The sequence below is a fragment of the Canis lupus genome, chromosome 16 (assembly GCF_048164855.1).
Source record: "Canis lupus baileyi chromosome 16, mCanLup2.hap1, whole genome shotgun sequence".
In the NCBI taxonomy this organism is placed as follows: domain Eukaryota; kingdom Metazoa; phylum Chordata; class Mammalia; order Carnivora; family Canidae; genus Canis; species Canis lupus.
The window spans coordinates 22,217,182-22,274,802 of NC_132853.1; the positions used below are offsets into that span (position 1 = coordinate 22,217,182).

At 47.1% G+C, this 57,621-nt stretch overlaps 1 long non-coding RNA gene across 1 annotated transcript; it reads left to right on the forward strand.

The window, feature by feature from the left end:
• Nucleotides 1-23,038: 23,038 nt before the first annotated feature.
• Nucleotides 23,039-33,119, forward strand: LOC140607459 (uncharacterized). The gene is made up of 3 exons (XR_012009465.1): nucleotides 23,039-23,244; nucleotides 27,454-27,610; nucleotides 32,985-33,119. It is a non-coding gene; the product is annotated as an uncharacterized lncRNA (long non-coding RNA).
• Nucleotides 33,120-57,621: the final 24,502 nt, after the last annotated feature.

Genomic DNA, 57,621 nt, shown 5'->3' on the forward strand with positions numbered 1-57,621 from the left:
CAGGTAGGCTGCATCTGAATTGCCTCATTCTCCCTAACTAAAGGAAAGGGCAGGGGGTCAACCCCTGGAGACCATTCATATTTGAAGAAGACAGGCAGGCAGTCTCCACAATAGAGGAGTGAGTGTGTGTGTTGGAGGGTGGGAGGTGTGTGCATGTATGTGTGTGTGTGGTGTGTGTGGGAGGGGAGGTGTAAGTACGTACGTGTGGGTGTGTGTGGGGGGGGCGGGGGATGTGCTGGTATATGTATCAAAGCAAATTTGGCCAGTATCTGGATCGGCTATTTTATACCCATTCTGTCCTCAAGCCCTTGAAAGAGAAGGAGATAATCTGATGACTGTCTTAGATGCAATGAAACAAAGCCTGCTAAGTGATTTGCCAAGACATTCCTGTTCTCCGCCCCCTTAGTTAGCAAGCAGGGATAATTAAGGTAAGGTTATTTTGAGCGATGAGATTATAGCTGTAGAGCAGTGCTCTCAATTGAGATGCTTTCAATACCAGCCACAGCATGGGCATCACCTGAGAAGGTGTTAGAAATGCAGATTCTGGGCCCCCACCCCAGACCAACTGGAAATTATGCCACTCTAGGAGTGAGGCCCAACAATCTCTGTACTAACACTTCCCTAGGCTGGTGCTCCTAGAATTTGAGAAATGCTGGTAAGGAGAATCCACCACAGTATGCAACAGGGTATACTCTCAATGAATATTGAGAACTGTGGCTGAAGGTTACAGAGCTAGGTCCTGGAGAGTCAAGGATTTGGTCTCCGTCCCTACTGATTCTAGACAACTTTTTCCACCAAGTGAAGAGATCTACATATCTGGGAAGATTAGTGTAAGGTCAGACACAGGTGTTAAATAGAGATTAAATACTCAAGTTTAAGGCTTAGAAGAAAAACAGAACCATGGATACTTTATAGTTTGTCATTTAAGACAAAGTCAAGTGTACACGGCATTCTTATATATTCATTATGTCTGTATATACAGCTCCTTGCACATAGGAGCTGCTAAGTCTCTGTTATCCACAGATGGGTTAAATTTCTATTGCAGTTATCAGGCTGGCTTGAATTGGATTTATCTTTCATACTATAGATAGCTTCTAGAATTGAAATCATTTTATAACAGCATTAAAGTAACCACAAAAAACAAATCAATAATGGTCCTATCGCCCACAAAGAACTGGTCCTTTCTCACTTTGCATTCCTTAGCTCTTCAAAGACAAACCTTCTTATCCCAATCACTGCAAATATCCAATCCTGTACTATCCCTTTTCACTGGCTTTATCAGAAATATTTTCTGTGATGCTCCCCATCTCCATAATTACCATTGTGATGATTGAAAAATATTCCCCAACATGATTTAATTGCAGACATTTGTCTGGCTACCATTCTCACCCAAATAACAATATTGTGGCTACGTGTCTATAAGTCACATTTTCACCTTGTGATGTTTTTCTTTAGATTTACTTCTTTGAAGTGGAATTATAGGAACAGGAGGTATGAATCTGACTACTGGAACATATAGGAAAAATGTTTCCAAGAGAAATGTAACAGCTTACTCTGTTAGCAGCGATGCATAAATATATCTTTTTTACGAAAAGTCTGTTCTCAGCATTGGATGTATTATTCCAGTCTCCACACTCCCCTTGCTTTGCCAATTTAGTGAGAGTGCACTTGTATCCTATTACTGGTATAATTTTCCTTTTTGTAAATCTCAGTTCTCTTTTTCCCAAAGACAAAGCTGGTCAGATTAGCTTCGAAAAAAATTCATTCCGATTAGTGTATATGTGTGTGCATGCATATCCTGTGCTTACATGTATCTAGATGCATATATGTATCTGAGTATACGACTATCTCCGTGTGGGTACCTGCTTCCAGGTTTATGACTCAAAGAACACAAGTGTTGTGGGATGTCCATATCTGAGGGTGTTTTGCAGATACCATATTTCTAAGCATGCTTTCTTTTGGAATATGTTTATGTAGATCTGAGAATACATTGCGCTGTGGGGTTGTGGATGCAATATAATAAGCATCCATGGGGAAAAGATAATCCAAAGGTCCTCATGGGGTGGGGGGAGTTGGAAATCCCCGGGACAAATCTGTAGATTCCAAACTTTTTAGAAACCAACAGAATTTCTCTCCTCCCTACACTTTCATCCATACAATGCTTGGAGGGAATCCCAAACAAACTGTAAAGGGGGGTGGGAGATACAGGCTTCCAATTATGGAATGAGTAAGTCATGGGGATTAAAGGCACAGCATAGGGAACATAGGCAATGGTGCCATAATAGTGCTGTATGATGACAGATGGGAGCCACAGATATGGTGGGCACAGCATAACATATAGAGATATGGGGTCACTGTTGTACACCTGAAATTAATGTAACATTGTATGTCAACTATACTCTGATTAAAAAAGGTAACCCCAAACTATGAAACAGAAAGGGGAGTAGAAGTGGAGGAGGGGCGGGCTGCCCTCCCTGGACCCTGAACGAGGCGTTCCTAGAGCACTTTCACACACCCTGGAGCTTCCCAGGTGAAAACCACGCATCTAGATGGCCCCCTGCGGGTCCCCATCCACCCTGCCATCCTAGAGGGTTAAGTCACTTTCCAAGCAGCAATAACAGAACCGGCTACATTTATCAAGAACTTTCTACATGCCAGGTTGTATGCTCAGCTCCCTGCTACATTATCTCATTTTATCTCCACGTATTCCCCAGGAGGAAGATCCTGACAGTGCTATATAAAAACATCATTCCAGGGGCATCTAGGTAGCTCAGTTGGTTAAGCATCTGACTCTTGATTTCAGCTCAGGTTATGATCTCGGGCTTATGAGATTGAGTGTGAAGCCTGATGTGGCAAGTCTGCTTGAAAGTCTCTCTCTCCTCCTCTCCCTCTGCCCCACCACTCTAGAATAAATTCTAGAATAAGTAAATAAACTTTAGAATAAATTCTAGAATAAGTAAGTAAATCTTAAAAAAAAAAAAAAAAGAAAGAAAGAAAAAAACACTATTCCACAGTCAAGGAATGTGAGGTCCAATACAAGACTATTGGAATTATAAAAACTGTGTCCAAGTTCATTCATCTTGTAAGTTATGGAGCCAAGAGGCAAACCAGAGAGTCTGGGTTAACAGTAAGAACTCTTAACCTGGGCAGCCCTGGTGGTGCAGTGGTTTAGTGCCGCCTGCAGCCTGGGGCGTGATCCTGGAGACCTGGGATCGAGTCCCATGTCAGGCTCCCTGCATGAAGCCTGCTTCTCCCTCTGCCTGTGTCTCTGCCTCTCTCTTTCTGTGTCTCTATGAATAAGTAAAATAAAAAATCTTTTTTAAAAAAAAGAACTCTTAACCTTTCTCTGTAAAGCCTCCCTTTTGGAGTTAAATGGCATATTTTAGTTTTTAAATTCCCAATTCCCCATCAATAGATCTTGTGACAACCATTTTTTGTTTTTTTTTTTTTTTTTTATTGTTTTTCTTAGTTTTTAAGTGGAGGTATGGGAGTGGCCCCAAATATCCTCCATCTTTTACCTAAAACCCTCTGTGATTAGAACAAAAGGATGCAGCCCAGAGATACTGCCTAACCTAAGTGAGTATCCAGCCATTGACTTTGACAACACCCATGGCTCCTGGTGAAGATGGTTCCTGCACTTTTATCTCTTTGATGATGGGCAAGGTGGGGATGGAGGCCGGAGTAACACCTGATACATCTCAGTGTTTTACAATACCATCTTTTTTTTTTTTTTACAACACAACCTTATTTATTTATTTTTAAAGTATTTATTTATTTATTTATTTATTTATTTATTTATTTATTTGAGACACACACACACACAGAGGCAGAGACACAGGCAGAAGGAGAAGCAGTCTCCATGCATTTATTTTTAGTTCACAGATGGCAAAACTAGGCTCAGAGAAAATTTGCTGGAGATCCCCTAACTCAGACATAGCAGATTTGAACCCAGCAGCCTCTGACCTGCCAACATACTGTTGTAGATTTGGTGGCTTTTGGGGACAGGAGACCCTTAACCTTCTTTGGAGCCTTCCCTGAAGCTACCAGAGTCCCTTCTTTGCCTGCTTCCATCATAACCCTTGTTTCCCAGCCCTGCCAATGTAGGTGGCCAAGTCTGTCTCTTCTACTAGCTGGGGATCCTTGATAGCAAAGTGCAGGTACACAGAGGGCTCTCGGTGAAGGTTTGCTAGGGAATGGGAAGCCTAGTCCAAGCCATTGACCTCCAAGTCATTGAGAAACCCTCTCCAGCACCTCTGGACTCCAGGCTCTGATGCCCTTAGTTCTGAGAACCCCTCAGGCCCCCTGATAATTCACACTTCCTCCCTCCCACACACAGACAGTGGCCCTCTTAACTCTCTGGGAAATTCCAGGGCTACTTTGGGCTCAAAGTGTGTGTATAGGAGCCAAATTTTCCCTGAAAGTTGAATGAGCAAAAGGGCATTCAAACTCTCTCAGCTTTAAGGACTCTTGACTGTCCTTCACTCTGCTTCAGGACCAAATATTACAGCGGCGGTGTTTTTCAGAGCCTGGGAATCTGGAGATGTGGGTCGAGTCCTACCTCTACCACTTGCTGGTTCTGTGATTTGGGGGCAGATTCCCTAACTTGCCCAAACTTCTAAGTGGAAACAATTACTAACTGATCACGACTGCACAGTGATGTTGTAAGCCTAAGATAGTGTGTGGAAAGTGCTTAGCATAGCACCTGGCTCAGAGCAGATACTCAGAGAGAGTGGGGGCTTGGAGTTCATGCCTGCCCTCTCTCAGAGGCTGTGAGCAGCAGGCAAAGGAGGACAAAGGTGGTCAGACTAGACAGAGGGGTACTCACTTTGGTGGGGAATGGGGACAGGAGGGAGACAAAGAGAAGCCCATTGCTGAGTCAATGGGGAGCTAAGAAGGACACAGTGACTCAGACAGGTGTTCCTACTCAGAGAATCTGCCCAAATATTAACCACAGGAAATAGATAAGAGTTTAGACAGAAAGGCTTTTCCATGGTGGAAATGTATGGGCAGTATGCTGGAGAGGGAGGAGGGGAGAGAAGTGCCAGGGTGGGCAGGTAGAGGAAGGAGATAAAATTCAGGCTGGAAAGCAGAGGAGAAGCCGTGGGTCACAGTTTCTCCCACTGTCCCACAGTGCAAGGGGAAGGAAGCTAAAAAGGCCCAGAAAGGAGACTGCTTCCACTCTGGCAAGATGTCCCTTTGTCGTAAGCCAAGGTCTCTTTACCCTAGGGTCTGAGGCCGCAGGGCCCTTGCTGAAGCCAAGGAAGAGAAGAAAGGGAGGCAGTTAAATGAGCCCCTACTCTGTGCCCAAGGCCAAACTATAACAAGCTTTATCTCTGGATGCGTCTTTTGCCTCAACACAACCCAACAACACTTTCCACGTCCGGAGCCCCTGGTGGGAGCCTCTACCAGTTGGACAGAGGCAGAGAGGGGATTCGAACCCACACCTACAGCATTCTCAGACCCATGCTTTTCCTTCGCAGGTAGCCCCATCGTTAGGCAGGGGGGTTGTCTGTCCCAAGGTCAATTCATCCTTTTGTCAACTATGAGATGTGTAACTCTGGACAAACCCCTCATCTCTCTGAACCTCATTTTCCCTGGTTAGAAACCAATGACGGTATCTACTGCTCTGGGTGGCATGATGATTAAGGGAGCTAGAGCCACATCTGACACAGAGTCAGTGCTCAGTTTATGTCAACTGTGGTATTTGTGTTCTTAGGAAAGGCAGCTCATCAGGAGAATGGAAAAAAGCATGGCTGACCCCATCCCATGTAGGTTGCAGCAGGGAGAGCACTGGGCTTGAGTCTGGAGCTGAGCTCTACAGTGTACCAGGGTTGTGGCTTTCAACAGATCTGGAAATCTCTCTGAACTTTAGTGTCCTCATCTCTGGAATAAAGATAATAATCCTACCACCTGCACGGGGTATGGTGGGATGTTGCATATATGACACAAAGTGGTGCCATTTAGAGCAGAGCAGAGACCAGGAGGCAGCCAATGGAATTTCCCTAAGGTGGAGGGCGCCGATCTGTGCACGGTGTGAGGGAGAGGGGAAGGGGTGTGGAGGGAGGTTCAGACACCCGGGAAGATCCAAATTCCTCCTGCAAAACCAAGGTGGGTATTTCCCCAGCCACAAAATCAGAGATTCTGATATGCATGGAGCAAAGATGAATGGGAACCACATGGGGCTGGGGTCTTTACCTTCTGCTCAAGATGGCTGCCACAGAGCTGCCTGCCTCCAGAGACCCCCTGGGTACAACCCAGGGGAGGTTGCTCACCCACTCTGTTCCTTCACTTTTTGGTGTCCACACTGGGAGAAAGTGATGGTCACAAAGCTCCCAGGTGGGAGGAGTGACATGAGGAGGATAAAAGTACTCGAAAGGAAAGAGGTAGAAGGCCTGGGCAAAGCCCCACCCCATGCCTATCAGGGATCTCTCCTTGCCTTTGATGTGGCTGGGGGGGCGGGGGCGGGAAGACTTCACAGGAAGATGTAACTGAGGAGGACCAAGCCACAGAGACCAAAATTAGCAACAAGGTCAGACAGGGAAACCCTTTGTGGGTGCAGCTCTGTCTCCACCTAAGAACACAGACAGAGGCACAGCTGCTCTGGGGGAGGTGGGTGTGAACCGCAGCTCTGGGCCCCCTCTCCACTCTCAGCAGGTCAAAGTGGAAGCAGCAGGGCTGGGGGAGGGAGGGCATGAACATCTGGGATGACATTCCAGGGGGGTCCTTTTCCAGCCTATGGCTGTAGCACAAACTTAACCTTCCTGAGCCTTCATTTTCTCATCTCTGAAATGGAGTGGTTGTACCTACCTGTTAAGTACTTAACAGAAGAAAATACAGCTCTAAGAATAGTACCTACTGGTACATGCCAGGGTGCATGCTCTCTCACTAATCACAATGACCCTCTCATGGGGATGCTTGTATCCTCATTTCTAGAGAAAACAGTTTAGAGAGGTTAAGGGATATGTTCAAGTCACACAGCTGGTATATAGCAGGCCGGATGTCAGGCCTCAGGTCTGTGGGCCTCTTTAGTCACACTTTAGACTCTAGCATGTGGTGATTCAGTGCCCCCTCCCAAAGTTCCTCCTTTGGTCACTGCCCCATCCCCAGACTTGGCCCCGCTTCTGGGCTCACTCCTCGGCCTTGGTCTGGGATCTGGGATTCCTGGTGCTGACCCCCATTCCAGAGGTCTACTTACTCTTGACCCCATCTGCTCCTGGCTAGTGGCATCTCAGCCTGGTCCTGCACATGCCCGGGGACAGATACTCAGGAAGGTCATCTAACAGGAGGAAGTAGAGGACCCGAAAAGACTTCATGGCTGTGATCTTGAGCTCAGGTCCCCTTAAATGCAGCTTCTTCTGTCCGCTGGTATGGTGACGTGTGTGATCACAGTGCGAGAATAAACTCAGAAAGGATAGGACTGAAGGTACTCAATCCAAAGGCACATGGAGAGAGTTCATTCTAGGGACCACCCATGCTTTCTTCCCTGGAGGAAGCAAGCAGCCACTGCTGTTTGCCCTCCCCCAACAGGATGTGGCAAGGACAGTTTGGGGTGCAGGACGGAAGGGAATGGACTTTCCCCAAGCCACCCCTCTACATGCCGCAGGCTGCAGTAAGAGCTGACATGAGTACCTTCATCTAGGCAGGCAACCTGAAGATCAGCCATAGTATTGCCCCAGGAAAAAAATAGGAACAAAGGCTCAAAGAAATTGGTCCAAGTGCCAAAGGCCACCAGCTGGTGAGGGACAAAGTGGTCTGTCTGCCTTCAATGCCAACACTCTCGCCTTTCCACAAGGACCCCAGTGAGTCCACTCTGATGCCAGAGAAGGCCACTGATGTCACACTAGTCACACGAGGGTAAGCAGAACCCCACATGGTGACTTTCTTCATCGTCAGGACTTTCTCCACCCCTCAGTCTCCATTCTGCCTTGAGCCACAAGATCATCTGTTTGACAAATGTGTCATGAACACTCATTACATTCAAGGCCTTATTCTAGAAGCTAGACAAGAGTGTCCATGAAGAAGATCAAGAGCCTGACCTCTGAGAACTTAGCAGAGAAAACACACACAAGGCCACCTGTGACCACAGACAGTCCCATGGGAGGCACCAGTGAAATGCCGTGGGGAGTTATGGGTGCAAGGATGGGAAGGGAAGGGGATCCAGGTCATGTGTTCAACCCAGAGCTATGATCATCACAGTCAGAAGGGGTCTGAGAGGTTTTCTGACAAAACTTCTCATTTTCCAGATGAGAAAAGTGGGAGCCCAGAAAAGGGAGTTCTTTGCATAAAGCTGCCCCAGGGCCAGCTGAGGACTCATGGCTGACAGCTTCCCTGACTCATCAGGCTCATCCATGGCAGGATTAAGGTTTCATGGATGCTGTTGACCATGATGACAGGTGATCTAGCATATGGAGCCCAGGAAGCCCCTCACAATCCAGTCATGGGCATAAGAACCCAGGGTGCTCAACATGCTGGCCTTTTGCATCAGCTAAGACTCAACTCAGCTGTGCAAAGAAACCCAGAACATTCCTACCTTAAGCACAAGTTTTTAATCTCTCGAGTAAAAGTCTGGCGTCATGAGGTCCAGCTTGCTAAGTGAGCTCCACTCCACAAAGTTGTCGGGGACTCAGGCTGCTTCCAGTGCCCCCTCTACCATCCCAAAGACGTGGCATTCATCCTACAACTCAAACTGAGGGCACCTGCCTTCCAGGAAACAAGGCAAATGAGGAAGAAGAGGGGCAGTGGGTGCATACCCTACAGCAATCCTACGTGTTTTTACAGCAACACGTGTTGCTGTTAAAAGCTATCATGGACACGCCCTTTAGAGTCTGGGAGTCTGAGCCTAGTTAAGTGGGAAGCTAGAAAATGTTATTTTTGCAGATAGCCATGAGCCCAGCTATAAAGCTCTATTGCAGTGGAAGAAGGGAAGAGTGGCTGCCTACCTTTTGTTTTCACTCCTAAATTTACTCTCTGGACCCTGCATCTTCTTCCCTAGATCCTAGACACTCCCATTGGGCCTGTCTCTTGGTACCCTACTTATCAACCATTTGGGGTATGACCACCCTCCCACCCCCAGCCCCACTCCTGCTCCTTCCCAGAGAGGCCACAGGGAGGTGGGCAGGGTCCATGCTGGACTAGGAGACCAGGCATCTGAGTTCTCATTCTGACTTAGCTAGCTCATCACTCACTCTATGACCTGCACTTAATTACACCCTCTCTCCTGGCCAGGTGAAAGAGTATACTCAGATCCACAGAAGGAGAAGACGGAAATTATGGGGAAAATATCCCCAAATTTACCCTGTGCAGAGGCCCAAAGATGTGTGTATCATCTTTTAAATACTCAAGAAACTTTAGTAATAGCCGGTATTGGAAATACCTAAACATCCATTAACTGGGAACTGGAAAGCACATACCACCCCCCTGCGATAGAATGCTGTACAACTGTTAAGAAGAATGAGACTACTTCACGTGTGCCTACGTGTGCTTATACAGAACAACATCCAAAACATATCAAGTATTAAGGTTAAGGGACATAACGGTGAGTGTAGCATGAAACCGCTGGTGTGAAATCACGGGCACTCAGATCTATACATTCACTGGTCTGTGTGTGAAACTCTTCTGGAAGGAAGAGCTCCTATGCAGGAAACTTTCCCCAAAGAGAGGAACTAGTCAATGACTGGGGGAACAAAGAGAGACTTTCTTTCGCTATGGGTTTTTCACATTTTATACTTGGAAGCACCTGCAGGAAGAGATAAAAAAGGAAAAGGGAGAATTTTATGATAATTCTTGGATCATTCTTTCATCTTGGACCCAGGGAGTTTTCTTCTCCAGACCTGATCACCTCATAGAAAAGGTAAGACACCTGGTAGACAGCCTGCGGTGGATACCTGAGGCCCCACTTGGGTCAGCTGCGCCCATAATCCTCAGCGCTGCCCGCAGATCCTAATCCTGGCCCTCCCCATAGAAGCCCCTGGCCCTCACGAGAGAGACCCCAGACATGGAGGAGGAGAGAAGAGCCTGAGGAGGAGGCTCTAGGTCTTGCCAAGTTGGGCTTCTCCTCCTCGGACTCACCTCTGCCATCCAGCACTCTGTTCCTCTTATGGAGGAGGAGGGAGGATTGGTCAGTATTTCTGCCAGGGTCAGAAAAGCCCCAAACTGTGCTCCCTTAAGCTGCTGACCTAGTTGATAGGCTCACATAACCATGGGAAGAGTTGGTTTGTGGGGGACATTGGATCAGAGGCCTCCCCCACTGTCAGAATGCTATCCAGCCCATCTTCTTTTCATATATGTGCTTGATTCTTTCCTCCAATAGACAGGACCTTCAGCACCAGAAGCTCCAGGCTCACTGTCAAAAGCCTAGCTACCTGGAAGAAAAGGATTGCTTTATCCCACACTGTTGAAAGACACCCAGGCATGGTGGCCTGGCGAGAGTCACTAGCTCTAACAGGAGTCACATGCCCACTTCTGCACCAGTGTCCTCAAAGGAGGACACTCCTCCTCATTAATTCCAGGACCCCCTCATTAATTCCAGCTCAACTGTCACCTCCTCCAAGAAGCCTTCCCAGATCCTCCTGATTAAACTCTCATTGCACTGAGGATCTCTCCCTCACACCACTCTTCTGAGCTCCACTTGTGCATATATTTGTCCAATTATTTGATTAGCATTTGTCTCCTCCACTAAATAGAAACTCCACGAGGGAGAAGTACCATGATGGTATCTATGGCACTTGGTGCACAGACTGGCACATAGTGGCAGAGAGTAGAAATAGTGGGTTCAGAGCATAACGACAAGTATAATGATGTGGCTGCTTCCAGGCCTAGCTACATTTCCTTGTTGACTTGGGAAAATAAGACAGTTCTCTGAAAGTTTTTTTGACAATATTCCCCCTCCAACAGATAGCTTGATCCTGGTACTAGTCACTTATCCAACAAAAATGGACTGAATGCCACTACATCCCAATACTGTTCTGGGTGTTGGGATACATGGAGAGAAACTTCCTTTCTGTTGGGGGAGACTGACGAGAGATAAAATTAATATGGGAAAGTTGGGGGAAAGGCTGCACTTTTGAAATGGATGGTCAGAGAAGGCCTCATGAAAAAGTGACATTTAAGCAAAGCCTGGAAGGAGATGAGGGAAAGAACCATATAGCTATCAGGGGAGAAGAATTCTGGGTAGAAAAAACTAGTCGGTGCAAAGGCCCTAGGGCAGAAGCACATCTAGAGGAACAACAAGGAGCTAAGGTGCCTGAAGTGGGTGAGAGTGAAAAGTCCAGGGTTGAGTCCAGGAAGGAAACAGTGGCAAGATCTCTGCAGAGACTGAGAGGCCGTTGTAAGAACTCTGGCTTTTATTCTGAGCAAGTCAAGGTTTCTGAGCAAAGGACTGACGTGATCTAAATTGTATTTTCATAGGAGGCCCCAGGGTTCTTTAGAGGGGTAAAGACAGAAGCAAGGATATTAGGTAGGAAGTTACTGCATAAGCCAAACGAAACATATGGGTCAGCCAACATGTGGTGGAGACAGTCAATGTTGTCAGGGTTGGATATATTTTGAAGTTAGAGTCAAAAAAGATTTTCATTGGAATGGATGTTGGTTGTTAGAGACATGGAGGATTCAAGAACAACTCTAAGGATTTTTAATGGAAGAATTCAAAAAAGAAAAAAAAAACAGAGTTGGTATTAACTAAAATAAGCAAGAATGCAGGAGGGGCAGGTTTGGTGGGGGATGGGGCGGTGGCAGGGGATTATCAAAAATTTGGTTTGGGTCAAGCCATGCTTGTAATACCTCTTTGACATCCAAGAGAAAAGATTAAGCCCAATATACAGATAAGTGGAGACATCTGGAGTTCATGGACAATAATATTTGGGAATCATTGGATTTAATCCTATGAAAATGCAGATATTCAGCCATTTTGACCTACAAAATGGTAATTTTTTTTTGTTTCTGCCTAGAGATGGTTATTAAAGCTGTAGGATTGGGTCAGATCACCAAGGAACGGATATACGCAAAGAAAGGACCATTGGATTTAGCTTTGGTCACTGGGGACCCTGACAAGAGTTATAAGGATGGATTTAAGAAAGAATGGAAGAAAAGAATTGGAGACCACTGTTTACAGAGTTTACCTTTTTCTTAATATCCTAAAGGGCTTCCATATTTGAAGACAGGCAAAGGACTGAGAGCAGAACACTTGTAATCATACTACATAGAATAAAATTCAGATAATTGACTTCCAATTCCTTCTCACCACCAATTAGCTAAGAAAATTATGCCCATGTGTATAGCCCATCCAGATTCTTCTTCTTTCACTTGGAACCCACTAAAATCTGACCCAAGCTGGTCTGATCCCACTCCAGTCTGGGCTGAGAAGGTCACTTCCATATATCAAAATGTTAATATTAATTACACACTTTTATCAGTCTCTCAGTGTGCTTGTTCAAAGTTCTGATTTTAACCAAAGTTCTTACCACCTATATTTATTTTTATATATCAAGAGGGTTACTCTCTGATAGGCTTACAAAACATTTATTATCTGGAAAGACTGCTCTGTCTGGCCCTATAACTCCCTCTGGGAGCTTATTAATGACACCAAGACAGACTCAGGCCTTCAGACATCAAGTACCATGCTCTTTACACTATGAAGCCCTGGCTTTTGAGTCATTCTTTGAGATCTTTAGGGAGGTCGTATGTGCAATGTAATTGATATGTTTTCCCATAGATTACTTTGTGCTCTGACCCTGCCTCTCCCCAGAGCCTTCAGATAAATCATGACAGCTAGAAGGTTGTACTGGAATTTTTACAACCACGAGAAATGATAAGTATTTAGACCATCTCATCTTGAAAGAACCAGAAATTCAATCACCCCAGACAGATGTGGTCCTCAAGAATCTGTGAGATCCCAAGATCTGCTGTCCCCAACACTGACCATTTGGGCTGATAAAGTTCTTCCTGTCAATGGTAGAACATCCAGGCTGATAAAGAACACGTCATCAGTATCAGAGCTGTTTGTTTGCTTCAGTTTTTTTAAAGGTCATTGTTTAAAGGGTAGCCCCCTATGGGAAAAGAATGCAAGAGAATTCTGTTGAATTTTTTAAACCTGTGACATTTAGGCATTAAATGATATTTGAAAGCCCTCTCTTTCTACGTCTGTCTGTATTTTGGCCCCTTTCTCTCTCTCTCTCTCTCTCTCTCTCTCTCTCTCTCTCTCTCTCTCTCTCCCCCAGAAACTTTATAGAGGGAAACAGAGTATTTAAATAATATATGAATTTTTTATTATATAAGATATTAAACTTTTAAATTATACAATAACACTGAGATTTTTTTTTAATTGCCTTTGTAGCTTTCCTTGAAGGGCTTGTGGTCAAGGCAGAGGGACTGTTTTAACTCACAGCTCAGTTACAAAGATTCAGTGGTTTGCCTCCCCCCTAAGACTTGCTAGAGATTTCCCTCTGTGTTTGAGCTCTGTTCCACTCCTAGTAGGGATTTTCTTCCCCTAGTCTCATCCCCAGTGGCAAGCTACGATCAAGGAAGACAGGAAGACAGCTTTCCCCAGTTGCTGAGATTTTTTATAACAACCGCATGGCAGTTAGGACCCACTGTGGCTTCCAGAATGAACCCAAGGCAGGCTGGGAGTCTCTGTTGTTTGTTGAAAGATCAGTGACCCCTGGTAAAGATGTTGCTATTATAGTGAGACTCTTAGTAAGATTTTGAGTGGGATCTCTTCCTTACCTAGAGAACATCACAGGAATTCTGTTGCACCAGGCTTCCGAACACCTTGCACTCAGTCCATGCTCTTTTGCAAAGCCACCAGGATGTTCTGCAGGGTGCAGTCACATACCTGGCTGGCACTCCCTAGGGGTCCTCAGGGTGGATGGTAGCAAAGGCAACCTTACCTGGATAACATGAAGGTACCCACCACTGGCCATTCACCCACCCCTCTGCACACACCAATATCATCCCCTTCACAGCCATAAATTTTAGCCACTAGGAAACTCAGCAGGTTAATTTGTTGAATAGAATTGCTTAGTATTAACCACCTGGGGGCCCATAGTGCATCTGCCAACCATGAACAACTTTGCACTAGTCTCCATCATCATCATTATCATCACCATCACATCATCAACAGTACTCACTGAACACTTACTCTATGCCAGGCACGTAGAGCTCATTGCTCACATGCGTTATCTCAATGAAGCTTCATGACCAACACAAGTGCTAGTTATAACTGTAATTATCCTCATTTTACAGAGAAGGACACTGAGGCTCACAAAGTAAATTAATCAAGGTCATCTACCCAGAAGTGACAAAGTGAGGATTTGAGCCCCCAAAGCCCATTTTTGTAATTACTATGTTGTATTTCCTTAAAAGTCAGGAATATCACCAAATTTCTCAATCTTACCCAGGGGGCTGGTAGTGTGTACCTCCTGGTCTTAGCAGATTGTAGACAAGTTTTGACAATTATCTTCCTGGGGCGAAGTGAAGTGGAAAGAGCTCAGAGAAGAGTATGTTTCCTAGCTCATCTATTACTAGCGAAGGTCTCTCAGTTTAGGTTCACTGGAACTCCCTTGTCCCCGACATTCACACCTGTGAAATAAACATAATACCCAAGTGTCTCTGGTTTGGGTCATGAGTGACGGAAACAGAAACCAAGTCAATTCTTTATTCAGCACAGTGCTTGGCAAATAGTTATTGTTTCATAAATATGTGTTAAATGCATGAATGCATATCTGGGGTACAGAGGAATGGTGTCAGGAGCAACTGGGGCATCTTGAAGCATCACAGAGAAACCCAGACATCAAAGCCTCCGGAAGATCAGGAGTCTTGGGCAACCCTGGTGATCTCATAAGGGAGAGTTCCTGGCAGAGAAAGGGCAAAGATATACCAGTCTTTGGGTCTGGGTCTGGGTCTTTCCTACCATACCTCTCCTACAACCCTGGCAGTGCACAGGCATATGAGTGCATGCGTGCATGCTTGCATGTGTGCGAGTGTGTGTGTGCATTTGAAGGGTGAAGTCTGCAGGGAATGGGTTGCATGAGACACTAAAACAAGTGGAAAATAGAGATTTCTTTTCAAGGATCCATTCCAATCAAAGTTTAGAATAAGCATGGCTGCTAACCCTCTTCCTGAGGTTATCTTCAAAGGGACTCAAAGGAATTAAAGGAATATTAAAGATCATGAGAAATGTCTGGGGGTGGGGTGCTATTTTGAACAGGAGGGAAGAGTGGAAGGTGATGGGGGTGCTGACCTGGGCAGAAGGAAGATAAGCACAGCGGTGGAAATATAAGAAAGAAATGGAAATGTTAGAAATCCTGTTCTAACTTCCCCCAGTCGCAGCTTGGGGACAAACCAGTGGGAACTCAAACTTTGGTCCAGCTCCTCAGGAGTGAAATCAGAGCATCGCAGCAGTCCTGTGCTCAGGAGAGACGGACAGAGTAACTGACCTCAGGCTGATGCTTTGCCTGAACCTCCAGGCCTATGAAATCACAGCATAAGGAGGGCATCTTCCTGCCTCTCCCTGGGCAGCAAAGGGTTAAGACCTGACCAGCGAGTTGTTTTTTAGGATGCTGTCTGATGCCTCTCGTCTCACGTCCTGGACACACTGCCACATAAGTCATCTTATTAATGCTTACCTCCATCCTCTCCAATAGGACTTGTCACGACCACTTTGCAAGTGGAAGCTGAGGCTCAGTGTGGTCAAACGGCTTGTTGAGGACACCCCATTTACAAATAGCACCCCTGGGATTTTAACTGGGATCTGAGCTCTTGGTCATCCAGGTTCAATTCACTTCCTGATTATATGAACTTGACCTCATCAGGTAAGCTCTCTGACTTCCAACTCCCTCTTCTGCCAAATTGTTAACTAACTCATCAGGTTGTTGTGGGGGCGCAACCAGCTTAGAAGAACCCCTGACATTTACACAGTCCTCCGTCCAGGGCGGTGGCTATTTTCATCGCTTTCAAATGTATGCTCCTTTGAGCATTCTGTCCTTTTGGTAAAATGTATTAAACCTCCTCTTTTCTTGTTTAAGTAACAACCAGTTGAGATTGTTACTTCTGCTTCTCAAATAGAAAAAGTCTACCCACATGGTCTAAAGTGGAAGAAACAGCCTGAGTTCTGAAATCAAACCCTAGTCCTTTAGCAGGGGTCTCAAAATGAGAGAGTGAGCCCTCACTTAGGAAAAGAGATCTCTCCACGTACCCAGCAAGATGCAGCCATTATCACAGGAAGGGTCTTATCCTATTCACAAAAGATCACAGTAAAGACTGAAATGTTCAGCACTGAGGAGTGCTTTCTTAACTAATTGAATATCAATGCAATGGAATATCAGGAAATCCTCAAATCTTCTCTATACAAAAGCATTAAAAGTCTCTCTCTCTCTCTCTCTCTCTCTCTCACACACACACACACACACACACACACACACACACACGCATTTGTGAAATGGTTAAAATGCAAAAAGAACAGTAACCAGACAATGGTGCCACCATGAAAAACTCTGACTGTCCATGAGGACGTGTAGAAAAGAGAGAAAGATACAGGGACATGTGTTCATGTCTGAGGGAATATGGATAATTTTTAGAAAGCTTTTTTGAAAGTTCTTTTTCTGAAATGTAAAATATTGAGGAATATAATGTTGTACATTTATCCAAAAAAAAAAAAAAACCCACACCAATGCAAATCTAATTCCTTTTTCTTTCACAGAAAATCATGCTAAAACATATGTATAGTCTTATATAGATTTATCATGCCCACATAAAAATACAAAAAGTCACTACATACACACCCACAGTAACTTACAGAAGCCCAGGTGCTTATGAGCATCACTGAAATGGGAAACTGTTGCTAATCAAGAACCCCTAAGTGACTGAGAGAAAGAGAGGGTCTACTACATACTAAGCATTTTGCACTAGTTTCCTGTGAAATCCCCATATTATCCTACAGAGCAGGTATCATATTTACACATGGGAAAATGAGGCTCAGAGAGGTAAAGTGACCTGCCCACATCACACAGCTTGTGGGTATGGCTTCCTCCTTGCCACACCAGGATAGGCATGCCCTATAGCACAAGTGGATACAAGCTCAGTGGTTTTGCAGATTTCCTTCATCAGCCTCAACTCATCATAACCCTCTCTTTGCACAGCAGCCCACTCCTTCCCCGTGTCAGAGCTGTGGCTCCCTCCCCTCCCCAGCCTGAAAGCCCCAGAAGTGCAGGCACCTCACCTTTCTCCTCTCTGGCACTGGGCTTGGCAAGAGGAAAAGATGGGCAAAAAGACAAGAATTTCCCAGTCTTCCCTGACTTCTCCCCCATGACGCAGAAACCCTGAGTTAGCAAGAAAGTTCCCTGCCACACAATGGCAGTCAGCCATCTGTGGCTTTGAGTGGTGGAAATGTCATTCTAGCCACAGACTCTGTCATCCGTGATCGATAACTGATGATTGATGTGAGTGGAAATTTTGAAAGATGGAGCAAGATACCGGAGAAGGTATCAGAAATAAATATGGCGAGAAGGGGATCTGTTCTTGGAGAGTAGGCTTTGTAGCCTGAAGTGATGCTGGGCCTCCTGGTCCATGCATGACCAGGGCCTGGCCCACAACATTGTCAATTAAGCACTGAATAAATATTTGTTGAATGGATGGAGGAATTACAATTATTTCCTGAATCCACACAAATTTGGCTTGGCGATCTCACAGGCATATCAAAATCAGTATGTCCCAAACTTAATTTATTATCTCCCTCTCCCTCTGAGATTCCCTCTTATCGATGAAGGAGGTTGGGTCCATTAGTTACTCAGAACCTAGATGTCACCTTCTCTCCCTCACCCGCCCCATCTCACCAGCCATTGAATCCTGGGGATTTTCTCTCTTAGGTGCCATCAAACCCCTCTTCTCCACGTTGGAGGCCACTGTTTTGGTGAAGAGACAGAACAGTGACTGAGATCATAGGCTCAGAAGCCAGACTGTCTGGCCCACCATATGCCAGTTTTGTGTCCTTTGGTAAATTACTCAACCTCTGGAGTCCTCAGCCACCTGTAAAATGGAGGAAATAATAGTATCAACCTAAGAGGATAACTATGAGAATGCAGTAGGGTGAGGTCATTGTCCACCTGACTTAATACAAGATCTTACTGATTAAACTTCCTACTTCATGTCCCCATACCTTCTTCCCAGAGCAGGGAAAACCTCGTTTGAAATGTAAGTTGTTTGTCACTCATGGTGTCTAGGAGGAAGAGCCTGCTATTTAGAGACATAAAAACCTAGATTCAGATTCATGTGTGCCCATGAAAACCAGCTACTTAGACTCTCTCACCCTTGATTTCCTTATCCCAAAACACCATTAGATATTGATGTACTTTGAGGATTAAATGGGATAACGTGAGTTGGGGCCCTTTGCCCAGGACCTGGCCTCTACTGGGGACTCAGCCAATCTTAGCTCTTCTTCCTCTGCCTCTTCCCTTATCAGATATGAGGGCAAGGGCAGGGGAATTTAGAATGAAAATGAGGATGGGCAGTCCAGGTGGCCCAGTGGTTTAGTGCCACCTTCAGACTGGGGTGTGACCCCGGAGACTCAGGATCGAGTCCCATGTCAGGCTCCCTGCATGGAGCCTGCTTCTCCCTCTGCCTGTGTCTCTGTCTGTCTCTGTCTCTGTCTCTCTGTCTCTGTCTCCGTCTCTCTCTATGTCTATCATGAATAAATAAATAAAACCTTTGAAAAAAAAAGTGAGGTCAATCCCAGGGTAGAAGGGTCCCAGTCACTGGAGAAAGTGAAGGTACCCACTTATGAGGCGGGTCCACAGGAAGGTAGCCTACCTTGTTTCGTCGGGGTACCACAAAAGATCTGGCTCCACTGGAGAGTTGTGGTTCTCCGTGCCAGCCATTCATCAGAAGCCCTGACAAAACCCGTAAAACTAGAGCTTTCACTACCCCATCACATACCATTCTTGAAATTCCCATGGATCTGCATGGAAATAAACATTTTAATGTGCATCCTGGGTGATCCCAGAGATTAGCTGGCTTTGGAAAGTCTACTCAGAATGTTTGGCTTTGGTTAGTAGGTGTCCCAGAAGCCTCCCTACCAGAGCTACTCGCTTGGCTATCTTCTTAGTAGAATCTCAGAAATGGACAATATGGTTTCAAATGGGTAGATTTACATTACTTTCAGGATAAAATTAAAATCTAGAAGTTTTGAAAAGCCACAGGGAGAAGGTAGCCAAGAATCTTAGCTTCGTGCCTCTGACCTCTTGGGTCTCAGTACAGGATTAAGAGACAGGGCAGAGAAGGTCAAGACTGGCCTGAAGCTGGAACGGTTCTAGGGTGACTTTGACCAGCAGGAAGCCCTTTCTCTAGTCTGGGACAGTATCTTTTGTCAGCTGTTTGATGCCCTCTTCTATCTTGGTACCCAGTTAAAATGGCATCTGGGGAGAAAATTTGATGCCTGAATTCTAGTAACTAAGCTAGGAAAAATTGTTTTTGGAGAACAGTTCCAGAGACCCCACAGCTATTATTCTTCAGATCATATAGAGCCTGACATAACTACCATAGGTCAGCCCTCACAGTTGTAGAAAGAGTACTAACACTTTCTAGATTCTGACCAGATATCAGACACTGTGCTAGGCCGTGTATGTATGTGAATGTTTGTATGCACAATCTACATATATATACATAAACATATGTTAATATGTATTTTTGCATAAATGTATGTGTATGTGTATGTATGGTATATCCATATTCCTATTTTTATATATTTATGTATATATACATCTGGATATATGTATATACATAGAGGGAGTGTGTGTATATACCCTTATCATAGCCTCATTATCAGTCCCTTATTTATTTATTTATTTATTTATTTATTTATTTATTTATTTATTTTTATCAGTCCCTTTTAAAGTGGGAAAAGCCAAGGCTCAGAAAGATTAATTACACTGCCAAGGACACAAAGCTGGATTTGACTCTAAATGCTCATGACTCTGAAGCCCATGCTCCTTCCACACTGTTTCCTCTCCTAAAAACAAAATGTAATTAGACACACAGCAGGTCTAGCTACCTGAGATATTTCTTTTAAATTCTGTGTACATTGTGTGGACAGTATCCTACCATCTTCAGGGCTGGGGAGGGAGGAGGCAACTTGCTCTGCACACACCAGGTAGCCCAGGTGTACCAGGCTAAAAGACCAGAGAACCAGTTGTCAAATGAGTGGCGTAATGAGCCAGCCCCCTCCCTCCTAGCCCTTTTCTCTGTGCCCTATGTTATAGGGCCAAATCATCTCTAACAGAATGTTTGGACTCCCATGCATGGGCTTAGGGAGAAGTGTTTTGGAGTAAAGAGTCTGCAGTCGAAATTTCCTTTCCATTTCCATTGTGACTTCAAATGTTACAAACAGGCTTCTTGTAAACTCTAAATAATGCATGGGTCGCCAATGATTATTAAACAGAAGTGGTTTTTCTACAGCATCTTGTGGTTTATTACTGGTCTGTGACATTTTAATATTCTTAGTCATCATCAGTTTAGTATCTCTGGGCTGCTGGGTGCACTGGAAGATGGCCCATCTAACTTCATACTCACAGCCCCCAGCAGGTGAGTGCATTTCCCACAGCACAGATGGGGAACCCACATTCTTATGTGGGTGCCTGGGATGGTAGGTGCCATGTAGGGCTGAGTCAGTGTCCCAATGGCTCAGAGGCACACAAGAGGCACTCAGTATTTATTGGGCAAACAGAAGGTGAAAGGTTGGGTGAATGTGGGGAGGTTATTTTGCAAATATCGAAAGCAGAGTCTGAAGGCAGATCTGTGACTTTGAAGTCCATATTTTCACACTATATTTTGCTTTCTTGCCATTATATTTTGTTTCCTGTGATCATTTTTCTTCAATCACACTTTTCAAAATTTGTGCATGCCATTTTTTGGACTGGTACTATTTATTTAGCTGGAAGAAGATTTGCATTCTCAAAGTTCATGTGCTTGTTTTTAAGTCAAGGTTTTTTCCCTGTGTATAATCTCTCTAGGCCTTCACTTTTCATCATTACATTCATAATTTCACATTGTCCAAGGTGCAGCTGGGTGGTTGGTGCTGAGGGGGTCAAGAGTACTGGTCACATGGGCCATGAGATACGGGCAACTGCTGGTGGCTGGTCCCTGGGCTGCCCATCTGAGGGCCCCCAGACCTCCTTATCCTCCACTGGTGTAGACAGAGGCCCAGCTTTGTCTGCCATCCTCTTACCATACACCCCCAACTTGGGGATGGATGATGACTCAGCTATACCAGTCAGGACAGACCAGGATATGCTGTGCAACCAAGCAACCCAAATCTCAGTACTTAAAAAGAACAGTAGTCTATTGTTTGTTCATTCAAGCTGCATGTCTGGCAGGGGGCTTCCAAGGGTTCTGCTCCATCCCTACCCTCAGGCAAGTGGAGCAGTCACCATCTGGAACACTGACAGTTACCAAGAAAGAGGGGAAGAGAACTCTATGGGACCCTACCCCAGCAATTAGATACTTGACCCAGAAATAACATATGTCACTTCCATTCATGTCTGGCCAAAGTCATTCATGTGATCCCAACCAAGGACAAGGAGGCCCAGAAATACGGTTCCACCAAGGGCCTAGAGAGGAGAGTCAGAAATAATTGACAAATAGCACTAATAACTACACATCTGCCAAGGCCACTCCCCATCTTAAAACCCTTCCCAGTTTTCTCTCACCACCATGATCAAGTACAATCCCTGGAGCAGAGCACATAAGGCCTTCCAAATGTGGTCTCCACCTGCCTCATATACCTCATCCCCACTGCTCCCCAACGGGCCCTCTAGTCTCCAGTGACCCATATGATCGAGTGCCATGCTTTGCCTTTCCACATGCTCTTCCTGCTGCCTTATCTGCCTGTGAACTCACTCATGAAGATGCAACTCAAATGACTCCTCTTCCACGTGGCCTCCTCTGACAGCTCCAGTAGTTAGAGTTGAGACCCCACCTCCACACTCCTTCTGTTCCTTCAGAAGGAGTCCTCTTCCTTCACCAGCCAGACTCCATAGGAAGTGATCACATGCTACTTGTCTCCGAACACCCAGACTTGGGATGCTTGGGTGGCTCAGCCTTTGGCTCAGGGCATGATCCCAGGGTCTGGGATCGAGTCCTGCGTTGGCTCTTTGCGGGGAGACTGCTTCTCCCTTGCCTATGTCTCTGCCTCTGTGTGTGTGTGTGTCTCTCATGAATAAATAAATAAAATCTTTAAAAAATAGAACACCCAGACTTAACACTGTCCTCAGTCTCAATGAGATATTCAGCATATATTCTGGAATATTTGGTGATGACTCCTGTGACAGCACCTACTACTAGATGTGTCTTCTCAATTAAAAAAATATTATGAATATAGGTTCTATGATTTATTATTTATTCCACAGTTTTCCAAAGGATGGGCCATCTTGCTCCTTGTTGCCACAAGTTGTGCCCATCTCTATGGCTACTTGGATACACAGTGAGATTTGACCTTGAGAAGCAGAAAGGTATGTCACAGAGAAGAAAGTAGAGTCTGAATCATAAGATAGACCTCTCTTACACCAGAACCCAAAAGACATTATGGTCACCAAGGCACAGAGGGAATTGATTCCTATAGCTACATTCTTTTTGGAAGGATGAGAGTGGGTGGTGACATTGGGAGCCTGTGCCTGGAGAGAGAGGAACTAAGTAAATGTGTAAATTAGCTATGCTTCCTTTGATGTATGGGACAAGACTCTACTCAAACCAGCTTACACATGAAGGGAAAATAATATAAGTGCACTTCCAAGGGCAGGAAGCAATTGGGTCTTAGGACAAAAAGAAGCAAGGGCTTAAATCACACTGGGCTTTCCTCTTCTCTCTGGCATCTGTGCTTCTCTCTATATGTTGCCTTCAGCCTTTTCTCTCTAAAGACTGGCTTCCTCCCTTTTCTACTCTGCAGAGTGGGAGACATAGTGGTACAGAGCTTATTACTTCATAAATAACAATCCAGACTATGAGAGGGAGGTTATACAACTCTCCAGGCTCCAAATCAAAAAGTCCCAGAGAAAGGACACACTGGCCCCGCACAGGTCAAGTGTCCACTCTTAAACCTGGCGGCTGTGTCCAGAAACTGGAGTCCCTTTGTGATCTAGTTATTCCCACCATGTGGAGGGAAGAGAGGATAAAGGTTACCAAGCATCCTGGTGACAAAGGACCTTGTAAGTCTCATGAGAGAATCAGTGTAGACAATGGCTCTCAACATCAAAGGATAGAAAGGTGAGTGTGTATGTGTAACAGTCATGTGGGGAATTTGTCAGAAATACAGATTCCAGCCCCCTACCCTGCCAAGAGTCTGATTCAGTAGGTCTGAGTTCATGCTGGAATATTCATTGTTCAAACAAGCCTCCCAGGTAATTCTGATGCATTGCCAAGTTAGGGAGGTACTGTCTTAACTTGTGCTTCAAATTCAATTTTATGTCTTTGTTTTATTCATTTCTGTTTGGGAGTTTATTACTCTTCCCACTTTCCTTTCACTTGATAATTTGTACCCTTTCTGGGTTATTTAGGTAGAGACTTAATTCCTGGTTTTTCTTCTTTCTCACTAATAGAGGCCATCACGAGTAATACTTTCTCCTCTAAGTACCAGTCTGGCAGCATCCCATAAATTTATATGTTATGCTGTGTTTATATCTTTGTTCTTTAAATACTCTATTCTGAATTGCTTCTCTTTCCTTGGCTTTATTTAGGAGTACTAACGTCTCTGTGACTGGATAACCCCTTCTTGTTTGTGAAATTTATTTCTAACTTCATTGAACTGCAGTCTTAGGATATGGAAGGCAAAATGTTTCTGTCTTTTCTTATTGAATAAGTGTCTTTGTTTCCTAGTAAGTGATACATTTCATGAAGAATCTATGGAGGAAGGCTAACTGTTCAAGTTCAAGATTTGAGTGCTGCTCCTCTGTACCCCACTTCCATCAAACTATCACTCTTTAGCACATGTGTGTTTAAAAATGTAGCAGGCAGCAGGTTGCGGTGAAAAGAGCAGGTCCTTGGAGTTGACTCCTGGATGTGTTTCTAATTAGCTCTGTGCAACCTCCTCAAAACAATTCACCTCTTCCACATCTATTCCCTCGTCTGGGGAAATCATGAGTGAAGACGGGCATGCACTGGACATTAGTAGCATCAGTTATGCAGCATTTGCCCCACAGGACAAGCCAGGTTTATTTAGATGAGTAAAGACATTGGAGGGGTTTTGAGAAAGGGGTGTAGTGTTCAGTATCCAAGGTGTGCATTACATCTCTCAGTGAAATGGAGCTGATGGGAGGTATAAAAATTATGTGGAAGTAGACATAAGGGTTGTCTCTGCCTAGCTGCTTTTTGACACATAGAAGAATGTGAGCAATAATACATGAGCCTCTTTCCTCTCCTCCATTCCTGTCCAACTCTTCCTTTAAAAAAAAAAAAAAACAGGTCAGTCAATTCTTCCAGGAAGTATTTACCCACCCCCTCTTCTGCCTCCATCCCATATTGCTGATTCTCATACACACAGATCACTTTGTGTTAGCCGCATTGTCTTTACCTGCTTCCTTATACATCTCCATCATTACACTGAGCTTCTCAGAGGCAAGGACTGGGAATTATTTAGAGGAGAATGAGCAAGAGAGAAGGATCTTGCTTTTCAGTACCAGGTTTAAAATAGAGAATGTATTGAAGAGCATAGATACAGCATGCATATTGTCACAGGATGTGGAATGATATATTTATTCAGCAAATATTTATGGAGCACAAATATTATGGAAACCTACCATATGCCAAGCATTGGACATATAGGAGTGAACAAGAGTGTCATGATACTTAGTGGGGAATATGGTGTTCTAAACATAAGGGGGCATGAAGGGGGCAGTCCCAGTGATAGGTGAAATACAGAATGCTGTAGGAGCATGAAAGACTAGGCATCTCATCCTGCACTGGGAGATGAGAGAAGCTACCTAAAGGGTATGGCCTTTAATACAAAGCTCCAAAGATGAGTAGTTAGTAATGCAGGAAAAGGGGACAGGGAAAGGACTTTCAGGCAGAGGGAATAGCAGATAAAAATGCCAGAAGTGATAGTGGGTGCAAGGAAAGGGGTCACATTTAGAGTGGCTAGATGCTAGAGTGTGGGGAAAGCATTAAAAGATAAATGAGCAGCACCAAACCAAATAGGAACTTGTGAACCATGGCAAGGGGTTTGGATTTTCAGAGCAATGGGGACCCACTAAAAAGCTCCTGAAGCAGACCTAAGTGAGAGTTGATGGTGGCTGGAGTGAGGGTGGGGGCAGAGGAGGAGGGTAATGGGATAAGGAGAGATGTTTAGGATATAGATGCATAGATTTGGTTATTACTTGGCCACAGAGACAAAGATAGAAGGATGGTCCAGGATGTTTGGGGATTTCAGTGGTATCATCCACCAAAAAGGAAAGGAACACAGGGGAGATGAATATTTTGGAAGCTAGGTGAACACGGCAAGTTAGATTTGGGCTGGTCACAATCAATATGACTTAGAGTCACCTGAAGGAAATGATATTCCAGCAAATAGTTGGTTATTCATAATAGTAATGACAACAACTCAATGTAGCCCTCACTTGAAGCGTAGGAGGAAAACACTGAGGCACTGATGTCAAGTAACTTGCCCAAGGTCACACGGCAGACATTCCAGTTCCAGAGCTCATAGTAGGGCCTAAAATTCAAGACAGAGGTGTCACAGGCCTGCTAATGTAATAGGAAAGTCATCCGCATACAGATAGAGGGCCATTGAAGCCACAAGGATGAAAGTGATGGTCAAGGAACAGAGTGTCAAGTGGGGAGAATCAAGGCTATATGCAGCACCCCAAGAGACACCAATGTTGGAGGACCAGGCAGAGGATGAGAAGCCAAAAGATGAGACCGAGAAGGGAGGGCTACTTAGTGGGTGAGAAGCCAAGAGAATAGGCTATTCCCAAGTCAGAGGGAAAAGGTGTTTCCAGAAGGAGAGAATAGCATTGTCTTAGGCTGCTTGGAAGTCAAGATGAGAACCTAGAAGTGAGTACTGGATTTAAAGATAAGAAAGCCATTATTATGGGCAGCCCGGGTGGCTCAGCGGTTTAACGCCGCCTTTAGCCCAGGGCATGATCCTGGAGACCCCGGATCGAGTCCCACATCAGGCTCCCTGTATGGAGCCTGTTTCTCCCTCTGCCCCTGTCTCTGCCTCTCTCTCTCTCTCTCTCTGTCTCTCATGAATAAATAAATAAATAAAATCTTTTAAAAAAAAAGAAAGCTATTATTACATTGGTAAAAAAAATAGTTTCTGTAGAGTAGTAAGGGCAAAAAATCCATAAGGTCATGAGTTAAGAAGCTAGTTGCAATTGAAGGAATGTAACAGCAAATGTAGACAAGCTTGTGGATGTGCTAGAGAAGGAGAGCCGAATAAGACAATGACCAGGGGGAGTCCCATAGCTTTGCTAGAGAGGATCTCCCTTTATTGTTTACCCATTGTCTGTATGTTAGGTTGACTAGAAGAACGTTCAAGTCCTAAAATATCTAAACAGTGAAGACAATATATTTAAGCATTGATGGGGAAGAAGCAATAGAGAAGGTGAGTTTGAGAACACAGGACAATGAGCATACAATAAGGAGAGTGAGGTCTCTGCTTAGGAAGGAAGCAGAGCTCCAGAAGAAATAGATCCACACCTGAGCAAGGACATTACTCTTAGTGGAAAAGGAAGGAGGGGGAAGGGGGCGCTGGAGGAGAGAATGCAAACCACAGAAACAGAGTAGGATCACTAGCATCGCTGAGCTTGGACACCATGAATTATGCAGCATCAATGAGGCTGGTTGTGTGGTCTTCCTTCAGGTGTGCTCAGCAAGCCCAGGGGTGATGGAGGAGAAGGTATACAAGTGGGGGCTTTGCCAGGAGATTGTAACTGAAAGACACTTGAGCAGAAGAATTGAAAATACTGGTGCTAAAATAGTGGGAGTTGTGTTCTGTGACTCCAGACTGATTGGAGGGGCTGTGGATCCTCTATTGCCATCCCCACCCCAATCCACCACCAACCCGCTGACACCTTTACCATAGAACTCATAGAGTACAGCCAAGATTCTCTCTGGGTCTTCTTGCTCTGGGTATGTCCAGATCACCATCCTGGATGGGGAGTGAGAGTATTACATTACTTAAAATGTAAAATTTTACATTACAGAAAAATTACATTACTTAAAATGATCAGCTTTGGGACCAACTAACACTTTGAGATGTATCTCAGGTCAGGCCCATTTGAAGGAAACTTTATTCTTCCCTTTGTCTAAAGCTCTGAGGTCTTTGGGGAGCTTTCCAGCTGTGGTCTAATTGTAATCCCTAAGTACATATGCTCTGTCCAGAGTCAATATATAGAGTGAATGCAATACCAATGTAAATCCCCATAAGTCCTCTAATAGAATTCGATGGCTCTGAGTGTGGGATGCTTATTCTTCCAGGTAAAGAACCATCAAAGGATTCGTCTTTTAATGGCAGTGATAGCTGATCCCTTCTGAACGATTAAGATGTGAATTGTCAACCACAGCAACCATCCTGCACTGAGTCAAAAGCAGCAAAGTTCACTAGAAGAGATTCCCAAGATGAATTTGGACCCTGGTAAAACTAACAGTAGGCCAGCAAAAGAACACATTGGGGAAAGAAATTGTTATTTAATAAACATCACTGGGACAGTTGGCTAACGGGCCAGGGGAGAGTTCATTTAAATTCATACAGCATGCCGGTCAAGTTCAGTTGTCTCTTACCGTTAATCTGTGACAAACCTGGAGACAAGGGACTGGCATCGCCATCCCTGCTGCCGCCGATGAGGAGATAAATTCCCAGCTATTGAAGAAACAGATATCATCTGATGGATGGGTTCAAATACATAAGAATGAAAATTTTGCACCACAATGTAATAAAAATAAATATTAAAAGGAAAGCAGTGGCATCCATTATGTCTGTCACATTCCCCTTCCCAGGTCTGCTTACTGCCCAAAACAGATAAAGGATGGGCTGCTGTGTGATGGCCCCTGATAAGTGGTCAAAGGAGATGAACAGAATCACACCGGGAAATGGAGGTAGTAAATCACCATGTGGAAACATGTGCGATCTCGCCAGCTATGAAATAAAATTTAGATCCAAGCAACTTTCAGGTCCCATTACATGCCTATTAAAGCCGCAAAAATAAATATGAGAAAAACCCAAGATTGGCAGCTGGTGGAAGTACATCCTTTAGCATTGCTTTCTAGAAAAACTGGACCAATTTACATAAGCAATCAGGCAACATGAATGAAACCTGAGCCACTGTTTATACTCTCTGACCCAGTAATTCTCTCTTTGGTAACAAACCCCATGATATTAGCCCAAAAGAAAGGAAAACACATCCATGGCAGCATTACCCATAATAACTAGAAATTGTCAACAACCCAAAGGCCGAAGAAGAGGGGGCTGACCAAATGAAATGGAATGTGTTAACACAGTGCCATTATAACACAAATAACATGATGCTATTATAAATGACAAATATGGGGATTTGGTAGATTCTGGAACATTTCTATGAAATATGCATGGTCATCATTAGTGTGCATATCAAATGTCTTCCTAGATATTGATAAAGAAGAGACTCCGGATGGGATAAAATTCACTGAGAGTTTAATGTTCATTAAGATTTTATGATGAGTTGGATACTAATTTTAACCATTCATTCAACATTCATCAAGTATTGACCACATGCCAGACACTAAGGGTATTAAGATGCAGAAGCAATGCTTTCTGCACCCAAGAGCCCATGGTGAAAAGGGAAAATAGACCGACAGACATAAAGACACACATACACATACTACAATCGAGTGTGGCAAATGGTACAAGAGGTGTAGATAGTGTGTCGTGTGCAGAAGGGAAGGCATGTGTGTGGTGTGGATGGTATCACATATCTTCGTACTCAGGATTAGGATAGTTCACAGTTTGGGCAGAAATGGAAGACTTGTTCCATGGAGAGGGAATAACACTGAATAGGCTATAGCCATATAGATCTAGGGTAGGTGTGTGTGTGTGTGTGTGTGTGTGTGTGTGTGTCTACTTCACTAGATCTGCAGGGCCTGAAGAGTCTGGGATAATTCTTTCTTGGGACCTAGAACTGGTGTCCCAGGGCCAACTCAGCCATGCCTTTTTCTATGACTACCTTCCAACCTCAGTGCATCCCCTTGCCCCATTCAGCACACCACACACCTCCTCACTGAATCATTTAGGGCCATTTGCCCTGGGCAAAAATGTCCTTGTATTGTATACTGTGTGAATAGGATTATTCTGAAAGACCTCTCAAATAGGGAAAGATTCTTACTTTATGTGGTCCATATCTTACTCATTGTGGAGTGTTCTTTCTTAAAAGGATGCTTGGATAAGATCCAACCATAATAAAAGGAATCATGGAATCCTAAGTGAAATTACACTGTTGCTGGTTTCCTGAATGTGCTGGATGTGTAAACCATTGTTAATAAATTTAGTAAAGTGGAAAAAGTAATCAGCAACACAATCCCCTGGCTCAGATGAATATTAATAGACATGCAGTGTATAGAATGTTGTCAAGAAATCATGGGAGCAAGTAGCCACAAGTTGGCATTTGAATGCTGATGTTTTGAAAGCTGTGGGCATTATTATAATTCAATGTATAGTTTGGCTTGACAATGCACAGCTTGGCATTTAGAAACTAGTGTGTGAGAGAGAGAAAGAGCTGGGGGCTCTGAGAAGGAAACAAGAACATAAATCAAGAGATTCTTATGTGATAATAAGAGAAGAAGGGCTTGGTGAAATGGTGTGACTATCAACACATCAGCATGAACTTGTGACTTTGAAAAAAATCTCCTGGGTCTGCTGAGATGACCTACACTGCCTGTGGTGCAACTTGCATGCAATCAGTTAGCATGCAAAGTGACAAACAGCCACAAGCCTAGAACCCCATCCTCCTTTACTGTCATCTGAGCAGAGCAGGGCTTCTTTCCAGGGAAGAAATCTGAGTCAGGAGCATCAAAGCAGTTGGAGAATTGGAGGGGGCTGGGGGCGGTGCATGCTGGACCGCCATGCAGGTGAGCTCAGGCTGCGTGGGAAGAGGGTCCCTCTTGGGCAAGTTGTCATGCAGCAGCAAGTGGATCTTCAACTTGATCATCAAGGCAATAATTATAGCTAACTGAGCAGGCTAAGAGTCTATAAAAGACACTTGAGTTTGAGATGATCCTTTGAAAACGAATGTGAATGTGAAGTGAGCTGACAAGATGGAGTCATGGCAGCTGAAGTGTTGTTAAGAGAAGTCAGGAAACGCTACACATCGATCACACCGTGTTATCGGAAATCCATCCCTGAGTTGCCGCTTGCCTCCAAGTTACAAATCAGTTTCTCTTGTCCGACAAGCTTTCAGGCATCCCAAGCAGTTCAGCCGAAGCTTCAAAATTTGTCCAGATGATGTTATCATGATGCCTTTAAATCACGCATAGTGAGAGAAGCAATGAGTAGAATGTAGTGACTCAAGAAGTCTCTGGGTCTCGTGCACAAACTGGGTCCCCTGCCTTTGCCCTGGGAATGGGTCATGATCAGTCAAGGTTGCTAGATGGAACCAGCGCTTCGGAGATGGCTAGAAGGGAGTCTCAGCGGGAGAGTACCAGTAGGGAGGATTGTGTGCCTGCCTGCCAGCCCGGCCACCCTTCCTCTGAGGACATGCACTCATTTCTTTGGCTTCTTCTTTAAACGGTCTAGGCTCTGAATCTGGATTGGGATTGTGTGCCACAAACTGCTCTCTGCTCACCAAAATCTAGGTCTTCCCGTTTAGCCACAGCTAGACTGTATTTCCCATTTTCTCCTGCAGTCATCCATAGCCTTGTGGTTAAATTCTGCCCTGGCCAATGAGAGATGAGCAGAAATTTGTGCCATTTCCAGGACTGTCTCCTACACAGCTTTCATGGGCACTCCCCTTTGCTGGTGCTACTCTCTGGCTGGCTGACGTGGAGACACCCCTTGAATCCTCTTGGAAGCCTATAGCTGAAGGTGATAGAACATCCAGGAACCTGGGCCCCAGAGACAACATGAAGAATGGCATCCTACTGACCTGATCATACACTAGACCTGTAAAAGAGGGGAAAAATGGCTTCTGTCACACCCAAGCCACTATACAGTTTGAGGTTTGCTTGTTATAGCAGCAAGGATTACCCTAACCCACTCAGATGGCAGAGAGAGTTTAAACTGTCACCACCTAGGTCTGACTCTGATTGAATCTAGCTAATGGATAATTTCACTGACCTCCCTTGCTTTTGGTAACCAGAGGAATGGCAGCATCATATGCTTGAGGCTGGCTGGCACAAAATGCTGCAGGGTCACCAAGACAAGGTGATCCATCCATGTGCTATCTAAACTATGACCTACTGGATCCATAATGTGTTGGCTGCTGTCCCAGGAGCAGAGGCCAGCTCTGAGCACCAGAAAAAATGGTGGCAGAAAAGAGAGCTTGCAAGGGAGGCCCATGCAGTCAAACAGTGGGCATCATTTGCCAGCCACAGGAGCATACAGTGTACCTCCTAGAAAAGAATCCCTTCAGATCAGTGTAATAAATCTTTTTTTTTTAATTTTTATTTATTTATGATAGTCACACACACAGAGAGAGAGAGAGAGAGAGAGAGAGAGAGAGGAGAGGCAGAGACATAGGCAGAGGGAGAAGCAGGCTCCATGCACTGGGAGCCCGACGTGGGATTCGATCCCAGGTCTCCAGGATCGTGCCCTGGGCCAAAGGCAGGCGCCAAACCGCTGCGCCACCCAGGGATCCCATAAATCTTCTTTTAAATAACACATGGTTGGGCTTGTTACGTCTGCTTTCAGAGCCCTGAAACAAGCTAAAAGAGCAATTCACATGAGCCACAAAGGGAAGTGACAACTTGGACAGGAACCAACCCCCTCCATAGCTGACCAGGTGTTTAAAGAAGAGACTTGGATATCTTACTTAAGACTTCTCAAGGGATGCCTGGGTGGCTTAGTGGTTGAGTGTTTGCCTTTAGCTCGGGTTGTGATCTAGAGGTCCTGGGATTGAGTCCCACATCAGGCTCCCTGCTTCTTGCAGGGAGCCTATTTCTCCCTCTGCCTATGTTTCTGCCTCTCTCTCTGTGTCTTTCATGAATAAATAAAATCTTTAAAAAAATAAGTTAAAAAAAGACTTTTCAAGAAGCCATGAATTCATATACTTGCATCAGATTTCAGCCTCACAGTCAGTTCTTGACTCTGATGAACTACTCTGAAGAAGCAAGCCAATGGCAAAGAGATAGTAAACCAAGTCGCATACAACAAAGTCCAAGGGCTGTTTTGTGGCATGAAAAAAAGGCCCCAGGAGGCTGTGATGTCAGTCTTTACATATATGAGGGATTTCCAGCTGGGTCCAATAGGGCCAGCGTCAGTGTACAGTTAGATAGATAGACAGATTTAAACACTCAGTGGAAAGAAGAATCAATTCTCTTACAGTCACAGCTACCCCAGGGTGGAATGAGTTGGTCTGAAGAGTGGTGAGCTCCCTATCATTAGAGGGATGCAGACAGAATTGGAATGGCTATCTCTCAGAGAGGTTGTCTGGGATAGTAGGGAGATGTGTTTGCAGGACCCTTCAGGTCCAAAATGTTATGCTTCTGAGACAAAATTCTTTCCCCAAACAGACTGGCATCTAGTGTTTTGTGTTCTCCATTCCAGTATCCACTCTCTTTTCTTGTGATAATCAATGCCCCAAGCATGCTTTGCAGGGACCATCTCTCCTAATCTGTGGACTCTGGGACAAGTGGAGCCAACCCCAGTCCAAGGCACAAAGCATGTTATTCATGTCCACTAAGCTTAAGGCCAGGACGTATCTCTGACGATGGTGATTAGTTCAGGAGTGAATGAACAACCTAAGTTAGCCCAATCAAAGTGAATTCTGGGGCTTTTGTAGGAGCTACAAGGGAGAAAATCTTGTTCTTGTTCTTTTTTGCAGGCCTAGAAACAGGCAAGCTGAAACCAATGCCAGTATGCAAGGCCTAAAGATGGAACCACCAGCAGTACTGGAGTAAGAAGCAGTGAAAAATCAGGTCCTGATCATACTGCCTAAGCACCTGGATCCAGCTATACCTGAAGCCAATGGCTTTTCAGTTTAATAAACTAGTATAATACATTTTTTAAAAGATTGTATTTACTTATTTGAGAGAGAACACGAGTAGAGTTAGGGGCAGAGGGAGAAGCAGACTCCTCACTGAATGAGGAGCCTGATGCAGGGCTCGATATCAGGACCTTGAGATCATGACCTGAGCCAAAAGCAGGCACTTAAACTGACTGAGCCACCCAGGCAGCCCAGTATAATTCCTTTTTGATCAATACACTTAAGGATGTGATTTTTTTCCTTCACTTTCAACAGAGTATTCTTACTAATGTGACAGGTTTTAATGGAGGAGTCTTAGGAAATAACTTAAAGGTCTTGTGGGAGTAAGGAGAATAAAAAATCAACACAGACCCCAGAAAAGGCTGAAGAAAGAGGAGAGGGGATGTGTTAGCCTTATCATGGCACCTGGAAGGGTGGGCCAACTATGGGAGAGCCAACCACCTGGAGTACACATTTTCAGTATTCTCTCTCAAATTCCAGCCCAATATAATCACCCTGAATATTCAAAACCATCCTACACAAAACTGCTCTTTGAAGCATTAGGTGTAATAGTGAAAAATCTGAAACAGTCTAAATGTCCAACAATCAGGAGTCGGTCTAGTGAGCTTGCTGCCTTCAGAATGACACTTATGAAAAGCGTGTAACAACATGGAAAATACTTATGGTAGTCAGTGAGACCAGGGCGTGAAATTGTACAGCCAATATGAATTCAACTAGGAGAAAGGGGGAGGAAGAATTATATATGGGAAAAACAATGAAGTAAATGTACCCAAAAGTGAATGCTTGAGCAGTGGGACCATTCTTCTTTCCATTTTGCTTTACTTCCTAAATTCTCTTTGTGTTTTTAAAATGGAAGAAAGTTTTTTCTGATGTTGGCTGATGATATACAGAGAGAGAGATGCACATGCACACAACCAATTTCTGAAATAAGAGACATCACTACCCATCTGCCCAGCTAGAGGTGGAAGACTTTGGTAGGGCAGTCAGATGCAGCTCCAGGTAGTCCTTTCAGTGGCCTAGATGACCCGATGCCGATCTGTGTATCCCCCTGCATGACAGCATCCTCCTCTATCAAAGATAAGGTGTCAGAACAGATGTCCCAGAAATAGCACTAAACAGGAGTCTGAAAGCCCAGGTTCTCTGCCCCACCGGCTCAGCCAGACTTTGCTGAATAAATTCCCCCCAGAATCTCAGTGCCATCCATGGGGACGACCCAGCCACCCTGCCCTGCCCATGGGCTGTGAGTCACTGTACACGGATGGGAGGTTGCCTGGATAGAAAGCCCTTGCCTACTCGGTGCTGCCTGGACCCCATCTGCTGTCATCTCTGCTCACTCGAGTTAAGCCATCTGTAAATAGCAAGACAGCCTTCTCTCTGATGGCTCTTGGGGCTGTGCCCTTTCTGATTTTCCTGTGGCAAAGTCTGTTTACCCACTCTTCAGAGCCACACTTGGGCAGATCAGAGCCCAGAACCACTAAGGACACAGATCCCAGAAGGAGAACATCCTGGGAGTTCACAGTCATAGATTCCAAGTGTGTGGCTCTCGGGACACCCCAGCAGAGTGCCTGATGATACATATCTTAGAGGGCAGCCTTCTCCAAAGGGACAGACCTGTCTTCATTTCATTAAAGACTTCAGGCCTGGAGGGCAGGCAGGGGCAGGGGGTGGTATAGTCACACCAGCTGGTCAGAAAGCAAAGCTCCAGAATAGGGGCTGTCTAGCTGCAGAACCCACTTCTTGGAGGGGCTCAGGAGCAGAATGTGCAAGAACATAAGAGTTGAGAACTGGAAGGGTCACAGGGAGGATTTACCCTCCTGCTCCTAGTCCAGATAGAGAAACCAAAGCCAGAAAGAACTGCAACCAGGTCCCGTGGCTCTGTTTGCAGCAAAGTTCAGGCCGACACCAACTTTCCTAACCCCTGCTTTTGCACCAACCCAATCAGCACCTCTGCCTGGGATGGGTAAAGAGGAAGAGTCTGCCCAAGGCAGAAGGAAGCCAAATGACGAGGGCCCTGCACCTTGTGCTGGGGGAGTGTTTTCATCTGTTCCTGAGTGTGGAGCACTTCAGCCCTAATCTCTCCAACTCTCACCCAAGCTGGGATTCTCCAGGACACTGTGAAGAGAGGGTTGTTGTCACTGTCCATGCTTAGACTCTGTCCTCTCTGTTCTGGATGTTTATGGCAGCCTCCACTCTGGCCTCTTGAGGAAAGACTCCTACCTGCAAGCACCAGTGGGTCCCCATTGCTCTGTGCTAAGACCCTGGCCCTCCACCTGACTGTAGCAGGCCCTCATGACCCAGCTCCCATCTCCCCCCTGCAATCCCATTCCAGCTGCATTGAGCCTGCTGAGTCTAGGATGACCACATACACAACCGTCCCCACCGAACACATTTGAGTGGAAGACATCTCCCTGAACAGTTATGCTGGAAGACTGTGCAGTAGCTGGGCTGTCCCAGACATATCTGGGCCTGTGACCACTCTAGGTTCTTCTGAGACATGTTTTGAGTATGTTTCTATACTCTATTCTCTAATCTCTCCCCTTTCTACTTGGTAAAGCCCTACTCATCCTTCAAGACGAGTTGAAATCACACATCCTCTGTGAAGTAGTCTTCCTTGCCCCCAAAGACAGGTTTGATTACTCTCCTCTGCAACCAAACGTTCTGGTTCATACATCTGCTATGACACTGGACGTGTTGTCTTGAACCGGGGCTTCTTGACCTCGGCACCTGTTGACATTAGGGGCAAGATAACGCATTGTTGTAGGAGGATGTCCTGGGCATTATAAAATCTTCTGCAGCATCCTTGACCTCTACCCAGTAGCCCACCGACCCCCACCTAGTCATGACAAAGGTTTCTAGACGTAACCAAAACTACCCCTAGCTGAGAGCCTTACAATTGTGTTTGGGTGCCTTTTCTTCCAAGAGAGCATTTGGTTCTCTTCTGCACTGGTCAGAACCCAGCGAGTAGTAGGTGCTTAGTAGAAATGGCCTCCCAAATGAAAGAGTGAAACCCAGAAGGAACCCAGAAAGGTGGTCTGGCTCTCTAGCTCCATTGAGTGAGTGCGTTCTCATTCATGACCATTAGAGGTCAGAAAAGGCCTGCAAAAAGTGACGAGCGGCACTTGGGAAGGCAGGGGAACAGAGATAATGGGGTTAGGGAGCTGGGTTCCCTCCGTGGTCCTGAGGCCTGGGCTGCCAGGGCCCCGCTCTTCCTTGCTGCCCCCTCATCTCTCTGCTCTATAAACATTCCTGATCCCAGGTTTCCATCCTCAAACCTCCACTCTTTTCCATCTATTTCCTCCCTGGATGACCTCATCCAGTGTTGTGATTTTAAACACCATCTATACGCTGATAACTCACAAATTTGTATCTGTAGTCGGATACCTCCTCAAATTCAGGTGTGTATCCCAACTGCCTACCTCAACCTCCCTTGGGAGGTCTAATTAATCAGGCATGTGGGCCTTAATAAAGCCGAACCTTAGCTCCTAACCTCCACCCACCCCCACCTCTGGACAAACCCCACTCCTCCCCCACCAGAATCAACAGCTACTCTGTCCCTCCGACTGCCCCAGCCTAAACCCTTGGGCTCCCTTCTCTCTCCATCCTACGTCCAATCCATCCAAGCTGTCAGCTGGACCTACTGAATACTCCCCTGCACCCTCCCTCGCCCTACACTCTATTCTTCACAGCAGTCGGGGCAGCCCAGGAGATCCAAGGTCTTGCCCCTTCTCAAGAAGGGAATATGAATTCAACTGCACTTAATAGGAATTCAATTCCACCAGTGGCCTCCACCTCTCAGATGCAACTCAAAGACCTCACAACGGGCTGACTGGACCCTTCATGACCAGCTCCTCACACTATTCTCTCTCTGACCCCATCTCCAACTCCCTTCCCCCAGCCACACTGTTCTCCTCCATCTCCTGCTTCCTGGCTTTGTTCCTGGCATTCTGTGAACTGGTACCCTCTCCCCCCACCCACTCACGTGGTTCACTAGCTTGGGTCACCATTCAGATGCCCCTGCCCGGCCAAGCCGGCCCTGACCACCCCTCTAGCCTCCCTTCTCAGCTTTATTCTTCCTCACAGCTGTTGACACTCACTGAGATACTTTATATTTGGCCTCATTTCTTGTTTATTGTCTAGCTTTGTTCCCCAGTTATGGTCTCACTCTAGTCACCACTACTGTCTGTTCCTATGTCCCTAGGGCAGGACACGTGCTCAGTAATAGTGTGGGATGGGGAGCAAAGGAAGTAGCGAGAAAGGCAAGTCCTCTGCAGAGAAGCCCCCAGTTGACAGAGAAGAAATCTGTTTTTGGTCCAGCGGGCTTTCCTGGGAGGAGGATCATCCATGGAAGAGGCGCCTTCGTCCAAAACAGAACACCAAATGTCCCCAATGTTTGGGAAAGGGGAAAGATGGGAGACACTTTTTGGACACCCTATGATGAGTTAAAAAGATGAATTCTGGAGTCCCACAGGTTGGGCTTAGCTTCCCCACTTCCTACCTGGGGGACCGCAGGCAAATACATTAATATTTCCATGCCAGTTTCACACCTGGAAACAGAGCGCAGTAAGAGCACCAGCCAGGAAGGGCTACTGTGAGGATTAAGGGAGTTAATGTATGTAACGTACATAGAAGAGTGATTGACGTGCAGGAAGTGCTATGGAAGGGTTGGCTACGGCTGGTGTTGTGTGCTTCCCACATTTTGTGGGATGCTTGCAACAACACTGTTGGGGAAATAATATTATGAGCCCATTTTGCAGACAGGAATGGTGAGATTCAGAAGCAATCTGTTGCTTTCCCAAGGCCTCACAGCAAGCAAGAGTTGATTCTAGCACAATTCTTTCGTATTCTGTTTCCATAAAGAGGGGGTGGGTAGCCAAGTGGCGAGCCCCACTTCAGACCCCAGGTTCCTCCTTCCCTTTGCTCCAGCTCGGTTTCTGCTACTGCCACCACAATCAGGACAGCCCAGTACTTACGAGCCTCTGCCATATAGCTCTGGCCCAAGGGGAACGCAAACTGGTCTATTAGCAGTTCTGAAGCAGGCTGGCGTCTTAAAAGACAACATTGTTCAACATGAAAGCAGTCAGGGTCCTGATGCGGTGGGTTCTGCTCCTAAACTGAATCCCTGGCAGCCCCCTCGCCGTCCAGGTCCAGGGGGAAGAGCACACCAGCCCTGCAGGTAAGAACACAGCGGAGACCCTACCTGGCCCAATCCATGTCCCAGGTCCTCCCTTAAGGATTCTGCCCCAGGGGGGCCAAGAGGGGCCCAGGGTCTACCCATTAACAAGCTCACAGGGTGATCTTTGTCTTGGGGAAGCCTGGGCAGCCCTGACATAGAACTGAAGGCAAAGACTCCAGTTAGACCACCTGACTTCAGACGCCAGCTATATATACCCTTGCGATATGACCCAGAACAGTCTCTCAACCTCTCCGACTCTCCTGTTGCCTTATCTGTGAAATGTGGCTCACAGAACCACCTAGCTGGTAGGGTTGAGTGAGGATTAAATGCAGTTCTGCAGAGAAGAGCTTAACCAAACAAGTTGTTGTTGCTATTGTGGCACCATCTCTGGTATCACCCAAAGGGGAGCGCTCCAGAGTCTCAGATCCCTTTGGGCCCAAAGGTCCATGCCTCTTGCAAGTCCTCTGTGTGGGGAGCCTCAGGGGTCCAGCTGCAGGGACCCAGGGTCAGGGTCCCAGCCTCAGAGTCCTAGACCTGGGGACCCAGCCTAAGAGGCCCAGTACAGTAAGGGCATGAATGAGCTCACTGCTGAAGGAGAGCTGACACATGCCTTCACTCGGGTAATAGCTCCCTGGACCGCACGGTCCCCATGCAACCAGAACTGCACACACAGGAAGGAAGCGGCCTCACAGACACCTCCGGCCTGCAGCCTGCATTGAGGTGGGAAGGTACATGTTGGTGCCTGAAGCCAGCACCAGGCCCTGGAGCCTGGAGGGAGGATGGGGGGCTGGGAGAACCCTGGAGACCTCCTCTCGGCCACAGGGAGCTTCATGCTGGCCCACTGGTGTGTGGGGCTTGGAACCTGGCCTCCTTTCCCTCCAGACAAGCTGCTGTTCAAGAAATCAGAGATCCAAGGGCTAAGAAGATGCTGGCCCCACTCTGGGTTACTTCCTGTGGCTTGCCAGCCTCCCTGAGGCCCACTCTCTGACCTTAGCCTTCCTGGCTCTCCCTTCTCCAGGCCCCCTATCCCACAAGCAGGCAAGCTGGAGCAAGTTCGGGGCGGTGGGAGAGGGGGGAAGAGCCTCACATGGGGCTCAGAGCAGAGGCGGAGGAATGAAGGGATAGAGAGGCTGAGAGACCAGGAGAACAGTTCCTTGCCTGGGCTCCTGGGCCATGCAGCCTCATCCCTGTAGACAGCTGACCTCTCTCCTCCCCACCCCGCCCTTCCCTAACCTCTCCCTGCACCACTCTGCCTTGCAGTCCCCAGCCCTGTCACTGGAATCTGGGCCTTCACCCAAGCCCTGCCCTTGGCAGGACATCTTCCATGCAGACCCCCTTGTACTGACTTGTCACCTATCTACACTGGTGGCTTATCTCCCACCAAGCCCCAAACCCAAAGCTGCAGCCCCCCTCAGATTCCACACAAGCAGGCTAATCAGTAGTCCCAGGCCTGGGGGAGAGGTTCTTTGAGACCCAGGGCAGAGGGGTTCCTCTCAGGCCACCCACTGCTGCGGCTGGAAACCTCTGGGTGAGGAAGAGGCAGTCAGGAGCACAGAGTGACCAGCCAAAAGAGCCCACCAGCAGAGCTGGGGCCAGCAGGGCCTAGAGACATCAAACCTGCCAGCTAAAACACCCTATGAATATTTAACAGCCGTCAATATTTAATTAGTGTAGACAGATTAACTCTGAAATCACACACACTTGGGCTCAGCTTCCCTCACTCCTAGAGGGGGAGTGCTAGAAGGAGGGGCAGGCCTTGAGGGGGAGGCCTGCTCCATGCCATATGGACAGGGAGGCTGCCCACCTTCCCCTCCCTACGGTCCCCAGCCGCCTCCCCCTGCAGAAAGCACTGCTCCCAGAAACGTCTTAGGGGAAATGACACTTGAGAAGCCAAAGGGAAGGATCTGCAGCTCAGAAAGGATCTGGATACGATGAGGTGAGGGCAGTGCTAGGGGTGCTGTGGGTCGGGCCTCCCTGAGCCCAGGCTGACTTTCGGGAGCAGGTGTCCATGTGTAATTACCTCTGTGCCGTTGGCATCCCTGGATTATGCTGTTTGTTTATTCCATCTGCAACAGTACCCGGAGTCTTTTATTCCCTTTGAATTTCTTTGAGTTTTATCACATCTTGTGCCACTTTTTAATTTAATGGAGTATCCCTGGACTTCATCATCTGGTAATAAATTGCCATTGTCGATGCCTTGTTTTATAAAAACATTTGGTCAGGGACTTGTAAAATGTCAGACCTGGACCCAGGCTCTGCCTGCCTCCCCATGCTGGGATTAACATGCCAGCACAAAGAGGGGCTTGGGTTCTACACATGTGCCAGCTTGCTTCACAGCCTCGTGCCTTGGGGCATGCGGTACTTAGTGCCCGGAGTGCTTTCCTTCCTCATTCTCCTCCAGGACTCGACTGAGAGGTCATATTTTGTAACCATCTGTTTACCTCCCTGTTTCCCCTAGGCTAGGCTCCTTGAAAACAGTAACCGAAACTTCTAAACACATTATGCCTGACTTGGAAATGATCACACAGTGGGTACTTAATAATTTGCTTTTACTTCTAATAAATTGAGGTAAAAAGAGATTTTAGATAGGAACTCTAGATCTGTTGAAACACATTGTGTAGACAACTGTGTATCAGTTAGCTATTGCTGCATAACAAACAAGCATAGAAATCTCAGTGGCATACCATACTAAGCATTTATTTTCAAGGATATTCAGGTCAGCTGAAATTTGGCTAGTCTAGGTTCATTCAGGCAATTTGCTGCCTGGGACAGCTTGGATTCTCCCCTAAAAGACTGGGAGTTGGTAGGGGTGGCTCTGCTCCCAACTGTCTCTCATCCACCCTGGACTAGTGAGCTAACTGGGGCAATGTTCATCTCATGGCAGTGGCAGAAGTGCAAGAGGAGACACCCAAGTGCACAAGCACATTTCAAGTCCTTGCTTTACCACATCGCTAACATCTCATTGACTGTCATATGGTGAAGCCCAAAGTCAAGAAACAGGGAAGTAAACTCTACAATGGATGAAGCCATGGCCAGTATTTTAATCTCTCACAGGTGGGTTCCTATCACACCATGCACAGGACCCCAGAATGACAGGAGATTGGTGGGACAAGAGAGAGACCAGTTCCACAGGCTCCTCCTACCGTCATCCCAACCACCTGGCCCAAGGTATCAGGACAACAAAACAACAACAGAAATAAGGTGTGAAGGTTAAAGAAGCTATTGATAAGAACCATAGGTTAGGGCACAAAAGCAGAGGTAGAAGACAGAGTCTAAGCTGAGAGTCAAAGTCAAGGCCAGTGTTTGGATATCACAGGACAGAAGTCAGGGACAAGGGCAAATAAGCTTAGGCCAAGACGTACAGAAAATAAAGCCTTGGACCTCAAGCCAACAGTCCTGGTTATGGCCCCTGCTCCTGCTGTCACCTGGGGGAGAGTCACCCTCTCCTCCACCAGGCCTCAGTTTCCCATATGTATGATAAGGACTTTGGACTCCGGGAACCTATACATCCCTGATGACTGACACCTCACACCCCCAGGCTCACATTCTTCAACTTCTGCCCCCTTTCTTTCCTTTCAACATATAAATGTAAGCCTCTCTAAACATCATAAAATTAGAATCAGAGAGCTCCCTCTCTGCCATTTTCATCAGAATCCCAAGGCTTTGGGACAAAGGACCATCACTGGCAGTGGGTCACTGAGAGGTGGGTGTCTTTCTCTCAGACAGGGGGAATCAAATATTGAGAGTTAGAATCAGCAGCTGGTGGAGGATAAAAGCATCTGCTTTGGAATCCGAAAAAACTGGGTTCAACAGGAGCCTGGGTGGCTCAGTCAGTTAAGCATCCAACTTTTGATTGTGGCTCAGGTCATGATCTTAGTGTCGTGAGATTGAGCCCCGCGTCAGGCTCCGTGCTCAGTGGGGAGTCTGCTTGAAGATTCTCTCCCTCTGTCCCTCCTCTGCTCATGATGTCTATCTCTCTCTAAAATAAATAAATAAAATATTTTTTTAAAAAAACAAAAATGTGGGTTTAAGTTCTGCCACCATCATTTGCTAGTTGTATAATCTCAGAGTCACAGAAACTCTCTGGGTCTCAGTTTCTTTGCCGGGAAAGGGTGCTAATTGCAGAAGCACACAGTGCTGCTGGGGACTTAAATGACACATCAAGTATGATGCACGGAGCCATGCCCAGTAAAGGTGCTCTCCCTCTTTTATCCCAGGCTCTTGAATTTTCATTGAGTCTGCCTCCCTTCTCAAAAAAAAAAAAAAAAATTATATATATATATATATATATATATATATATATATATATATAATTAAAATACCTGCCAAGGGTTTAATAATCTCATCAGCAATCCCCTTCAGCCCCCAAGGCTTATATCCGGATGCAGCAATGCAGACTGGGTCGGCATTATCCAATTTTTCTAAGTATTCTCTCTCCTACCTTTCATCTACTGTATTGACAAGGCTTCTGTCGCCTTCTAATTGCCCATCCCTTGGATTTTTTTCCTTTTCCTTGTTAAAGACCAATTTTACAAAGCACTTCAGCAGCTCAGCCATTTTAATCATCATCATTAATTTTATTTCCCTTCTCATTTATTAATGGGCCGGGCGGCTCTCAAGGATCCCTTTCACCCTGATATATTTGTAAAACGCCCTTCTGATTCCCTTTGGCGGCCCCAAGACTTTCCACAGCTTTTATTTCTTCCCTTGGCTGCCCTTCTGTTTCTCCGAAGGCTTTGCTGACTTCAGATCCTCCTTGCTGGGCCCCCCTCCCCACCTGCTTCTGCTCCCCACTCTCCGCCTCCCCCCTCAGACTCCACAGGCAGGCCTGGCTCCCTGGCTGCCACGAACCCGAGGCCCACAGGGCCCCAGTAGCAGCAATGGTTGATGGAGCTCCTACCCGTTCTTCTGCTCCCACTGTGTGAGCAGAGAGGCCGTCAGAGCCACGCCGGCAGTCAGATGGGAGGGACCAGAGAGGCCCCGCCCTGCCCTGGTCCCCAGCCCCCAACCTCCCCAGGATTTCTGAGCAAGGGAGCTCTGCACAGGAGCGTCCATTCATTCATTACATTACCTCACAATACTGAGGGACAGACACACCTCATTCATCACACTTCACTTTGCACTTTGCAGATAATTGCGTTTTTTACAAATTAAAGGTTTGTGGTAACCGTGCATCGAGCACATCTACATGGTGGCACCATTTTTTCCGACAGCGTTTCCTCACTTCGTGTCTCTGTGCCACATTTTGGTAATTCTCCCAGTATTTCATACTTTATTATTATTATTATTATATTTGTTATGGTGATCTATGGTCATGGATTACAGCTCACTGAAAGCTTGGATGATGGTTAGCATGGTAGCATTTTTTTGGCAGCATTTTTTTGGCAATAAAGTATTTTTTAATTAAGGTATATACATTGTTTCCTTTTTAGGTATAATGCTATCACATGTTTACTAGACTATAGTAGAGTGTAAATAAAACCTTCATATGCACGGGGAAACAAAAAGTCCATTTCACTTGCTTTATTGTGATATTCGCTTTATTCAGGTGGCCTGGAACCGAACCTCATACCTCTGAGATTTGCCTGTATAATTTACATACAATTCAGCCATTTTAAGTGTTTGATCATTAAATTCAATGATTTTTTCATAAATCTACCAAGTTGTGCAACCATCACCAACAACCCAACTCCATTTTTATGACTGCAATAAGATCCTTCATATCCTTTTAACCCACCCTATCCCATCCACAGGCAACCATGAATCTGTGTTCTTTCTCTCTAGATTTGCCTTTTCTGGATATTTCATATGAGTGGGGTCATACAACATACAGTCTTCTGTGTCTAACTTTTTCATTTTGCATTTGTTTGGGGTTCATCCCGGTCGTATCCATAGTTCAATCCTTTTGATTACTGACTAGTATTCCATTGCATTGGATATGCTGCATTTTGTTCAGCCATGTACCTGCTGATGGATATTTGACTAATTTCCATTGGGGGGACGACAAAGACCACTGCTGTGAACATTTGCATACAAGCTTTTGCATGGACACAGTTTTTCATTTCTCTGGTGTAGAAGATACCTTGGAGTAAAAACACAAGGTCACATGATAAATTGACATTTAGCTTTTATTTTTTAAATTTTTTTAAAAGATTCTATTTATTTATTCATGAGAGACACAGAGAGAGAGAGAGAGGCAGAGACACAGGCAGAGGGAGAAGCAGGCTCCATGCAGGGAGCCTGATGTGGGACTTGATTCCAGGACTCCAGGATCGGGCCCTGGCCTGAAGGCGGTGCTAAACCGCTAAACCACCCAGGCTGCCCAAAGATTTTATTTATTTATTCATTAGACACACACACACACACACACACACACACACACACACACACAGAGGCAAAGACACAGGCAGAGGGAGAAACAGGCTCCATGCAGGGAGCCTGACATGGGACTCTATCTCGGGTCTCCAGAATCACACCCTGGGCCAAAGGTGGCGCTAAACTGCTGAGCCATTGACATTTAGCTTTTAAAGAAACTTCCATGCTGTTGTGCAAATGGACTGCTCCATTTTACAATTCTACCAGCAGTGTAAGAGAGTCCTGCTTCTACCCGTGCTTGCAGGCACCTGATTGTAGGCCTTTTTAATAATAACCATTCTAGCAGTATGAAGTGCTATCTTATTGTGGTTTCGATTTGCATTTCTCAAGGACTAATGAGGTTGAGCACCTCTTCATGTGCTTCATTGACTCATTATTTTCCAACAGATATTTATAGAGCAGCTACTATAACCAGAACTCTAACAAGGTCCAGTGAACAAAATAGCGAAAACTCTTCCTGTCACCTCTATTCTTGCTGGGGAGACAGACAATATACAAGACAGTAAAGTATATAAAATGTTAGATGGAGAGAACTTCCAGAGAGAGAAAAGAATGAGCAGGAGAGGGAGATATAAAATGTTATGGATTGAGATCTCAGAGAAGACCGTCAGAAAGACCCCACTGAGTAAAGACTGGACTGAAATGAGGGAGCCCACTATGTGGGTACGGAGGAGAAGAGCTTTTCAGAAAAAGGCAACAGTGTGTGCAAAGGCCGTGAAGTAGGAGCATGACAGGTCCACTCAAGGAGTAGCCAGGAGGCCAGTGTGTAAGAAAATGAGGGAGGAAGTAATAGAAGATAAAGTCAGAGAGGTAAGGGGGAGCCAGATCTTGTTGGGGCTTGTAACTCATAGGAAGGTGTGTGTGTGTGAGAGAGAGAGAGAGAGAAAGAGACAGAGAGACAGAGTGTCGTTAAGGAGCATTAAAAGGTTTGGTGCAGATCAGTGACATAATCTGACCTACAGGTTCACAGAACCACTCTGGCCAAGAATGGCCCATGATGTGGGGAGCAGGGGCTAGAATAGAAGCAAAAAGGGTAGCCAGATGAGCCAGGAGGCTTCCCAGGGACCTAACTTGAGGAAGAGATTTGCCATTCACTGAGATGAGACCAGCTACAGGGCAGTAGGTCTTGAAGACCAGGAGCTCATTTAGGCCACTTGGAAAATGGCTTGCTCAGTAGATGGCCTTGGGAGATGCCGAGTAGACTTCCGGGTACATAGAGCCAGAACCAAGAAAGAGATTTGAGGATCGTCAGCAGAATGCTAGTATTTAAGGCCAAGGAGACATGAACAGAATGGAAAACAAAGGATTATTATATTTATATCTAAGCGTCACTACTCCATAACCTCCTGGTATAACTGAGATGGTGGAGGCCTGGAGATCTGACATGGCTTCTTATTTCCTTCCCCTGAATCTGAAAGTAGGGCTAACTCATCCACTCAATTTGGGGCCTAGAGGACAAAGCCAGGCCTGCATCTTTGAGGCTTGCCTTGTCCACTTACAGTCCCACGTGAAACATAGAAAGAGGGACTTGCATGATGTGCTCCCACAAGGATGCACGGAGCATTAGGAGGGATGCGCACCAGGGTGCAGGTCTTGCTCACTTTCTAATGTTCCTACGGGGGTCCAGAACTTGAGATATCACATTACAACTCCTCTTCCCTGTGGGAGCATTAGTAGGTGTAGGGAAAGAAGTGGAGTGTGAAAAATGGAGCTCCCCAGCAAAATTCTCTTGAAGGGAAGAAGGAAGTAGGTCCTGCATCACAATAGTAGTTGTGACAATGCAAGAATTGCCAATCGTGTGCCATCTCCTGCTTTGTCTACTGTAGCAATGTTAATAGCACATAGGGACACCTTCTACCAGGGACATGTGCAGTCTCTGCACCTGGGTTTCTTACCTTGCACCATCCACCAAGTAATGCACAGAGCTCCAACCCTGACATTGACCATCGCGGTTGGAGACTCCTTGCACATCTCATTCTCCACTACGTACTCTAATAGATTCTCTTAGAATCGAGCATTACTGATCTCTCTAACATGTTCTCCCCACCTTGCCCCTTTGAGCTTGGTTTTGGCACGGCCCTTCCTAGATCTAGGAACTTGGTAGTCTCTCACCTATGATTTGAGCTTTTGCTTTATCTGCAAGTCTCAGGATACCACAAGGTTCATCATCTGTCCCTCCCACCCTTCCAACCCCCCTCCTTAACTCCCACCACCGCATCTAGCCTATGAGGTCTTTTTATAGGAATGAACATTCTTTAAACCAAGTCACAGTAACAGATACAGAAAAGCAAAGAGACACAATCTTGTAAAGGAAATATCTTCTCCAAATTATGGTGCATGTGGAATATAATACCTTTTGCCCTGTAGGCAGCCCCCCCCCCCCCCGCCGCCGCCCAGCCAAAGAAAGGGTTTTAAATTTAAGCACAGGGTTGAAGTATTTGAATTTCAAAGAATGTCTGTGCAAGCAGAAAAAAAAAAATCATCCCAAGTTTGAGAAGAGAGTTGATACAAATGATAACTGACAAAGTACAACCCAGTGGTCCTCAGACTTCAGGATTTTGTAGTTCAGCAAAAATTTTTAAGAGAAAATTAAAGGATTCAACATAGAATCGCCGGCTTTGTATTCCGCCAAGTATAGATACTCAAGAAATCAAGTCTAGGATCACCATTGTTTCCTAGATGAAAGGATGTTTTAATACCAAGGAAGGAAAGATATAATCCCAGAAAAAAGGACAATCCTATTGAAAACGAATAAATTTAGCTGTTTGAAACATTCACTCATGTTTTCTCACTTTTCCAGGAGCTGATGGAAACTTTGGCATGGCGCACCAGCATGCCTAAATTAAACACGTATCAACTCCCACAGAATGTGCACAGCCCCGAAAGTGCTCAGCCCTCTCCCAGACTTTGCTTCCCTAATCTGCTTGCAGCGAGAGAGGCCCTGAGATGATGGCATGGGGGAAGGCAGGTGGGGGGGGATGTCCTTTCTTGCCCCGGGGTCGTCTTTCCTTTGAGAACTGCTTTGTCTTTCTGAAACACATGACTTCTAATGAGTCGTCACCATTCTTGGTCTTCCCAAGCTGCCAGCAAGCCCCTTACTTCCCCACCACCAATTTTCCCTGCAAGATTTGATAAAAAACCCAACACCATATTCTAAACAACTGGGGTAACTGGGCTTCCAAGAACAGCCACATCTTGGTAGACGGCTGTGGCTGAGGTTAAGGCAGCTCCCTGTGGTTCTGCAACATCTCTGGGTCACACACAGAGAGAGCCATACCCATAGCCCTCCACTCTGCATTGGTCTGCTTTATTTTTCACTGTCATCTAGGTTACTATTAATATATGTGCAATAGAACATAGTGGGAGTAAATGGTACGAGGGAGGAAGTTGCTTTAAAGTCCACAAAAGTCTCGATATCATAGAATTCTGTGACTTCTGAGTCACAAGGGATGAGAAAGTCTGTAGCTCATACAGGGCGTGAAAATCTTATGAGCTGAGAGAGGGGAAGCCAGTGTGTCGGGAGGAAGGCAGTGTGGGTTCCAGCCCCAGCTCCACTAGCCACATGCCGGTGGACACGTCACTTTACCTCAGGGTTTTCACCTATAACAAAACACACTACTACCAGCCCCAAAGGGCCGTGGCGATGGTCGGGTGAAGGAAGGGGCACAGAGCATCCAGTACTGCACCTGGCCCCAAGTGGGGCCTTCTTTCTTTCCTTCCCTGGTTCCCTGACTGTAGGGTAGGGAGTCTAGGCAGAGCAGAGTTGGAGAAGAGACATGTGTTAAAAGATCAAGGGTAGACCCTTGGCAAATATGGGGAAGATTCAATAATATCCCAAAAACCCATCCCTGGGCCTGGCTGGCTTATGTAAGCAAGCTCTGTAGTCCCGAGTTGGCTTCACATCCCTGCCTGGGACACTCAGCTGCCGCGTGACGCAGCGCAGCCCTGTACGACTACTGCCAGAACCTGTGTCGGGCTGGAGGGCGCTCAGCACTGCTCACGTGACCCGGCCCCCCTGCGGCGTACCTTGCACACCCGAGCTCCTGGGAGGCAGACATGCTCATCTATTATGACGGTGTGTGTTGCATAACAAGAGGAACAGGAAGGTTTGCAACTGGTCCAGAGTCACCAGCTGGTACCTGAGACTCCACATCCCAGGCAGGTTTGCCTTTGTTCCGTGCACTCCCCCATTGCCCCTGCCAAGGAAAGGGGAAAGGCCGGAGAGAAATAGACAGGACAGCTCTCCCAGCAGGCCTGATGCTCAAGGAGAGGCCCCCTGAAACACTTCATGTGTGCTTCTTGGTGTGAGTCTCAGAGGCACAGGGCGGAGGGGCATATTATTTGGGGAGGGCGCTATTTAGATATAGAATGAATTATAAGAGGACAAGGACAGTTGCCATAGAAAGGAGGGGGACGGAAATGGAAGGCAAAATATTTGTCCCTCCCTCCTTCTCCCCTCACTCTCTTCACCCTCTCCCTTCACCCCTTCCCCTCCCTCCTCTCCTCTCCTCCTCCCACCTTCTCCATCTCCCACTTGCCACCACACAGGAGGATCAGGAACCCAGCCCACCCCACCACAGCTCCTGCCTCCCCCTACCAGGACCCTGGCTTGCCCTCCTCACCACTTGGCCCATTCCCATTGCCACCTCCCATTCCCTCCATCAACCTACTTCTTCTACCAATTGCACATTTCCCCAAGAGAAATTCAAAGGCCAAGGAGAGATAAGATGACTTCTCAGTCAATAACCCCTTGAGCAACTTTCTCAAAAGGATGCTTTCCTGACAAACTCGGAAGCCTTGTTTTCTCTGTGATTTCAAATGAAAGCCCTGTCACTTACCCTCCAGTGATAATTGATCAGTTATCACTGAGTGCCAGCTATGTGTCTGACACGGAGCAGCCCTTTTACATATATTGATATATTGTGGCATTTAATCGTCAGAGTAATCCAGATATGCCCTCCATCCTGCCCCTGATTATACAGAAAAAGAAACTGAGGCTCAGGAAAGTGAAAGGATTTGCCCAAGGTCACACAGCCAGCAGGTAATGGAGACCAACACAGAAAAGGTTCATTAGGGACTCCTGGGTGGCTCAGGGGTTGAGCATCTGCCTTCGGCTCAGGGTGTGATCCGAGGTCCTGGGATTGAGTCCTGCCTGTGGCTCCCCACATGGAGCCTGCTTCTCCCTCTGCCTATGTCTCTGCCTCTCTCTGTGTGTCTCTCATGAATAAATAAATAAAATCTTTTTTAAAAAATTGATGAATGAAACAGCTTGTAGGGATGGGCTGTGTTCTGGGAGAGCTGGGCTGAGCTGGCCTGGTGTGAACTCCTTGTTCCCCCAGCAGCCCCGGAGGTAGGGAGTGTCATCACCCCACTGCATAGCAGAGGAACCGAAGCACGGAAAGCTTAGATATCTCACCCAAGACCCAGTTACAAGTGGCAGAGTGAGAATTCGGTCCAGGCCTGGCTGACTCCAGAATCCAAGCTCTTAACCACTCTGCTAGCAAATAATGCCTCACTATTATAGAGCACTACACATGTCAAAGTGCTCCCAGATCTATTAGCTCTCTTCACGCTCACAGTAACCCTGCAAAGTGGATAGGGCACCCGTGATTATGCTCATTTTCCAGTCAAGCAAATGGGACCCAAAGATGTTCAGTGACCCACCCAAGGTCACACAGCCAATTATTGGAAGGGCCAGGCCTGCTGGCCCCAGGTCAGCTACCTCCTTGCTGCTGCATATGCTCAGAGGGTCCTGATGCCCAGCCAGGGACAGAGGCTAGAGTCCAATCAAGAGAGAACTAGGAATAGCCATTCATTTCCAGACTCTGGCATTTAATTCCCAGGCAGGACACCTGACCCCTTGCCCTATGCAAGCACCTGAGGACCATCCACTGGCCGGTGCCCCGCCGTCCCCGAGTCTGGGCGCAATTATACACACACGAGGAATTATCGCCTAACAAATTAGCAACAGGTAAAAGCAATCAAGCCATCTGTTGCCTCCCACCCACTGCCACCGCCTAATCCCCCTTCTCGGCGGCGTCCCCAGCTCCATGCTCGAACACAAATTAATATACTGGCCTTTGCATATGTATTTATGGCTTCAGGTGGGGAGAGAGCCACAGCAGCAGGTGGCGAGAAGGCAGTCACTGGAGATGCTCTGCTCATGCAAATGTCCTTAGTGAGGGAGGGAAGTCAGCTGAAGGGCAATGGGACGGGCTATTGAGAAAGCAGAAGATGGGCCCTGAATGGCCAGTTACGGGGAGAGGGCCCTGTGGGGATGGTTCTGGGTTCCTCGTGGAAAGAATCCCCCACAACCTACTGGCTCCCTCCATGGTCTTGATCCCTCTAGAAACGCTGAGGTGAGATGAGGCCACATGAAGGCCCATGGTCAGCAGGAGACAAGGATGGAGCAGGAAGGAGCCCTAGGCACCGACAGCCACCTGCCCAGGTGCTAGTCTTGACCACATCTTGGAGTCTCAGTGTCCTCATTGCAGGTTTCTAAGTTACGTGAATGCGCCAGCCAAGTGGGTGCAACCCAAGAATGAGAACTTATATGAATGCTGCTGGTGTCCACTGAGTGCTTACCTCATGTGAGCCCCTTGCTGTTGTGCCCTCATGGCCACCCTATGAGGTAGATGTCACCACCCCCATCTTGCAAATGAAGAGATAGTGGGTATAGGGAGTTTAAGTCCAATGATTTGTCAATAGGTACTTCCAGTGGCCCTAAGCTGGCCCCAGGCTGCAGGTGAGCACCTGAGAGGCAAAGGTATATAAGACAGAGCTGGTCCCTGTCCTAATGGCAAGCCCAGAATCAGCCATGAGTGCAGCCCAAGGGATGAAGAGGAACCATCCAGAAGGGGAGGAGGGGTACCCCAAGAAGAGGGAGCAGTGTGTACCATGGCCTTGAGTAGGGCCAGTGTGGCTGGGATCTGAGCAGGGCAAGGCACAGCTGGAAGGGAAGGAGGAAGGGAGGCAGACCCAGGCCAGGCAGGGCCATGGCGGCTCCAGAAGAAGTTCTGGATTTTCTTGTGTGATGGGAAGCTGCTGCCAAAGGTCACTCGGGTCAGTTAGATACCAAAGATGGGGTCCTGATACCTTCCCACACTGTCCCCTCATATCCTGTGCTGCTTCTCCCACGGAAGTGACAGGAAATTATTAGTCACCTCCTTGATCACAGAGTGGGGCAGAATGCGGGTGCTGGGGATCCCCAACGTGGGTTTTCATCTCCTAGTCATGCACCGGTGTCACAGAGCTGGGCCAATGTCCTTCTGATTTTAAAGTCTCCAATTACCCAGGATGGGGCCAGCAAAGAGGAAAGGAGCCACCCGAACAGGTCCTCCTGGACCACCAGAAGGACTACTTCAGGCTTGTGAGGCATATCTCTCACCACTCAGGAATCTCTCTGGGGGTGAAAAGGACAGAGAAAGATCCAAGCCCCTAAGCTTGTGGGCTGACATTGGAATGGGGTCTGGGAGGAGTTCCAGTCCAGGTGGGAGGCACAGCCAGACTTGACCCTCACTGACTGTATGACCTGGAGCAATCTTGTGAACCTCATTATGCCTTGGTTTCCCTACCTGGAAACTGAATAAAGAGTCTCCCTCATGAAGGGGTGGTGAGGACAGAGGCCTGCCAGTCACCCAGCCTGAGGTCTGCACTTAGTAGGTGCTCAGTTGATGCACAGAGACATTATAGTGATCTTGATCTACTTGTAGCCCACCCCTCTCTCCAGCCAGTCAGCATCAGCCCCGTATCCCCCGCCTGTCCCAGAATTTTGTGCATCTGATTTCAAATCCCTTGTTAAAAGTAAACTTTAAAGGGGTGACTGGGTGGCTTAGTTAGTGAAGTGCCTGCCTTTGGCTCAGATCATGATCCCTGGGTCCTTGGATGGAGCCTTGAGTTGGGCTCCCTGCTCAGAGTGGAGGCGGGGTCTGCTTCTCTGTCTCCCCCCTGCTCGTGCTCTCTCTCTCTGTCTCTGTCTCTCTCTCTCAAATAAATCAATAAAATCTTTTTGAAAAATAAGCTTTAAAAAAAGCCAGAAGAGAAGGTAGGGAAATGAAAAAAAAAAAAAAAAAAAGAGGGAGAGAAGAAAGGAGCTTTTTTCACCTGAAGCCAGACCTCTAATTCTGCTGGCGGCCAGGGACAGCCCTACCCGCAGCCCCTCTTGCAAATCAAAAGCTGCAGAGCAATCAGCTGCAAATAAAGCACGGGGTTCTCTGAGGGTGGGAAGCCAGAGAGGAGCTCTCGCCTTCCTCCTGGGCTTACGGCAATGCCTCGGTGGGTCCCGGCTGTGCCAGACAGACTGGGCAGGCGTGGAACTGGTGGGGAGGGCAAAGGAGGGTGGTCAGTGCCAGCTGCAGGCCAGGGAGAGGGAGGAGCCTTGAGACCAGCGCTGGCTGTGTTGTCAGATCTGAGTCCTCACCCGAGAGTCTGGCCTGTCACACACATCCCCAGGCCTCCATCATTTCATCTGTGAAATGGACTCCTGGCTGGCCCCATGTATAACACACAGCAGGCCTCCTTGAATGGTGCTTCTCACTGACTCTCCTCTCTCTACAGGCAAAACAGAGGAATGGAGTGGGCCCAGGTGTCCAATCACCATGCCTGCTGCCTCCTGCCCTCCCAGCACCAGGCTGTCCCTCCTCTCTTGTTCCCTAGAGGCACCTTCCTAGTGACAAGCCACACAGCTGGGCTCTCACGCCATCATTCTCTCTCTCTCTCTCTCTCTCTCTCTCTCTATTCTGGCCCCCAAGCCAGAACCTCCCCTTTGTCTCCCCCCACCCACCCCAGAGCTGACCCAGGCACCACCCCACAGGTCTCACCGCCTCCAACCTCCCCTAGGCCCACCACACACACAGCTGCAGATCCGCTCCCCAGAAGCCCAGGTCCACCTGTCCCCGTCCTCTGCACCAAACTCAGCCACACTGCCCATCTCCAACTGCTCCTCTTGACGCCCTGGCCTATGGAATGACCAGCACAGCTCCCAGTACAAAGATGGCACCCAGCCAACAATAGCTAACACCCTTCCCTCCCTCCTCCTCGCTTGGCCATGCTGCCCTTCCCGATACTCAAGCTACCCTAGCCTGTCTCTTTGTTTCTGCTCATGCTGTCCCCTGGAAGGCCCATCACCTGGAAGGCCCATCACCCTCTGGTGTCCAACTAACACACTTTCTTCTTCCAGAAACCTACCAGCCAGAATATTGTCTCCCTTACACTATGCAGAATTCGGACTCTTTGTCCTAGCTTCCAGCAAAGTCCACCTCTAACAGGGTTATTTGCACTGATGGATAATTTTCTCAGTGGGCATTGAACCCGTACACGGACCAGGATGTTAGGTGTCGCTGAGATGCTGGTAAGACCAAAACTCAGGAACAAAGCGAGTCTGAGCTGGGGCTGCCCCAGGGTGCTCACAGGATGCGAGGTGCGCATTGTCAAGAGTCTAGAGCTGAGGGGCAGAAATGATTGAGAGTGTGTGCATCACAGTTCACAAGTATGCATGGGGGATCCGTGGGGCACAGGACTCCCTGTACCAAAGCCAGCACACAGACCTCTCTCTCTTACACACACACACACACACACACACACAGCACACAGATATCTTGTAAATCTTCACATCCTTACACCGGACGATTGGTAAAAATAAATCAACACGTACTGAAATGATATCCAGCTGTGCTTGACAGGTATCCGGCTGGCTGGGCACATCAAAACTCTTCTAGTAACTGAATAATAAAATAATGAATAATGACAACATGCTCTTCCCTTTACAGCGTGTTCATCATAATGGTGACCTCACAGAGTCCTCCCAGTCTGGTCCCATCCTTCAGGCATGGAAGCCAGAGAGCACAGTCTGCTTGAGGCACGGCTGGGGTTCAAGCCCCATCTTTGGGCTCTGATCCCAAACCCCCGGAGGCAGTAGCTGTGGAGGGCTCTGCATCTGCAGGAGCTGTGGCTGGTTGGGGATTTAGCTGGAAGTGGGGCTCCTCCAAGCCTGAAGATCTATGCTGCCTACTTCTGTGAGACAAGATACTGGAATGTTCCATTCGGGTTAAGTGATGGGGGGTATGAACATCACGCATCCTCCCTCAAGGCTCGGCTCAGAACAACTTCCTCCAAGAAACCTTTCCTGGTTTCTCCCCTTACCCCCAGGCTCCAGAATGTTCCGGCAGCTCCAAACCCCAGCAGGTGGCATAGGTCCTGTTTGCACTTCTGTCACTTGCTCCTGCAGCAGCCCTTCAGCTTTAACAGGGACAGGGTCTCATTCACCTCGGGGCCCCCCAGTGCCTGACACAGTGTCCGGTACATCTTACAGTTTTACCAAAACTTTACTGAGCATGAATGAAGGAGAGAAGGGGGGTGGTGATGAATGGAGAATCAGCCCTGGGCACATAGCAGCTCCATGTACAGCTATGTTCATAGAAGCAAGGCCCACCACATGTGCATGTCTGGGCGGAGGGACTTAGTGGAGGAAGGTGCTAGAAAGAGAGAGAGTACAGGAGCCTGACTCCATCCTTGTCAATTCAACCTGGCAATTTTCCCCAGAAGGAGGGGTTTAGGTTAGTCTTCTGAGGCTGGAACAAGGGAACCCAACAGGAAAGGAAGCCCCTCTGCCTTCATTTTGACCCTTAAAAGGGGGCCCAGTCCTTAGCCTGGGTGCCTCCTGCTCCCCTGGAAAGATCAGCCTGGATGAAAAAGCCAGTGTTCTCTGTCTCTCTGCCTACCAGGGGACGGGGGTCCCTCTTGCACCTTGCCTCAGCTTCCCTGGCTGAAAATCCCATGGGGAGGAGTGTTTCTTCTTCAAGTACTTAGCTCTACAGGAATGTGAGAATCATTCCTTCTGCAAACCTGATGGAGGCTTGGGAAAGTTCATCTCCTGTCCTGGCAGTGGCTAGTGGCCAACTGCGAGTGAGTTCATTAATATTAATGTTAATAATCTCCTACATTTACTTCACGCTTTCCCGCTTACGAAGCACTTTCAGATCTATCATCTCATCCGATCCTCACCACCAGCCTGGGAGGTCAGCTGGGCAGAGATTACCATCCCCATATGTCCCCAGGAGAGAGCTAAGACTCAGGGCAGTAAGGGGTCCGCCCTAGGCTGTCAGGGCAGCCAGCTGTAGGAGAGCTCGGAGCACAGGCCCAGCGCCCTGATCCTGGGCCCCCGGGCCCAGGCCAGGGCTCAGCGTCTTCTCACTGCTGCAGGCCCCTCTCCCGGCCCTCCTCCCGGCCCTCCTCCCAGCCCTCCTCCCGGCCCCCCTCATCAGGGTTCATCATTGTGGGCATCACCTCCGCCTGGTTCAGGTGATCTGTGCTCAGCCACCACAAAGACAGGCTTAAAATAAACAAGAAAGCCAGGCTTTAGCCATCTGCTAAAATGGTAAAATGACCTGCCAGCAATTTGCAGAGTGACCTTGGGCTGGATGCTTCCCTCTCTGGGCCTCCATTTCCTTGCATGTTAAGTGGGAGGGCTGGCCTCTCTGTCTCCTCCAGCCCTGCCCCTCCGTCATGGGGACCGCTGAGGTCTGAAGGGCCTGCCCTGGGTGCCTGGCTCCGGCTGCCAGCAATCATGCCCCTGAGACCCCCTCCTCAGGATTGTGGAGTGGGGACAGAGGACAGCCATCTCTCCTGAGCGAATGGCCACCAGGAGAGAGAGCTCTGAAGTAGCAGAGAACACCCGGGGCTCTCCTAAGGATGGGGCCAGGGTTAACCAAAATGGCTATACTATAGCTACTCTGCAAAGTGCTTTACCTACATGACCAACCTGCCTCAAAATAGCCCTACCAGACAGCAGTTTGCTTATTCTTTCTGCAGGAAACTTGAAAGATGAAAACGTTTTTAGATGAGAAACCCAGCTCAGAGAGGTTCCTTGGGCTGCCCAAAGTCACACAGCAAACAGCAGAGGCAAATTCCAGACCCAGATCTGGTGTGACTTCTCAGTCCCAAATGCTAACAATCCAGAGGGTGGAAGGGGAGGGGTGGCTCCTCTGTTCTCTTTCTTTGGCTGCCTCACCTCTCTTCTTTCTTCTCGAACCTGGTTTCCCCTGGTGCCTCAGCCCTAGGCGGGGCCTCCTCTGCTGCATCAGCTCCCCTGTCATCTCAGCCCAGGCTGAGATTTATGGATCTCACTTCAAAGATTTTTCTTTAATAATAACATTTATAATCATTTTAGAAATTAAGAGCTGAGGATGCAAAGCATTTTAATTAAAATAATCCGCAGTTGATAATTATAGGACTCTCCTAGCTGGAACCATCTCTTCTTTCAATCTGTTATGCTCCCTGAGGAAGGCAGGAGATAGCTGTGAGCCTGTGAGTGACTCTGGGACCTGTGTGTGGCACAGAGTGGCCCAGGGGCCACTGTCAGGGACTGCCTTCTGAGGCGATGGGCTCAAGGGTGACCCCTGTAGCCCAGGCAGGGCTGGTTTCCCCGTTGGCTCAGAGCAGTCAAGGGCCCAGGCACAGAGGCATACGGGAAGGCCCAGTCGAGTGGAGTCTCATGCCCCAGCCCACCCTCCCTCCCACCCCAGGCACTGTCCTGCCCTCTGTGGTCAGGAGAGGGCAGCGAAGGCCACCAAATGCAGATCCAAAGGCTGGACTGGAAGAAGGGGCATAAAGGACAGGAGGAGCCCAGCTTGGCGAGAGTGGGTACCAGTAAGAATCAGGACAGCCCCGTGCCACACCTGCCACTGAGACACGAACTGCCACAGCCTGTGGACGACGTGGGAGAATGAGGGACATCCCTTCGCCTCAGGAGCTCACATTCCCGCAGGTGATAAATGTGTACCCCAGCCACAAGAAGAAGCAACTGATGCCCGAAATGAAGGCACAAAGTCTGCGTGGGAGGCCATGGGAGAGGCCTCCACAGGGAAAGGATGCCCGGGCAGAGCAGTGAAGGATGAATAGGAGTGCACCAGCCCAATGACCATCACAACC